The sequence below is a fragment of the Oncorhynchus tshawytscha genome, unplaced genomic scaffold, assembly GCF_018296145.1.
Source record: "Oncorhynchus tshawytscha isolate Ot180627B unplaced genomic scaffold, Otsh_v2.0 Un_contig_9672_pilon_pilon, whole genome shotgun sequence".
NCBI lineage: Eukaryota > Metazoa > Chordata > Actinopteri > Salmoniformes > Salmonidae > Oncorhynchus > Oncorhynchus tshawytscha.
This window is the reverse complement of record NW_024609543.1, coordinates 129,954-202,042: the sequence shown is the minus strand read 5'-3', so window position 1 is coordinate 202,042 and position 72,089 is coordinate 129,954. Positions and strand designations below refer to the sequence as shown.

Here is a 72,089-nt window from a genome sequence, read left to right as displayed (position 1 = left end):
CTAGCTGGTCTGTCATAATATAATAGAGATAGTAGATCTAGCTGGTCTGTCATAATATAATAGAGACAGTAGATCTAGCTGGTCTGTCATAATATAACAGAGACAGTAGATCTAGCTGGTCTGTCAAAATATAATAGAGACAGTAGATCTAGCTGGTCTGTCATAATATAATAGAGACAGTAGATCTAGCTGGTCTGTCATAATATAATAGTGACATAGAGACAGTAGACCTAGCTGGTCTGTCATAATATAATAGAGACAGTAGATCTAGCTGGTTTGTCATAATATAATAGAGACAGTAGATCTAGCTGGTCTGTCATAATATATAGTGACATAGAGACAGTAGATCTAGCTGGTCTGTCATAATATAATAGAGACAGTAGATCTAGCTGGTCTGTCATATATAATAGAGACAGTAGATCTAGCTGGTCTGTCATAATATAATAGAGACAGTAGATCTAGCTGGTCTGTCATATTATAATAGAGAGCAGTAGATCTAGCTGGTCTGTCATAATATAATAGAGACAGTAGATCTAGCTGGTCTGTCATAATATAAAATAGAGACAGTAGATCTAGCTGGTCTGTCATAATATAATAGAGACAGTAGATCTAGCTGGTCTGTCATAATATAATAGAGACAGTAGATCTAGCTGGTCTGTCATATAATAGAGACAGTAGATCTAGCTGGTCTGTCATAATATAATAGAGACAGTAGATCTAGCTGGTCTGTCATAAAATAATAGAGACAGTAGATCTAGCTGGTCTGCATAATATAATAGAGACAGTAGATCTAGCTGGTCTGTCATAATATAATAGAGACAGTAGATCTAGCTGGTCTGATCTAGCTAATGTCATAATATAATAGAGACAGTAGATCTAGCTGGTCTGTCATAATATAATAGAGACAGTAGATCTAGCTGGTCTGTCATAATATAATAGAGACAGTAGATCTAGCTGGTCTGTCATAATATAATAGAGACAGTAGATCTAGCTGGTCTGTCATAAAATAATAGAGACAGTAGATCTAGCTGGTCTGTCATAATATAATAGAGACAGTAGATCTAGCTGGTCTCATAATATAATAGAGACAGTCTGGTCTGTCATAATATAATAGAGACAGTAGATCTAGCTGGTCTGTCATAATATAATAGAGACAGTAGATCTAGCTGGTCTGTCATAATATAATAGAGACAGTAGATCTAGCTGGTCTGTCATAATATAATAGAGACAGTAGATCTAGCTGGTCTGTCATAATATAATAGAGACAGTAGATCTAGCTGGTCTGTCATAATATAATAGAGACAGTAGATCTAGCTGTCTGTCATAGATCTAGCTATAGAGACAGTAGATCTAGCTGGTCTGTCATATATATATAGAGACAGTAGATCTAGCTGGTCTGTCATAATATAATAGAGACAGTAGATCTAGCTGGTCTGTCATAATATAATAGAGACAGTAGATCTAGCTGGTCTGTCATAATATAATAGAGACAGTAGATCTAGCTGGTCTGTCATAATATAATAGAGACAGTAGATCTAGCTGGTCTGTCATAATATAATAGAGACAGTAGATCTAGCTGGTCTGTCATAATATAATAGAGACAGTAGATCTAGCTGGTCTGTCATAATATAAGAGACAGTAGATCTAGCTGGTCTGTCATAATATAATAGAGACAGTAGATCTAGCTGGTCTGTCATATTATAATAGAGACAGTAGATCTAGCTGGTCTGTCATAATATAATAGAGACAGTAGATCTAGCTGGTCTGTCATAATATAAGAGAGACAGTAGATCTAGCTGGTCTGTCATAATATAATAGAGACAGTAGATCTAGCTGGTCTGTCATAATATAATAGAGATAGTAAATCTAGCTGGTCTGTAATATTATAATAGAGACAGTAGATCTAGCTGGTCTGTCATAAAATAATAGAGATAGTAGATCAAGCTGGTCTGTCATAATATAATAGAGACAGTAGATCTAGCTGGTCTGTCATAATATAATAGAGACAGTAGATCTAGCTGGTCTGTCATAATATAATAGAGACAGTAGATCTAGCTGGTCTGTCATAATATAATAGAGACAGTAGATCTAGCTGGTCTGTCATAATATAATAGAGACAGTAGATCTAGCTGGTCTGTCATAATATAATAGAGACAGTAGATCTAGCTGGTCTGTCATAATATAATAGAGACAGTAGATCTAGCTGGTCTGTCATAATATAATAGAGACAGTAGATCTAGCTGGTCTGTCATAATATAATAGAGACAGTAGATCTAGCTGGTCTGTCAAAATATAATAGAGACAGTAGATCTAGCTGGTCTGTCATAATATAATAGAGACAGTAGATCTAGCTGGTCTGTCATAATATAATAGAGACAGTAGATCTAGCTGGTCTGTCATAATATAATAGAGACAGTAGATCTAGCTGGTCTGTCATAATATAATAGAGACAGTAGATCTAGCTGGTCTGTCATAATATAATAGAGACAGTAGATCTAGCTGGTCTGTCATATTACAGAGACAGTAGATCTAGCTGGTCTGTCATATTATAAGAGAGAGTAGATCTAGCTGGTCTGTCATAATATAATAGAGACAGTAGATCTAGCTGGTCTGTCATAATATAATAGAGACAGTAGATCTAGCTGGTCTGTCATAATATAGAGACAGTAGATCTAGCTGGTCTGTCATAATATAATAGAGACAGTAGATCTAGCTGGTCTGTCATAATATAATAGAGACAGTAGATCTAGCTGGTCTGTCATAATATAATAGAGACAGTAGATCTAGCTGGTCTGTCAGTCAGATACAGAGACAGTAGATCAAGCTGGTCTGTCATATTATAATAGAGACAGTAGATCTAGCTGGTCTGTCATATTATAGTAGAGAGAGTAGATCTAGCTGGTCAGTCATAATAAATAGAGACAGTAGATCTAGCTGGTCTGTCATATTATAAGAGAGTGTAGATCTAGCTGGTCTGTCATAATATAATAGAGACAGTAGATCTAGCTGGTCTGTCATAATAAAATAGAGACAGTAGATCTAGCTCGTCTGTCATAATATAATAGAGACAGTAGATCTAGCTGGTCTGTCATATTATAATAGAGACAGTAGATCTAGCTGGTCTGTCATATTATAATAGAGAGAGTAGATCTAGCTGGTCTGTCATAATACAGAGACTGTAGATCTAGCTGGTCTGTCATAATATAATAGAGACAGTAGATCTAGCTGGTTTGTCATAATATAATAGACAGTAGATCTAGCTGGTCTGTCAGAGACAGTAGATCTAGCTGGTCTGTCAAAATATAATAGAGACAGTAGATCTAGCTGGTCTGTCATAATATAATAGAGACAGTAGATCTAGCTGGTCTGTCATCAAATATAATAGAGACAGTAGATCTAGCTGGTCTGTCATAATATAATAGAGACAGTAGATCTAGCTGGTCTGTCATAATATAATAGAGACAGTAGATCTAGCTGGTCTGTCATAATATAATAGAGACAGTAGATGGTCTGTCATAATATAATAGAGACTGGCTGGTCTGTCATAATATAATAGAGACAGTAGATCTAGCTGGTCTGTCATAATATAATAGAGACAGTAGATCTAGCTGGTCTGTCATAATATAATAGAGACAGTAGATCTAGCTGGTCTGTCATAATATAATAGAGACAGTAGATCTAGCTGGTCTGTCATAATATAATAGAGACAGTAGATCTAGCTGGTCTGTCATAATATAATAGAGACAGTAGATCTAGCTGGTCTGTCATAATATAATAGAGACAGTAGATCTAGCTGGTCTGTCATAATATAATAGAGACAGTAGATCTAGCTGGTCTGTCATAATATAATAGAGACAGTAGATCTAGCTGGTCTGTCATAATATAATAGAGACAGCTAGATCTAGCTGGTCTGTCATAATATAATAGAGACAGTAGATCTAGCTGGTCTGTCATAATATAATAGAGACAGTAGATCTAGCTGGTCTGTCATAATATAATAGAGACAGTAGATCTAGCTGGTCTGTCATAATATAATAGAGACAGTAGATCTAGCTGGTCTGTCATAATATAATAGAGACAGTAGATCTAGCTGGTCTGTCATAATATAATAGAGACAGTAGATCTAGCTGGTCTGTCATAATATAATAGAGACAGTAGATCTAGCTGGTCTGTCATAATATAATAGAGACAGTAGATCTAGCTGGTCTGTCATATTATAGATCTAGCTGGTCTGTCATATTATAATAGAGACAGTAGATCTAGCTGGTCTGTCATATTATAGTAGAGACAGTAGATCTAGCTGGTCAGTCATAATGAAATAGAGACAGTAGATCTAGCTGGTATGTCATATGTCATATTATAATAGAGACAGTAGATCTAGCTGAGTCTGTCATAATATAATAGAGACAGTAGATCTAGCTGGTCTGTCATAATATAATAGAGACAGTAGATCTAGCTGGTCTGTCATAAGCTATAATATAATAGAGACAGTAGATCTAGCTGGTCTGTCATATTATAATAGAGAGAGTAGATCTAGCTGGTCTGTCATAATATAATAGAGACAGTAGATCTAGCTGGTCTGTCATAATATAATAGAGACAGTAGATCTAGCTGGTCTGTCATAATATAATAGAGACAGTAGCTCTAGCTGGTCTGTCATATTATAATAGAGACAGTAGATCTAGCTGGTCTGTCATAATATAATAGAGACAGTAGATCTAGCTGGTCTGTCATGAAATAATAGAGACAGTAGATCTAGCTGGTCTGTCATAATATAATAGAGACAGTAGATCTAGCAGGTCTGTCATAATATAATAGAGACAGTAGATCTAGCTGTTCTGTCATAATATAATAGAGACATTAGATCTAGATGGTCTGTCATAATATAATAGAGACAGTAGATATAGCTGGTCTGTCATAACATAATAGAGACAGTAGATCTAGCTGGTCTGTCATAATATAATAGAGACAGTAGATCTAGCTGGTCTGTCATAATATAATAGAGACAGTAGATCTAGCTGGTCTGTCATAATATAATAGAGACAGTAGATCTAGCTGGTCTGTCATAATATAATAGAGACAGTAGATCTAGCTGGTCTGTCATAATATAATAGAGACAGTAGATCTACCTGGTCTGTCATAATATAATAGAGACAGTAGATCTAGCTGGTCTGTCATAATATAATAGAGACAGTAGATCTAGCTGGTCTGTCATAATATAATAGAGACAGTAGATCTAGCTGGTCTGTCATAATATAATAGAGACAGTAGATCTAGCTGGTCTGTCATAATATAATAGAGACAGTAGATCTAGCTGGTCTGTCATAATATAATACAGAGACAGTAGATCTAGCTGGTCTGTCATATTATAAGAGAGTGTAGATCTAGCTGGTCTGTCATAATATAATAGAGACAGTAGATCTAGCTGGTCTGTCATAATATAATAGAGACAGGAGATCTAGCTGGTCTGTCATAATATAATAGAGAGAGTAGATCTAGCTGGTCAGTCATAATGAAATAGAGACAGTAGATCTAGCTGGTCTGTCATAATATAATAGAGACAGTATATCTAGCTGGTCTGTCATAATATAATAGAGACAGTAGATCTAGCTGGTCTGTCAGATTACAGAGACAGTAGATCAAGCTGGTCTGTCATATTATAATAGAGACAGTAGATCTAGCTGGTCTGTCATATTATAGTAGAGAGAGTAGATCTAGCTGGTCAGTCATAATGAAATAGAGACAGTAGATCTAGCTGGTCTGTCATATTATAAGAGAGTGTAGATCTAGCTGGTCTGTCATAATATAATAGAGACAGTAGATCTAGCTGGTCTGTCATAATATAACAGAGACAGTAGATCTAGCTGGTCTGTCATAATATAATAGAGACAGTAGATCTAGCTGGTCTGTCATATTATAATAGAGAGAGTAGATCTAGCTGGTCTGTCATATTATAATAGAGAGAGTAGATCTAGCTGGTCAGTCATAATATAACAGAGACAGTAGATCTAGCTGGTCTGTCATAATATAACAGAGACAGTAGATCTAGCTGGTCTGTCATAATATAATAGAGACAGTAGATCTAGCTGGTCTGTCATAATATAATAGAGACAGTAGATCTAGCTGGTCTGTCATAATATAATAGAGACAGTAGATCTAGCTGGTCTGTCATAATATAATAGAGACAGTAGATCTAGCTGGTCTGTCATAATATAATAGAGACAGTAGATCTAGCTGGTCTGTCATAATATAATAGAGACAGTAGATCTAGCTGGTCTGTCATAATATAATAGAGACAGTAGATCTAGCTGGTCTGTCATAATATAATAGAGACAGTAGATCTAGCTGGTCTGTCATAATAATATAATAGAGACAGTAGATCTAGCTGGTCTGTCATAATATAATAGAGACAGTAGATCTAGCTGGTCTGTCATAATATAATAGAGACAGTAGATCTAGCTGGTCTGTCATAATATAATAGAGACAGTAGATCTAGCTGGTCTGTCATAATATAATAGAGACAGTAGATCTAGCTGGTCTGTCATAATATAATAGAGACAGTAGATCTAGCTGGTCTGTCATAATATAATAGAGACAGTAGATCTAGCTGGTCTGTCATAATATAATAGAGACAGTAGATCTAGCTGGTCTGTCATAATATAACAGAGACAGTAGATCTAGCTGGTCTGTCATAATATAATAGAGACAGTAGATCTAGCTGGTCTGTCATAATATAATAGAGACAGTAGATCTAGCTGGTCTGTCATATTATAATAGAGACAGTAGATCTAGCTGGTCTGTCATAATATAACAGAGACAGTAGATCTAGCTGGTCTGTCATAATATAATAGAGACAGTAGATCTAGCTGGTCTGTCATAATATAATAGAGACAGTAGATCTAGCTGGTCTGTCATATTATAATAGAGAGAGTAGATCTAGCTGGTCAGTCATAATCTGATAATAGAGACAGTAGATCTAGCTGGTCTGTCATAATATAATAGAGACAGTAGATCTAGCTGGTCTGTCATAATATAATAGAATAGTCTGTCAGTAGAGACAGTAGATCTAGCTGGTCTGTCATAATATAATAGAGACAGTAGATCTAGCTGGTCTGTCATAATATAATAGAGACAGTAGATCTAGCTGGTCTGTCATAATATAATAGAGACAGTAGATCTAGCTGGTCTGTCATAATATAATAGAGACAGTAGATCTAGCTGGTCTGTCATAATATAATAGAGACATAATAGATCTAGCTGGTCTGTCATAATATAATAGAGACAGTAGATCTAGATGGTCTGTCATAATATAATAGAGACAGTAGATATAGCTGGTCTGTCATAACATAATAGAGACAGTAGATCTAGCTGGTCTGTCATAATATAATAGAGACAGTAGATCTAGCTGGTCTGTCATAAAATAATAGAGACAGTAGATCTAGCTGGTCTGTCATAATATAATAGAGACAGTAGATCTAGCTGGTCTGTCATAATATAATAGAGACAGTAGATCTAGCTGGTCTGTCATAATATAATAGAGACAGTAGATCTAGCTGGTCTGTCATAATATAATAGAGACAGTAGATCTAGCTGGTCTGTCATAATATAATAGAGACAGTAGATCTAGCTGGTCTGTCATAATATAATAGAGACAGTAGATCTAGCTGGTCTGTCATAATATAATAGAGACAGTAGATCTAGCTGGTCTGTCATAATATAATAGAGACAGTAGATCTAGCTGGTCTGTCATAATATAATAGAGACAGTAGATCTAGCTGGTCTGTCATAATATAATAGAGACAGTAGATCTAGCTGGTCTGTCATAATATAATAGAGACAGTAGATCTAGCTGGTCTGTCATAATCATATAATAATAGAGACAGTAGATCTAGCTGGTCTGTCATAAAATAATAGAGACAGTAGATCTAGCTGGTCTGTCATAATATAATAGAGACAGTAGATCTAGCTGGTCTGTCATAATATAATAGAGACAGTAGATCTAGCTGGTCTGTCATAATATAATAGAGACAGTAGATCTAGCTGGTCTGTCATAATATAATAGAGACAGTAGATCTAGCTGGTCTGTCATAAATATAATAGAGACAGTAGATCTAGCTGGTCTGTCATAATATAATAGAGACAGTAGATCTAGCTGGTCTGTCATAATATAATAGAGACAGTAGATCTAGCTGGTCTGTCATAATATAATAGAGACAGTAGATCTAGCTGGTCTGTCATAATATAATAGAGACAGTAGATCTAGCTGGTCTGTCATAATATAATAGAGACAGTAGATCTAGCTGGTCTGTCATAATATAATAGAGACAGTAGATCTAGCTGGTCTGTCATAATATAATAGAGACAGTAGATCTAGCTGGTCTGTCATAATATAATAGAGACAGTAGATCTAGCTGGTCTGTCATAATATAATAGAGACAGTAGATCTAGCTGGTCTGTCATAATATAATAGAGACAGTAGATCTAGCTGGTCTGTCATAATATAATAGAGACAGTAGATCTAGCTGGTCTGTCATAATATAATAGAGACAGTAGATCTAGCTGGTCTGTCATAATATAATAGAGACAGTAGATCTAGCTGGTCTGTCATAATATAATAGAGACAGTAGATCTAGCTGGTCTGTCATAATATAATAGAGACAGTAGATCTAGCTGGTCTGTCATAATATAATAGAGACAGTAGATCTAGCTGGTCTGTCATAATATAATAGAGACAGTAGATCTAGCTGGTCTGTCATAATATAATAGAGACAGTAGATCTAGCTGGTCTGTCATAATATAATAGAGACAGTAGATCTAGCTGGTCTGTCATATCTATAATAGAGACAGTAGATCTAGCTGGTCTGTCATAATATAATAGAGACAGTAGATCTAGCTGGTCTGTCATAATATAATAGAGACAGTAGATCTAGCTGGTCTGTCATATTATAATAGAGACAGTAGATCTCGCTGGTCTGTCATAATATAATAGAGACAGTAGATCTAGCTGGTCTGTCATAATATAATAGAGACAGTATATCTAGCTGGTCTGTTATAATATAATAGAGACAGTAGATCTAGCTGGTCTGTCATAATATAATAGAGACTTTAGATCTAGCTGGTCTGTCATAATATAATAGAGACAGTAGATCTAGCTGGTTTTTCATAATATAATAGAAACAGTAGATCTAGTTGGTCTGTTATATATAATAGAGGCAGTATATCTAGCTGGTTTGTTATAATATAATTGAGGCAGTAGATCTAGCTGATCTGTCATAATATAATAGAGACAGTAGATCTAGCTGGTCTGTCATAAAATAATAGAGACAGTAGATCTAGCTGCTCTGTCATAATATAATAGAGACAGTAGATCTAGCTGGTCTGTCATAATGTAATAGAGGCAGTAGATCTAGCTCGTCTGTCATAATATAATAGAGACAGTAGATCTAGATGGTCTGTCATAATATAATAGAGACAGTAGATCTAGCTGGTCTGTCATAACATAATAGAGACAGTAGATCTAGCTGGTCTGTCATAATATAATAGAGACAGTAGATCTAGCTGGTCTGTCATAATATAACAGAGACAGTAGATCTAGCTGATCTGTCAAAATATAATAGAGACAGTAGATCTAGCTGGTCTGTCATAATATAATAGAGACAGTAGATCTAGCTGGTCTGTCATAATATAACAGAGACAGTAGATCTAGCTGGTCTGTCATAATATAACAGAGACAGTAGATCTAGCTGGTCTGTCATAATATAATAGAGACAGTAGATCTAGCTGGTCTGTCATATTATAATAGAGAGAGTAGATCTAGCTGGTCTGTCATAATATAACAGAGACAGTAGATCTAGCTGGTCTGTCATAATATAATAGAGACAGTAGATCTAGCTGGTCTGTCATATTATAATAGAGACAGTAGATCTAGCTGGTCTGTCATATTATAATAGAGAGAGTAGATCTAGCTGGTCTGTCATAATGAAATAGAGACAGTAGATCTAGCTGGTCTGTCATAATATAATAGAGACAGTAGATCTAGCTGGTCTGTCATAATATAATAGAGACAGTAGATCTAGCTGGTCTGTCATAATATAATAGAGACAGTAGATCTAGCTGGTCTGTCATAATATAATAGAGACAGTAGATCTAGCTGGTCTGTCATAATATAATAGAGACAGTAGATCTAGCTGGTCTGTCATAATATAATAGAGACAGTAGATCTAGCTGGTCTGTCATAATATAATAGAGACAGTAGATCTAGCTGTTCTGTCATAATATAATAGAGACATTAGATCTAGATGGTCTGTCATAATATAATAGAGACAGTAGATATAGCTGGTCTGTCATAACATAATAGAGACAGGAGATCTAGCTGGTCTGTCATAAAAGTAATAGAGACCGTAGATCTAGCTGGTCTGTCATAAAATAATAGAGACAGTAGATCTAGCTGGTCTGTCATAATATAATAGAGACAGTAGATCTAGCTGGTCTGTCATAATATAACAGAGACAGTAGATCTAGCTGGTCTGTCATATTATAATACAGACAGATCTAGCTGGTCTGTCATAATATAATAGAGACAGTAGATCTAGCTGGTCTATCAAAATATTATAATAGAGACAGTAGATCTAGCTGATCTGTCAAAATATAATAGAGACAGTAGATCTAGCTGGTCTGTCATAATATAATAGAGACAGTAGATCTAGCTGGTCTGTCATATTATAATAGAGACAGTAGATCTAGCTGGTCTGTCATAATATAATAGAGACAGTAGATCTAGCTGGTCTGTCATAATATAATATAATAGAGAGAGTAGATCTAGCTGGTCTGTCATAATATAATAGAGACAGTAGATCTAGCTGGTCTGTCATATTATAATAGAGAGAGTAGATCTAGCTGGTCAGTCATAATGAAATAGAGACAGTAGATCTAGCTGGTCTGTCATAATATAATAGAGACAGTAGATCTAGCTGGTCTGTCATAATATAATAGAGACAGTAGATCTAGCTGGTCTGTCATAATATAATAGAGACAGTAGATCTAGCTGGTCTGTCATAATATAATAGAGACAGTAGATCTAGCTGGTCTGTCATATTATAATAGAGACAGTAGATCTAGCTGGTCTGTCATAATATAATAGAGACAGTAGATCTAGCTGGTCTGTCATAATATAATAGAGACAGTAGATCTAGCTGGTCTGTCATATATAATAGAGACAGTAGATCTAGCTGGTCTGTCATAATATAATAGAGACAGTAGATCTAGCTGGTCTGTCATAGAGACAGTAGATCTAGCTGGTCTGTCATAATATAATAGAGACAGTAGATCTAGCTGGTCTGTCATAATATAATAGAGACAGTAGATCTAGCTGGTCTGTCATAATATAATAGAGACAGTAGAGATCTAGCTGGTCTGTCATATTATAATAGAGACAGTAGATCTAGCTGGTCTGTCATAATATAGTAGAGACAGTAGATCTAGCTGGTCTGTCATATTATAATAGAGAGAGTAGATCTAGCTGGTCTGTCATAATAAATAGAGACAGTAGATCTAGCTGGTCTGTCATAATATAATAGAGACAGTAGATCTAGCTGGTCTGTCATAATATAATAGAGACAGTAGATCTAGCTGGTCTGTCATAATATAATAGAGACAGTAGATCTAGCTGGTCTGTCATAATATAATAGAGACAGTAGATCTAGCTGGTCTGTCATAATATAATAGAGACAGTAGATCTAGCTGGTCTGTCATAATATAATACAGACAGTAGATCTAGCTGGTCTGTCATATTATAATAGAGACAGTAGATCTAGCTGGTCTGTCAAAATATAATAAAGACAGTAGATCTAGCTCGTCTGTCATAAAAGTAATAGAGACAGTAGATCTAGCTGGTCTGTCATATTATAAGAGAGTGTAGATCTAGCTGGTCTGTCATAATATAATAGAGACAGTAGATCTAGCTGGTCTGTCATAATATAATAGAGACAGTAGATCTAGCTGGTCTGTCATAATATAATAGAGACAGTAGATCTAGCTGGTCTGTCATAATATAATAGAGACAGTAGATCTAGCTGGTCTGTCATATTACAGAGACAGTAGATCTAGCTGGTCTGTCATATTATAATAGAGACAGTAGATCTAGCTGGTCTGTCATATTATAGTAGAGAGAGTAGATCTAGCTGGTCAGTCATAATATAATAGAGACAGTAGATCTAGCTGGTCTGTCATATTATAATAGAGACAGTAGATCTAGTTGGTTTGTCATATTACAGAGACAGTAGATCTAGCTGGTCTGTCATATTATAATAGAGACAGTAGATCTAGCTGGTCTGTCATATTATAATAGAGAGAGTAGATCTAGCTGGTCTGTCATATTATAATAGAGAGAGTAGATCTAGCTGGTCAGTCATAATGAAAGAGAGACAGTAGATCTAGCTGGTCTGTCATAATATAATAGAGACAGTAGATCTAGCTGGTCTGTCATATTATAATAGAGACAGTAGATCTAGCTGGTCTGTCAAAATATAATAGAGACAGTAGATCTAGCTGGTCTGTCATAATATAATAGAGACAGTAGATCTAGCTGGTCTGTCATAAAATAATAGAGACAGTAGATCTAGCTGGTCTGTCATAATATAATAGAGACAGTAGATCTAGCAGGTCTGTCATAATATAATAGAGACAGTAGATCTAGCTGTTCTGTCATAATATAATAGAGACATTAGATCTAGATGGTCTGTCATAATATAATAGAGACAGTAGATATAGCTGGTCTGTCATAACATAATAGAGACAGGAGATCTAGCTGGTCTGTCATAATATAATAGAGACAGTAGATCTAGCTGGTCTGTCATAATATAATAGAGACAGTAGATCTAGCTGGTCTGTCATAATATAATAGAGAGACAGTAGATCTAGCTGGTCTGTCATAATATAATAGAGACAGTAGATCTAGCTGGTCTGTCATAAAAGTAATAGAGACCGTAGATCTAGCTGGTCTGTCATAAAATAATAGAGACAGTAGATCTAGCTGGTCTGTCATAATATAACAGAGACAGTAGATCTAGCTGGTCTGTCATATTATAATACAGACAGATCTAGCTGGTCTGTCATAATATAATAGAGACAGTAGATCTAGCTGGTCTATCAAAATATTATAATAGAGACAGTAGATCTAGCTGATCTGTCAAAATATAATAGAGACAGTAGATCTAGCTGGTCTGTCATAATATAATAGAGACAGTAGATCTAGCTGGTCTGTCATATTATAATAGAGACAGTAGATCTAGCTGGTCTGTCATATTATAATAGAGACAGTAGATCTAGCTGGTCTGTCATAATATAATAGAGACAGTAGATCTAGCTGTTCTGTCATAATATAATAGAGACAGTAGATCTAGCTGGTCTGTCATAATATAATAGAGACAGTAGATATAGCTGGTCTGTCATAACATAATAGAGACAGTAGATCTAGCTGGTCTGTCATAATATAATAGAGACAGTAGATCTAGCTGGTCTGTCATAATATAATAGAGACAGTAGATCTAGCTGGTCTGTCATAATATAATAGAGACAGTAGATCTAGCTGGTCTGTCATAATATAATAGAGACAGTAGATCTAGCTGGTCTGTCATAATATAATAGAGACAGTAGATCTAGCTGGTCTGTCATAAAATAATAGAGACAGTAGATCTAGCTGGTCTGTCATAATATAATAGAGACAGTAGATCTAGCTGGTCTGTCATAATATAAGACAGAGACAGTAGATCTAGCTGGTCTGTCATATTATAATACAGACAGTAGATCTAGCTGGTCTGTCATAATATAATAGAGACAGTAGATCTAGCTGGTCTGTCATAATAAAGACAGTAGATCTATAATAGAGACAGTAGATCTAGCTGATCTGTTAAAATATAATAGAGACAGTAGATCTAGCTGGTCTGTCATAATATAATAGAGACAGTAGATCTAGCTGGTCTGTCATAATATAATAGAGACAGTAGATCTAGCTGGTCTGTCATATTATAATAGAGAGAGTAGATCTAGCTGGTCAGTCATAATGAAATAGAGACAGTAGATCTAGCTGGTCTGTCATAATATAATAGAGACAGTAGATCTAGCTGGTCTGTCATATTATAATAGAGACAGTAGATCTAGCTGGTCTGTCATAATATAATAGAGACAGTAGATCTAGCTGGTCTGTCATAATATAATAGAGACAGTAGATCTAGCTGGTCTGTCATATTACAGAGACAGTAGATCTAGCTGGTCTGTCATATTATAATAGAGACAGTAGATCTAGCTGGTCTGTCATAATATAATAGAGACAGTAGATCTAGCTGGTCTGTCATATTATAATAGAGACAGTAGATCTAGCTGGTCTGTCATATTATAATAGAGACAGTAGATCTAGCTGGTCTGTCATAATATAATAGAGACAGTAGATCTAGCTGGTCTGTCATAATATAATAGAGACAGTAAATCTAGCTGGTCTGTCATAATATAATAGAGACAGTAGATCTAGCTGGTCTGTCATAATATAATAGAGACAGTAGATCTAGCTGGTCTGTCATAATATAATAGAGACAGTAGATCTAGCTGGTCTGTCATAATATAATAGAGACATTAGATCTAGCTGGTCTGTCATAATATAATAGAGACAGTAGATATAGCTGGTCTGTCATAATATAATAGAGACAGTAGATCTAGCTGGTCTGTCATAAATAATAGAGACAGTAATAGAGACAGTAGATCTAGCTGGTCTGTCATAAAATAATAGAGACAGTAGATCTAGCTGGTCTGTCATAATATAATAGAGACAGTAGATCTAGCTGGTCTGTCATAATATAATAGAGACAGTAGATCTAGCTGGTCTGTCATAATATAATAGAGACAGTAGATCTAGCTGGTCTGTCATAATATAATAGGACAGTAGATCTAGCTGGTCTGTCATAATATTATAATAGAGACAGTAGATCTAGCTGGTCTGTCATAATATAATAGAGACAGTAGATCTAGCTGGTCTGTCATAATATAATAGAGACAGTAGATCTAGCTGGTCTGTCATAATATAATAGAGACAGTAGATCTAGCTGGTCTGTCATAATATAATAGAGACAGTAGATCTAGCTGGTCTGTCATAATATAATAGAGAGAGTAGATCTAGCTGGTCTGTCATAATATAATAGAGACAGTAGATCTAGCTGGTCTGTCATATTATAATAGAGACAGTAGATCTAGCTGGTCTGTCATAATATAATAGAGACAGTAGATCTAGCTGGTCTGTCATATAATAGAGACCGTAGATCTAGCTCGTCTGTCATAAAATAATAGAGACAGTAGATCTAGCTGGTCTGTCATAATATAATAGAGACAGTAGATCTAGCTGGTCTGTCATAATATAATAGAGACAGTAGATCTAGCTGGTCTGTCATAATATAATAGAGAGTAGATCTAGCTGGTCTGTCATAATATAATAGAGACAGTAGATCTAGCTGGTCTGTCATATTAATAGAGACAGTAGATCTAGCTGGTCTGGTCTGTCATATTATAATAGAGACAGTAGATCTAGCTGGTCTGTCATATTATAGTAGAGAGAGTAGATCTAGCTGGTCTGTCATAATATAATAGAGACAGTAGATCTAGCTGGTCTGTCATAATATAATAGAGACAGTAGATCTAGCTGGTCTGTCATAATATAATAGAGACAGTAGATCTAGCTGGTCTGTCATAATATAATAGAGACAGTAGATCTAGCTGGTCTGTCATAATATAATAGAGACAGTAGATCTAGCTGGTCTGTCATATTATAATAGAGAGAGTAGATCTAGCTGGTCTGTCATATTATAATAGAGAGAGTAGATCTAGCTGGTCAGTCATAATGAAAGAGAGACAGTAGATCTAGCTGGTCTGTCATAATATAATAGAGACAGTAGATCTAGCTGGTCTGTCATATTATAATAGAGACAGTAGATCTAGCTGGTCTGTCAAAATATAATAGAGACAGTAGATCTAGCTGGTCTGTCATAATATAATAGAGACAGTAGATCTAGCTGGTCTGTCAGAGACAGTAGATCTAGCTGGTCTGTCATAAAATAATAGAGACAGTAGATCTAGCTGGTCTGTCATAATATAATAGAGACAGTAGATCTAGCTGGTCTGTCATAATATAATAGAGACAGTAGATCTAGCTGGTCTGTCATAATATAATAGAGACAGTAGATCTAGCTGGTCTGTCATAATATAAATAGAGACAGTAGATCTAGCTGGTCTGTCATAATATAATAGAGAGAGTAGATCTAGCTGGTCTGTCATAATATAATAGAGACAGTAGATCTAGCTGGTCTGTCATAAAATAATAGAGACAGTAGATCTAGCTGGTCTGTCATAAAATAATAGAGACAGTAGATCTAGCTGGTCTGTCATAATATAATAGAGACAGTAGATCTTGCTGGTCTGTCATATTATAGAGACAGTAGATCTAGCTGGTCTGTCATATTATAATAGAGACAGTAGATCTAGCTGGTCTGTCATATTACAGAGACAGTAGATCTAGCTGGTCAGTCATAATGAAATAGAGACAGTAGATCTAGCTGGTCTGTCATATTATAATGGAGACAGTAGATCTAGCTGGTCTGTCGTAATATAATTGTGACAGTAGGTCTAGCTGGTCTGTCATAATATAAAAGAGACAGTATATCTAGCTTGTCTTCATATTATAACAGAGACTGTAGATCTTGCTGGTCTGTCATATTATAATAGAGACTGTAGATCTTGCTGGTCTGTCATATTATAATAGAGACAGTAGATCTAGCTGGTCTGTCATAATATAATAGAGAAAGTAAATCTAGCTGGTCTGTCATAATATAATTGTGACAGTAGGTCTAGCTGGTTTGTCATAATATAATAGAGACAGTAGATCTAGCTGGTCTGTCATAATATAATAGAGACAGTAGATCTAGCTGGTCTGTCATATTATAATAGAGAGAGTAGATCTAGCTGGTCAGTCATAATAAATAGAGACAGTAGATCTAGCTGGTCTGTCATAAAAATAGAGAATAGTAGATCTAGCTGGTCTGTCATAAGAGACAGTAGATCTAGCTGGTCTGTCATAAAATAATAGAGACAGTAGATCTAGCTGGTCTGTCATAATATAATAGAGACAGTAGATCTAGCTGGTCTGTCATAATATAATAGAGACAGTAGATCTAGCTGGTCTGTCATAATATAATAGAGACAGTAGATCTAGCTGGTCTGTCATAATATAATAGAGACAGTAGATCTAGCTGGTCTGTCATAATATAATAGAGACAGTAGATCTAGCTGGTCTGTCATAATATAATAGAGACAGTAGATCTAGCTGGTCTGTCATAATATAACAGAGACAGTAGATCTAGCTGGTCTGTCATAATATAATAGAGACAGTAGATCTAGCTGGTCTGTCATATTATAATAGAGACAGTAGATCTAGCTGGTCTGTCATATTATAATAGAGAGAGTAGATCTAGCTGGTCAGTCATAATGAAAGAGAGACAGTAGATCTAGCTGGTCAGTCATAATATAACAGAGACAGTAGATCTAGCTGGTCTGTCAGATCTAATATAATAGAGACAGTAGATCTAGCTGGTCTGTCATAATATAATAGAGACAGTAGATCTAGCTGGTCTGTCATAATATAATAGAGACAGTAGATCTAGCTGGTCTGTCATATTATAATAGAGAGAGTAGATCTAGCTGGTCTGTCATATTATAATAGAGAGATTAGATCTAGCTGGTCAGTCATAATGAAAGAGAGACAGTAGATCTAGCTGGTCTGTCATAATATAATAGAGACAGTATATCTAGCTGGTCTGTCATATTATAATAGAGACAGTAGATGTAGCTGGTCTGTCATAATATAATAGAGACAGTAGATCGAGCTGGTCTGTCATAATATAATAGAGACAGTAGATCTAGCTGGTCTGTCATAATGAAATAGAGACAGTAGATCTAGCTGGTCTGTCATATTATAATACAGACAGATCTAGCTGGTCTGTCATAATATAATAGAGACAGTAGATCTAGCTGGTCTATCAAAATATTATAATAGAGACAGTAGATCTAGTTGGTTTGTCATATTACAGAGACAGTAGATCTAGCTGGTCTGTCATATTATAATAGAGACAGTAGATCTAGCTGGTCTGTCATAATATAATAGAGACAGTAGATCTAGCTGGTCTGTCATAATATAATAGAGACAGTAGATCTAGCTGGTCTGTCATATTATAATAGAGACAGTAGATCTAGCTGGTCTGTCATAATATAATAGAGACAGTAGATCTAGCTGGTCTGTCATAATATAATAGAGACAGTAGATCTAGCTGGTCTGTCATAATATAATAGAGACAGTAGATCTAGCTGGTCTGTCATATTATAATAGAGAGAGTAGATCTAGCTGGTCAGTCATAATGAAATAGAGACAGTAGATCTAGCTGGTCTGTCATATATAATAGAGACAGTAGATCTAGCTGGTCTGTCATATTACAGAGACAGTAGATCTAGCTGGTCTGTCATATTATAATAGAGACAGTAGATCTTGCTGGTCTGTCATAATATAATAGAGACAGTAGATCTAGCTGGTCTGTCATATTATAATAGAGACAGTAGATCTAGCATGGTCTGTGGTCTGTCATAATATAATAGAGACAGTAGATCTAGCTGGTCTGTCATAATATAATAGAGACAGTAGATCTAGCTGGTCTGTCATATTATAATAGAGACAGTAGATCTAGCTGGTCTGTCATATTATAATAGAGAGAGTAGATCTAGCTGGTCTGTCATAATATAATAGAGACAGTAGATCTAGCTGGTCTGTCATAATATAATAGAGACAGTAGATCTAGCTGGTCTGTCATAATATAACAGAGACAGTAGATCTAGCTGGTCTGTCATATTATAATAGAGAGAGTAGATCTAGCTGGTCAGTCATAATGAAATAGAGACAGTAGATCTAGCTGGTCTGTCATAATATAATAGAGACAGTAGATCGAGCTGGTCTGTCATAATATAATATAGACAGTAGATCTAGCTGGTCTGTCATATTACAGAGACAGTAGATCTAGCTGGTCTGTCATATTATAATAGAGAGAGTAGATCTAGCTGGTCTGTCATAATATAATAGAGACAGTAGATCTAGCTGGTCTGTCATATTATAATACAGACAGTAGATCTGGCTGGTCTGTCAAAATAAAATAAAGACAGTAGATCTAGCTCGTCTGTCATAAAAGTAATAGAGACTGTAGATCTAGCTGGTATGTCATAATATAATAGAGACAGTAGATCTAGCTGGTCTGTCATATTATAATAGAGAGAGTAGATCTAGCTGGTCTGTCATAATGAAATAGAAACTGTAGATCTAGCTGGTCTGTCATATTATAATAGAGACAGTAGATCTAGCTGGTCTGTCATAATATAATAGAGACCGTAGATCTAGCTGGTCTGTCATAATATAATAGAGACAGTAGATCTAGCTGGTCTGTCATAATATAATAGAAACAGTAGATCTAGCTGGTCTGTCATAATATAATAGAGACAGTAGATCTAGCTGGTCTGTCATAAAATAATAGAGACAGTAGATCTAGCTGTTCTGTCATAATATAATAGAGACATTAGATCTAGATGGTCTGTCATAATATAATAGAGACAGTAGATCTAGCTGGTCTGTCATATTATAATAGAGAGTAGATCTAGCAGGTCAGTCATAATGAAATAGAGACAGTAGATCTAGCTGGTCTGTCATATTATAATAGAGACAGTAGATCTAGCTGGTCTGTCAAAATATAATAGAGACAGTAGATCTGGCTGGTCTGTCATAAAAGTAATAGAGACTGTAGATCTAGCTGGTCTGTCATAATATAATAGAGACAGTAGATCTAGCTGGTCTGTCATATTATAATAGAAACAGTAGATCTAGCTGATATGTCAAAATATAATAGAGACAGTAGATCAGTAGATCTAGCTGTCTGTCATAATATAATAGAGACAGTAGATCTAGCTGGTCTGTCATAATATAATAGAGACAGTAGATCTAGCTGGTCTGTCATAATATAATAGAGACAGTAGATCTAGCTGGTCTGTCATATTATAATAGAGACAGTAGATCTAGCTGGTCAGTCATAATAAATAGAGACAGTAGATCTAGCTGGTCTGTCATAATATAATAGAGACAGTAGATCTAGCTGGTCTGTCATAATATAATAGAGACAGTAGATCTAGCTGGTCTGTCATAATATAATAGAGACAGTAGATCTAGCTGGTCTGTCATAATATAATAGAGACAGTAGATCTAGCTGGTCTGTCATAATATAATAGAGACAGTAGATCTAGCTGGTCTGTCATATTAATAGAGACAGTAGATCTAGCTGGTCTGTCAGATCTAGCTGGTCTGTCATAATATAATAGAGACAGTAGATCTAGCTGGTCTGTCATAATATAATAGAGACAGTAGATCTAGCTGGTCTGTCATATTATAATACAGACAGTAGATCTAGCTGGTCTGTCATATTATAATAGAGACAGTAGATCTAGCTGGTCTGTCAAAATATAATAAAGACAGTAGATCTAGCTTGTCTGTCATAAAAGTAATAGAGACTGTAGATCTAGCTGGTATGTCATAATATAATAGAGACAGTAGATCTAGCTGGTCTGTCATATTATAATAGAGAGAGTAGATCTAGCTGGTCTGTCATAATATAATAAATACAGTAGATCTAGCTGGTCTGTCATATTATAATAGAGACAGTAGATCCAGCTGGTCTGTCATATTATAATAGAGACAGTAGATCTAGCTGGTGTGTCAAAACATAATAGAGACAATAGATCTAGCTGGTTTGTCATAATATAATAGAGACATAGAAACTGTAGATCTAGCTGGTCTGTCATACTATAATAGATACAGTAGATCTAGCTGGTCTGTCATAATATAATAGAGACAGTAGATCTAGCTGGTCTGTCATAATATAATAGAGACAGTAGATCTAGCTGGTCTGTCAAAATATAATAGAGACAGTAGATCTAGCTGGTCTGTCATAATATAATAGAGACAGTAGATCTAGCTGGTCTGTCATAATATAATAGAGACAGGAGATCTAGCTAGTCTGTCATATTACAGAGACAGTAGATCTAGCTGGTCTGTCATATTATAAGAGAGTGTAGATCTAGCTGGTCAGTCATAATATAATAGAGACAGTAGATCTAGCTGGTCTGTCATAATATAATAGAGACAGTAGATCTAGCTGGTCTGTCATAATATAGAGACAGTAGATCTAGCTGGTCTGTCATAATATAATAGAGACAGTAGATCTAGCTGGTCTGTCATATTACAGAGACAGTAGATCTAGCTGGTCTGTCATATTATAATAGAGAGAGTAGATCTAGCTGGTCTGTCATATTATAGTAGAGAGAGTAGATCTAGCTGATCTGTCATAATATAAGAGACAGTAGATCTAGCAGGTCTGTCATAATATAATAGAGACAGTAGATCTAGCTGTTCTGTCATAATATAATAGAGAGAGTAGATCTAGCTGGTCAGTCATAATGAAATAGAGACAGTAGATCTAGCTGGTCTGTCATATTATAATACAGACAGTAGATCTAGCTGATATGTCAAAATATAATAGAGACAGTAGATCTAGCTGGTCTGTCATAATATAATAGAGACAGTAGATCTAGCTGGTCTGTCATAATATAATAGAGACAGTAGATCTAGCTGGTCTGTCATAATATAATAGAGACAGTAGATCTAGCTGGTCTGTCGTATTATAATAGAGACAGTAGATCTAGCTGGTCTGTCATAATATAATAGAGACAGTAGATCTAGCTGGTCTGTCATAATATAATAGAGACAGTAGATCTAGCTGGTCTGTCATAATATAATAGAGACAGTAGATCTAGCTGGTCTGTCATATTATAATAGAGACAGTAGATCTAGCTGGTCTGTCATAATGATAATAGAGACAGTAGATCTAGCTGGTCTGTCATAATATAATAGAGACAGTAGATCTAGCTGGTCTGTCATATGGTCTGTCATATATAATAGAGACAGTAGATCTAGCTGGTCTGTCATAATATAATAGAGACAGTAGATCTAGCTGGTCTGTCATAATATAATAGAGACAGTAGATCTAGCTGGTCTGTCATATTATAATAGAGACAGTAGATCTAGCTGGTCTGTCAGAGACAGTAGATCTAGCTGGTCTGTCATATTATAATAGAGACAGTAGATCTAGCTGGTCTGTCATATAATATAATAGAGACAGTAGATCTAGCTGGTCTGTCATATATAATAGAGACAGTAGATCTAGCTGGTCTGTCATAATATAATAGAGACAGTAGATCTAGCTGGTCTGTCATAATATAATAGAGACAGTAGATCTAGCTGGTCTGTCATAATATAATAGAGACAGTAGATCTAGCTGGTCTGTCATAATATAATAGAGACAGTAGATCTAGCTGGTCTGTCATAATATAATAGAGAGAGTAGATCTAGCTGGTCTGTCATAATGAAATAGAGACAGTAGATCTAGCTGGTCTGTCAAATATAATAGAGACAGTAGATCTAGCTGGTCTGTCATAATATAATAGAGACAGTAGATCTAGCTGGTCTGTCAAATTATAAAAGAGACAGTAGATCTAGCTGGTCTGTCATAGTATAAGAGAGACAGTAGATCTAGCTGGTCTGCCATCTATTAATAGAGACAGTAGATCTAGCTGGTCTGTCAAATTATAATTGAGACAGTAGATCTAGCTGGTCTGTCAAATTATAATAGAGACAGTAGATCTAGCTGGTCTGTCATAGTATAATAGAGACAGTTGATCTCGCTGGTCTGTCTTCATATAATAGAGACAGTAGATCTAGCTGGTCAGTAATACTACAATAGAGACAGTAGATCTAGCTGGTCTGTCATAATATAATAGAGACAGTAGATCTAGCTGGTCTGTCATAATATAATAGAGACAGTAGATCTAGCTGGTCTGTCATATTATAATAGAGACAGTAGATCTAGCTGGTCTGTCATAATATAATAGAGACAGTAGATCTAGCTGGTCTGTCATAATATAATAGAGACAGTAGATCTAGCTGGTCTGTCATATTAATAGAGACAGTAGATCTAGCTGGTCTGTCATATTATAATAGAGAGAGTAGATCTAGCTGGTCTGTCATAATATAATAGAGACAGTAGATCTAGCTGGTCTGTCATATTATAATAGAGACAGTAGATCTAGCTGGTCTGTCATAATATAATAGAGACAGTAGATCTAGCTGGTCTGTCATAAAATAATAGAGACAGTAGATCTAGCTGGTCTGTCATAATATAATAGAGACAGTAGATCTAGCTGGTCTGTCATATTATAATAGAGACAGTAGATCTAGCTGGTCTGTCATAATATAATAGAGACAGTAGATCTAGCTGGTCTGTCATAATATAATAGAGACAGTAGATCTAGCTGGTCTGTCATAATATAATAGAGACAGTAGATCTAGCTGGTCTGTCATAATATAATAGAGACAGTAGATCTAGCTGGTCTGTCATAATATAATAGAGACAGTAGATCTAGCTGGTCTGTCATAATATAATAGAGACAGTAGATCTAGCTGATCTGTCAAAATATAATAGAGACAGTAGATCTAGCTGGTCTGTCATAATATAATAGAGACAGTAGATCTAGCTGGTCTGTCATAATATAATAGAGACAGTAGATCTAGCTGGTCTGTCATATTACAGAGACAGTAGATCTAGCTGGTCTGTCATATTATAATAGAGAGAGTAGTTCTAGCTGGTCTGTCATAATATAATAGAGACAGTAGATCTAGCTAGCTGGTCTGTCATATTATAATAGAGACAGTAGATCTAGCTGGTCTGTCATAATATAATAGAGACAGTAGATCTAGCTGGTCTGTCATAAAAGTAATAGAGACTGTAGATCTAGCTGGTCTGTCATAATATAATAGAGACAGTAGATCTAGCTGGTCTGTCATATTATAATAGAGACAGTAGATCTAGCTGGTCTGTCATAATATAATAGAGACAGTAGATCTAGCTGGTCTGTCATATTATAATAGAGACAGTAGATCTAGCTGGTCTGTCATATTATAATAGAGACAGTAGATCTAGCTGGTCTGTCATAATATAAATAGAGACAGTAGACAGTAGATCTAGCTGGTCTGTCATAATATAATAGAGACAGTAGATCTAGCTGGTCTGTCATAATATAATAGAGACAGTAGATCTAGCTGGTCTGTCATAATATAACAGAGACAGTAGATCTAGCTGGTCTGTCAAAATATAATAGAGACAGTAGATCTAGCTGGTCTGTCATAATATAATAGAGACAGTAGATCTAGCTGGTCTGTCATATTATAGAGACAGTAGATCTAGCTGGTCTGTCATATTATAAGAGAGTGTAGATCTAGCTGGTCTGTCATAATATAATACTGACAGTAGATCTAGCTGGTCTGTCATAATATAATAGAGACAGTAGATCTTGCTGGTTTGTCACAATACAGAGACAAAAGATCTAGCTGGTCTGTCATAATATAATAGAGACAGTAGATCTAGCTGGTCTGTCATATTATAATAGAGACAGTAGATCTAGCTGGTCTGTCATATTATAATAGAGACAGTAGATCTAGCTGGTCTGTCAATTATAATAGAGACAGTAGATCTAGCTGGTCTGTCATAATATAATAGAGACAGTAGATCTAGCTGGTCTGTCATAATATAATAGAGACAGTAGATCTAGCTGGTCTGTCATAATATAATAGAGACAGTAGATCTAGCTGGTCTGTCATAATATAATAGAGACAGTAGATCTAGCTGGTCTGTCATATTATAATAGAGAGAGTAGATCTAGCTGGTCAGTCATAATAAATAGAGACAGTAGATCTAGCTGGTCTGTCATAATATAATAGAGACAGTAGATCTAGCTGGTCTGTCATAATTATAATAGAGACAGTAGATCTAGCTGGTCTGTCATAATATAATAGAGACAGTAGATCTAGCTGGTCTGTCATAATATAATAGAGACAGTAGATCTAGCTGGTCTGTCATATTACAGAGACAGTAGATCTAGCTGGTCTGTCATATTATAATAGAGAGAGTAGATCTAGCTGGTCTGTCATAATATAATAGAGACATTAGATCTAGCTGGTCTGTCATATTATAATACAGACAGTAGATCTAGCTGGTCTGTCATATTATAATAGAGACAGTAGATCTAGCTGGTCTGTCAAAATATAATAAAGACAGTAGATCTAGCTCGTCTGTCATAAAAGTAATAGAGACTGTAGATCTAGCTGGTATTTCATAATATAATAGAGACAGTAGATCTAGCTGGTCTGTCATATTATAATAGAGAGAGTAGATCTAGCTGGTCTGTCATAATGAAATAGAAACAGTAGATCTAGCTGGTCTGTCATATTATAATAGAGACAGTAGATCTAGCTGGTCTGTCATATTATAATAGAGACAGTAGATCTAGCTGGTCTGTCATCAATATAATAGAGACCGTAGATCTAGCTGGTCTGTCATAATATAATAGAGACAGTAGATCTAGCTGGTCTGTCATAATATAATAGAGACAGTAGATCTAGCTGGTCTGTCATAATATAATAGAGACAGTAGATCTAGCTGGTCTGTCATATTATAATAGAGACAGTAGATCTAGCTGGTCTGTCATAATATAATAGAGACAGTAGATCTAGCTGGTCTGTCATATTATAATAGAGACAGTAGATCTAGCTGGTCTGTCATATTACAGAGACAGTAGATCTAGCTGGTCTGTCATATTATAATAGAGAGAGTAGATCTAGCTGGTCTGTCATAATATAATAGAGACAGTAGATCTAGCTGGTCTGTCATATTATAATAGAGACAGTAGATCTAGCTGGTCTGTCATATTATAATAGAGACAGTAGATCTAGCTGGTCTGTCATATTATAATAAAGACAGTAGATCTAGCTCGTCTGTCAAAATATAATAGAGACAGTAGATCTAGCTGGTCTGTCATAATATAATAGAGACAGTAGATCTAGCTGGTCTGTCATAATATAACAGAGACAGTAGATCTAGCTGGTCTGTCATAATATAATAGAGACAGTAGATCTAGCTGGTCTGTCATATTATAATAGAGAGAGTAGATCTAGCTGGTCAGTCATAATGAAATAGAGACAGTAGATCTAGCTGGTCTGTCAAAATATAATAGAGACAGTAGATCTAGCTGGTCTGTCATATTATAATAGAGACAGTAGATCTAGCTGGTCTGTCATAATATAATAGAGACAGTAGATCTAGCTGGTCTGTCATAATATAATAGAGACAGTAGATCTAGCTGGTCTGTCATAATATAATAGATAAATTAGATCTAGCTGGTCTGTCATAATATAATAGAGACAGTAGATCTAGCTGGTCTGTCATATTGTAATAGAGACAGTAGATCTAGCTGGTCTGTCATAATATAATAGAGACAGTAGATCTAGCTGGTCTGTCATATTGTAATAGAGACAGTAGATCTAGCTGGTCTGTAATATTGTAATAGAGACAGTAAATCTAGCTGGTCTGTCATAATATACAGACACTCAATGTCGCTGGTCTGTCATAATATAATAGAGACTGTAGATCTAGCTGGTCTGTCATATTATAATAGAGACAGTAGATCTAGCTGGTCTGTCATAATATAATAGAAACAGTAGATCTAGCTAGTCTGTCATAATATAATAGAGACAGTAGATCTAGCTGGTCTGTCATATTACAGAGACAGTAGATCTAGCTGGTCTGTCATATTATAATAGAGAGAGTAGATCTAGCTGGTCTGTCATAATATAATAGAGACAGTAGATCTAGCTGGTCTGTCATATTATAATAGAGACAGTAGATCTAGCTGGTCTGTCAAAATATAATAAAGACAGTAGATCTAGCTTGTCTGTCATAAAAGTAATAGAGACTGTAGATCTAGCTGGTATGTCATAATATAATAGAGACAGTAGATCTAGCTGGTCTGTCATATTATAATAGAGACAGTAGATCTAGCTGGTCTGTCATATTATAATAGAGACAGTAGATCTAGCTGGTCTGTCTTAATATAATAGAGACAGTAGATCTAGCTGGTCTGTCATAATATAATAGAGACAGTAGATCTAGCTGGTCTGTCATAATATAATAGAGACAGTAGATCTAGCTGGTCTGTCATAATATAACAGAGACAGTAGATCTAGCTGATCTGTCAAAATATAATAGAGACAGTAGATCTAGCTGGTCTGTCATAATATAATAGAGACAGTAGATCTAGCTGGTCTGTCATAATATAATAGAGACAGTAGATCTAGCTGGTCTGTCATAATATAATAGAGACAGTAGATCTAGCTGGTCTGTCATAATATAATAGAGACAGTAGATCTAGCTGGTCTGTCATAATATAATAGAGACAGTAGATCTAGCTGGTCTGTCATAGATCTATAATAGAGACAGTAGATCTAGCTGGTCTGTCAAAATATAATAAAGACAGTAGATCTAGCTCGTCTGTCATAAAAGTAATAGAGACTGTAGATCTAGCTGGTATGTCATAATATAATAGAGACAGTAGATCTAGCTGGTCTGTCATATTATAATAGAGAGAGTAGATCTAGCTGGTCTGTCATAATGAAATAGAAACAGTAGATCTAGCTGGTCTGTCATATTATAATAGAGACAGTAGATCTAGCTGGTCTGTCATATTATAATAGAGACAGTAGATCTAGCTGGTCTGTCTTAATATAATAGAGACCGTAGATCTAGCTGGTCTGTCATAATATAATAGAGACAGTAGATCTAGCTGGTCTGTCATAATATAATAGAGACAGTAGATCTAGCTGGTCTGTCATAATATAACAGAGACAGTAGATCTAGCTGGTCTGTCAAAATATAATAGAGACAGTAGATCTAGCTTGTCTGTCATAATATAATAGAGACAGTAGATCTAGCTGGTCTGTCATATTACAGAGACAGTAGATCTAGCTGGTCTGTCATATTATAAGAGAGTGTAGATCTAGCTGGTCTGTCATAATATAGAGACAGCAGATCTAGCTGGTCTGTCATAATATAATAGAGACAGTAGATCTAGCTGGTCTGTCATAATATAATAGAGACAGTAGATCTAGCTGGTCTGTCATAATATAATAGAGACAGTAGATCTAGCTGGTCTGTCATATATAATAGAGACAGTAGATCTAGCTGGTCTGTCATATTATAATAGAGACAGTAGATCTAGCTGGTCTGTCATATTATAATAGAGACAGTAGATCTAGCTGGTCTGTCATAATATAATAGAGACAGTAGATCTAGCTGGTCTGTCATAATATAATAGAGACAGTAGATCTAGCTGGTCTGTCATAATATAATAGAGACAGTAGATCTAGCTGGTCTGTCATAATATAATAGAGACAGTAGATCTAGCTGGTCTGTCATAATAGACAGTAGATCTAGCTGGTCTGTCAATATAATAGAGACAGTAGATCTAGCTGGTCTGTCATAATATAATAGAGACAGTAGATCTAGCTGGTCTGTCATAATATAATAGAGACAGTAGATCTAGCTGGTCTGTCATAATATAATAGAGACAGTAGATCTAGCTGGTCTGTCATAATATAATAGAGACAGTAGATCTAGCTGGTCTGTCATATTATAATAGAGACAGTAGATCTAGCTGGTCTGTCATAATAAATAGAGACAGTAGATCTAGCTGGTCTGTCATAATATAATAGAGACAGTAGATCTAGCTGGTCTGTCATAATATAATAGAGACAGTAGATCTAGCTGGTCTGTCATAATATAATAGAGACAGTAGATCTAGCTGGTCTGTCATAATATAATAGAGACAGTAGATCTAGCTGGTCTGTCATATATAATAATAGAGACAGTAGATCTAGCTGGTCTGTCATATTATAATAGAGACAGTAGATCTAGCTGGTCTGTCATAATATAATAGAGACAGTAGATCTAGCTGGTCTGTCATAATATAATAGAGACAGTAGATCTAGCTGGTCTGTCATATTATAATAGAGACAGTAGATCTAGCTGGTCTGTCAAAATATAATAAAGACAGTAGATCTAGCTCGTCTGTCATAAAAGTAATAGAGACTGTAGATCTAGCTGGTATTTCATAATATAATAGAGACAGTAGATCTAGCTGGTCTGTCATATTATAATAGAGAGAGTAGATCTAGCTGGTCTGTCATAATGAAATAGAAACAGTAGATCTAGCTGGTCTGTCATATTATAATAGAGACAGTAGATCTAGCTGGTCTGTCATATTATAATAGAGACAGTAGATCTAGCTGGTCTGTCTCAATATAATAGAGACCGTAGATCTAGCTGGTCTGTCGTAATATAATAGAGACAGTAGATCTAGCTGGTCTGTCATAATATAATAGAGACAGTAGATCTAGCTGGTCTGTCATAATATAATAGAGACAGTAGATCTAGCTGGTCTGTCATAATATAACAGAGACAGTAGATCTAGCTGATCTGTCAAAATATAATAGAGACAGTAGATCTAGCTGGTCTGTCATAATATAATAGAGACAGGAGATCTAGCTAGTCTGTCATATTACAGAGACAGTAGATCTAGCTGGTCTGTCATATTATAAGAGAGTGTAGATCTAGCTGGTCAGTCATAATAGAGACAGGAGATCTAGCTGGTCTGTCATAATATAATAGAGACAGTATATCTAGCTGGTCTGTCATAATATAATAGAGACAGTAGATCGAGCTGGTCTGTCATAATATAATAGAGACAGTAGATCTAGCTGGTCTGTCAAAATATAATAGAGACAGTAGATCTAGCTGGTCTGTCAAAATATAATAGAGACAGTAGATCTAGCTGGTCTGTCATAATACAGAGACAGTAGATCTAGCTGGTCTGTCATAATATAATTGTGACAGTAGGTCTAGCTGGTCTGTCATATTATAATAGAAACAGTAGATCTAGCTGGTCTGTCATAATGTAATAGAGACAGTCGATGTAGCTGGTCTGTCATAATAGAATAGAGACAGTAGATCTAGCTGGTCTGTCATAATATAATAGAGACAGTAGATCTAGCCGGTCTGTCATAATATAATAGAGACAGTAGATCTAGCTGGTCAGTCATAATAAAATAGAGACAGTAGATCTAGCTGGTCTGTCATATTATAATAGAGAGAGTAGATCTAGCCGGTCTGTCATAATATAATAGAGACAGTAGATCTTGCTAGTCTGTCATATTATAATAGAGACAGTAGATCTAGCTGGTCTGTCATAATATAATAGAGACAATAGATCTAGCTCGTCTGTCATATTACAGAGAGAGTAGATCTAGCTGTTCTGTAATAATATAGACACAGTAGATCTAGAGACAGTAGATCTCACTAGTCTGTCATATAATAAAGACAGTAGATCTAGCTGGTCTGTCATAATATAATAGAGACAGTAGGTCTAGCTGGTCTGTCATAATAGAATAGACAGTAGATCTAGCTGGTCTGTCATAATATAATAGATACAGTAGATCTAGCTGGTCTGTCATAATATAATAGAGACAGTAGATCTAGCTGGTCTGTCATATTATAATAGAGAGAGTAGATCTAGCTGTTCTTTCATATTGTAATAGACACAGTAGATCTAGCTGGTCTGTCATAAAATAATAGAGACAGTACATCTAGCTGGTCTGTCATAATATAATAGAGACAGTAGATCTAGCTGGTCTGTCCTAATATAATACAGACAGTAGATCTAGCTGGTCTGTCATAATATAATAGAGACAGTAGATCTAGCTGGTCTGTCATAATATAATAGAGACAGTAGATCTAGCTGGTTTGTCATAATATAATAGAGACAGTAGATCTAGCTGGTTTGTCATAATATAATAGAGACAGTAGATCTAGCTGGTCTGTCATAATATAATAGAGACAGTTGATCTAGTTGGTCTGTCATATTAAAATAGAGACAGTAGATCTAGCTGGTCTGTCATAATATAATAGAGACAGTAGATCTAGCTGGTCTGTCATAGTATAATAGAGACAGTAGATTTAGCTCTTCTGTCATAATATAATAGAGCCAGCAGATATAGCTGCTCTGCCATAATATAATAGAGACAGTAGATCTAGCTGGTCTGTCATAAATAATAGAGAGCGTAGATCTAGCTGGTCTGTCAAAATATAATAGAGACAGTAGATCTAGCTGGTCTGTCATAATATAATAGAGACAGTAGATCTAGCTGGTCTGTCATAAAAGTAATAGAGACAGTAGATCTAGCTGGTCTGTCATAATATAATAGAGACATTCGATTTAGCTGGTCTGTCATATTAGAGACAGTAGATCTAGCTGGTTTGTCATATTATAAGAGAGTGTAGATCGAGCTGGTCTGTCATAATATAATAGAGACAGTAGATCTAGCTGGTCTGTCATAATATAATATAGAAAGTAGATCTAGCTGGTCTGTCAAAATATAATAGAGACAGTAGATCTAGCTGGTCTGTCAAAATATAATAGAGACAGTAGATCTAGCTGGTCTGTCATAATACAGAGACAGTAGATCTAGCTGGTCTGTCATAATATAATAGAGAGTAGATCTAGCTGGTCTGTCATATTATAATAGACAGTAGATCTAGCTGGTCTGTCATAATGACAGTAGATCTAGCTGGTTTGTCATATTATAATAGAGATAGTAGATCTAGCTGGTCTGTCATATTATAATAGAGACAGTAGATCTAGCTGGTCTGTCATATTATAATAGAGACAGTAGATCTAGCTGGTCTCTCATAATATAATAGTGACAGTAGATCTAGCTGGTCTGTCATATTACAGAGACAGTAGATCTAGCTGGTCTGTCATATATATAGATCTAGCTGGTCTGTCATAATATAATAGAGACAGTAGATCTAGCTGGTCTGTCATAATATAATAGAGACAGTAGATCTAGCTGGTCTGTCATATTATAATAGAGAGAGTAGATCTAGCTGGTCTTTCATATTGTAATAGACACAGTAGATCTAGCTGGTCTGTCATAAAATAATAGAGACAGTACATCTAGCTGGTCTGTCATACTATAATTGTGACAGTAGGTCTAGCTGGTCTGTCATATTATAATAGAGAGTGTAGATCTAGCTGGTCTGTCATAATATAATTTTGACAGTAGGTCTAGCTGGTCTGTCATATTATAATAGAAACAGTAGATCTAGCTGGTCTGTCATAATGTAATAGAGACAGTAGATCTAGCTGGTCTGTCATAAATAATAGAGACAGTACATCTAGCTGGTCTGTCATAATATAATAGATCTAGCTGGTCTGTCATAATATAATAGAGACAGTAGATCTAGCTGGTCTGTCATAATATAATAGAGACAGTAGATCTAGCTGGTCTGTCATAATATAATAGAGACAGTAGATCTAGCTGGTCTGTCATAATATAATAGAGACAGTAGATCTAGCTGGTCTGTCATAATCAGAGACAGTAGATCTAGCTGGTCTGTCATATATAATAGACAGTAGATCTAGCTGGTCTGTCATAATATAATAGAGACAGTAGATCTAGCTGGTCTGTCATAATATAATAGAGACAGTAGATCTAGCTGGTCTGTCATAATATAATAGAGACAGTAGATCTAGCTGGTCTGTCATAATATAATAGAGACAGTAGATCTAGCTGCTGTCTGTCATAATATAATAGAGACAGTAGATCTAGCTGGTCTGTCATAATATAATAGAGACAGTAGATCTAGCTGGTCTGTCATATTATAATAGAGACAGTAGATCTAGCTGGTCTGTCATAATATAATAGAGACAGTAGATCTAGCTGGTCTGTCATAATATAATAGAGACAGTAGATCTAGCTAGATCTAGACTAGGTCTAGCTGGTCTGTCATAATATAATAGAGACAGTAGATCTAGCTGGTCTGTCATAATATAATAGAGACAGTAGATCTAGCTGGTCTGTCATATTATAATAGAGACAGTAGATCTAGCTGGTCTGTCATATTATAATAGAGACAGTAGATCTAGCTGGTCTGTCATAATATAATAGAGACTGGTAGATAATAGCTGATCTGTCATATATATAATAGAGACAGTAGATCTAGCTGGTCTGTCATAATATAATAGAGACAGTAGATCTAGCTGGTCTGTCATAATATAATAGAGACAGTAGATCTAGCTGGTCTGTCATAATATAATAGAGACAGTAGATCTAGCTGGTCTGTCATAATATAATAGAGACAGTAGATCTAGCTGGTCTGTCATAATATAATAGAGACAGTAGATCTAGCTGGTCTGTCATATTATAATAGAGACAGTAGATCTAGCTGGTCTGTCATATTATAATAGAGAGACAGTAGATCTAGCTGGTCTGTCATATTATAATAGAGACAGTAGATCTAGCTGGTCTGTCAACGTATAACAGTGACAGTAGATCTAGCTGGTCTGTCATATTACAGAGACAGTAGATCTAGATGGTCTGTCATATTATAAGAGAGTGTAGATCTTGCTGGTCTGTCATAATATAATAGAGACAGTAGATCTAGCTGGTCTGTCAAAAAATAATAGAGACAGTAGATCTAGCTGGTCTGTCATATTACAGAGACAGTAGATCTAGCTGGTCTGTCATAATATAATAGAGAGAGTAGATCTAGCTGGTCTGTCATAATATAATAGAGACAGTAGATCTAGCTGGTCTGTCATAATATAATAGAGACAGTAGATCTAGCTGGTCTGTCATAATATAATTCTTGATATTATAGTAGTAGATCTAGCTGGTCTGTCATATTATAATAGAGACAGTAGATCTAGCTGGTCTGTCATATAATAGAAAGTGTAGATCGAGCTGGTCTGTCATAATATAATAGAGACAGTAGATCTAGCTGGTCTGTCATATTATAATAGAGACAGTCGATGTAGCTGGTCTGTCATAATAGAATAGAGACAGTAGATCTAGCTGGTCTGTCATAATATAATAGAGACAGTAGATCTAGCTGGTCTGTCATAATATAATAGAGACAGTAGATCTAGCTGGTCTGTCATAATATAATAGAGACAGTAGATCTAGCTGGTCTGTCATATTATAATAGAGACAGTAGATCTAGCTGGTCTGTCATATTATAATAGAGACAGTAGATCTAGCTGGTCTGTCATAAATAATAGAGACATAGATCTAGCTGGTCTGTCATATTAATAGAGACATTAGATCTAGCTGGTCTGTCATATTACAGAGACAGTAGATCTAGCTGGTTTGTCACATTACAGAGACACTACATCTAGCTGGTCTGTCATAATATAATAGAGACAGTAGATCTAGCTGGTCTGTCATATTATAATAGAGAGCGTAGATCTAGCTGGTCTGTCATACTATAATTGTGACAGTAGGTCTAGCTGGTCTGTCATATTATAATAGAGAGAGTAGATCTAGATGGTCTGTCATAATATAATAGAGACAGTAGATCTAGCTGGTCTGTCATAATATAATAGAGACATTCGATTTAGCTGGTCTGTCATATTAGAGACAGTAGATCTAGCTGGTCTCTCATAATATAATAGAGACAGTAGATCTTTCTGGTCTGTCATATTATAATAGAGAGAGTAGATCTAGCTGGTCTGTCAAAATATAATAGAGACAGTAGATCTAGCTGGTCTGTCATAATACAGAGACAGTAGATCTAGCTGGTCTGTCATATTGTAATAGAGACAGTAGATCTAGCTGGTCTGTCATAATATAATAGAGAGAGTAGATCTAGCTGGTCTGTCATACTATAATTGTGACAGTAGGTCTAGCTGGTCTGTCATATTATAATAGAGAGTGTAGATCTAGCTGGTCTGTCATAATATAATTGTGACAGTAGGTCTAGCTGGTCTGTCATATTATAATAGAAACAGTAGATCTAGCTGGTCTGTCATAACGTAATAGAGACAGTAGATCTAGCTGGTCTGTCATATTATAATAGAGACAGTCGATGTAGCTGGTCTGTCATAATAGTATAGAGACAGTAGATCTAGCTGGTCTGTCATAATATAATAGAGACAGTAGATCTAGCCGGTCTGTCATAATATAATAGAGACAGTAGATCTAGCTGGTCTGTCATAATAAAATAGAGACAGTAGATCTAGCTGGTCTGTCATATTATAATAGAGACAGTAGATCTAGCTGGTCTGTCATATTATAATAGAGACTGTAGATCTTGCTGGTCTGTCATATTATAATAGAGACAGTAGATCTAGCTGGTCTGTCATAATATAATAGAGACAGTAAATCTAGCTGGTCTGTCATATTACAGAGACAGTAGATCTAGCTGGTCAGTCATAATGAAATAGAGACAGTAGATCTAGCTGGTCTGTCATAATATAATAGAGACAGTAGATCTAGCTGGTCTGTCATATATAATAGAGATAGTAGCTGGTCTAGCTGGTCTGTCATATTATAAGAGAGTGTAGATCTAGCTGGTCTGTCATAATATAATAGATACTGTAGATCTAGCTGGTCTGTCATAATATAATACAGACAGTAGATCTAGCTGGTCTGTCATAATATAATAGAGACAGTAGATCTAGCTGGTCTGTCATAATATAATAGAGACAGTAGATCTAGCTGGTCTGTCATAATATAATAGAGACAGTAGATCTAGCTGGTCTGTCATAATATAATAGAGACAGTAGATCTAGCTGGTTTGTCATAATATAATAGAGACAGTAGATCTAGCTGGTCTGTCATATTATAATAGAGACAGTAGATCTAGCTGGTCTGTCATAATATAATAGAGACAGTAGATCTAGCTGGTCTGTCATAATATAATAGAGACAGTAGATCTAGCTGGTCTGTCATATTATAATAGAGACAGTAGATCTAGCTGGTCTGTCATAATATAATAGAGACAGTAGATCTAGCTGGTCTGTCATAATATAATCTAGAAACAATAGATAGATAGACAGTAGATCTAGCTGGTCTGTCATATTATAATAGAGACAGTAGATCTAGCTGGTCTGTCATATTATAATAGAGACAGTAGATCTAGCTGGTCTGTCATAATATAATAGAGACAGTAGATCTAGCTGGTCTGTCAATATATATAATAATATAGAGTAGATCTAGCTGGTCTGTCATAATATAATAGAGACAGTAGATCTAGCTGGTCTGTCATAATATAATAGAGACAGTAGATCTAGCTGGTCTGTCATATAATAGAGACAGTAGATCTAGCTGGTCTGTCATATTATAATAGAGAGTGTAGATCTAGCTGGTCTGTCATAATATAATAGAGACAGTAGATCTAGCTGGTCTGTCATAATATAATAGAGACAGTAGATCTAGCTGGTCTGTCATAATATAATAGCTGGTCTGACAGTAGATCTAGCTGGTCTGTCATAATATAATAGAGACAGTAGATCTAGCTGGTCTGTCATAATATAATAGAGACAGTAGATCTAGCTGGTCTGTCATAATATAATAGAGACAGTAGATCTAGCTGGTCTGTCATATTATAATAGAGACAGTAGATCTAGCTGGTCTGTCATAATATAATAGAGACAGTAGATCTAGCTGGTCTGTCATATATAGAGACAGTAGATCTAGCTGGTCTGTCATATTATAATAGAGACAGTAGATCTAGCTGGTCTGTCATATATAATAGAGACAGTAGATCTAGCTGGTCTGTCATAATATAATAGAGACAGTAGATCTAGCTGGTCTGTCATATATAATAGAGAGTAGATCTAGCTGGTCTGTCATATTATAATAGAGACAGTAGATCTAGCTGGTCTGTCATAATATAATAGAGACAGTAGATCTAGCTGGTCTGTCATAATATAATAGAGACAGTAGATCTAGCTGGTCTGTCATAATATAATAGAGACAGTAGATCTAGCTGGTCTGTCATAATATAATAGAGACAGTAGATCTAGCTGGTCTGTCATAATATAATAATCTAGCTGGTCTGTCATAATATAATAGAGACAGTAGATCTAGCTGGTCTGTCATATATAATAGAGACAGTAGATCTAGCTGGTCTGTCATAATATAATAGAGACAGTAGATCTAGCTGGTCTGTCATAATATAATAGAGACAGTAGATCTAGCTGGTCTGTCATAATATAATAGAGACAGTAGATCTAGCTGGTCTGTCATATATAATAGAGACAGTAGATCTAGCTGGTCTGTCATATTATAATAGAGACAGTAGATCTAGCTGGTCTGTCATAATATAATAGAGACAGTAGATCTAGCTGGTCTGTCATATATAATAGAGACAGTAGATCTAGCTGGTCTGTCATATTATAATAGAGACAGTAGATCTAGCTGGTCTGTCATAATATAATAGAGACAGTAGATCTAGCTGGTCTGTGGTCTGTCATAATATAATAGAGACAGTAGATCTAGCTGGTCTGTCATAATATAATAGAGACAGTAGATCTAGCTGGTCTGTCATAATATAATAGAGACAGATCTAGCTGGTCTGTCATAGCTGGTCTGTCATATAATAGAGACAGTAGATCTAGCTGGTCTGTCATAATATAATAGCTGACAGTAGATCTAGCTGGTCTGTCATATTATAATAGAGACAGTAGATCTAGCTGGTCTGTCATAATATAATAGAGACAGTAGATCTAGCTGGTCTGTCATATTATAATAGAGACAGTAGATCTAGCTGGTCTGTCATAATATAATAGAGACAGTAGATCTAGCTGGTCTGTCATAATATAATAGAGACAGTAGATCTAGCTGGTCTGTCATAATATAATAGAGACAGTAGATCTAGCTGGTCTGTCATAATATAATAGAGACAGTAGATCTAGCTGGTCTGTCATATATATAATAGAGATCTAGAGTAGATCTAGCTGGTCTGTCATAATATAATAGAGACAGTAGATCTAGCTGGTCTGTCATAATATAATAGAGACAGTAGATCTAGCTGGTCTGTCATAGCTGGTATGTCATAGAGACAGTAGATCTAGCTGGTCTGTCATATTATAATAGAGACTAGCTGGTCTGTCATAATATAATAGAGACAGTAGATCTAGCTGGTCTGTCATAATATAATAGAGACAGTAGATCTAGCTGGTCTGTCATAGCTGGTCTGTCATAATATAATAGAGACAGTAGATCTAGATCTAGCTGGTCTGTCATATTATATAATAGAGACAGTAGATCTAGCTGGTCTGTCATAATATAATAGAGAGATCAGTAGAGACAGTAGATCTAGCTGGTCTGTCATAATATAATAGAGACAGTAGATCTAGCTGGTCTGTCATAGATTATAATAGAGAGTAGATCTAGCTGGTCTGTCATAATATAATAGAGAGCAGTAGATCTAGCTGGTCTGTCATATTATAATAGAGACAGTAGATCTAGCTGGTCTGTCATAATATAATAGAGACAGTAGATCTAGCTGGTCTGTCATAATATAATAGAGACAGTAGATCTAGCTGGTCTGTCATATATAATAGAGACAGTAGATCTAGCTGGTCTGTCATAATATAATAGAGACAGTAGATCTAGCTGGTCTGTCATAATATAATAGAGACAGTAGGTCTAGCTGGTCTGTCATATTATAATAGAGAGTGTAGATCTAGCTGGTCTGTCATATAATAATAGATCTAGCTGGTCTGTCATAATATAATTGTGACAGTAGATCTAGCTGGTCTGTCATATTATAATAGAGACAGTAGATCTAGCTTGTCTGTCATAATATAATCGAGACAGTAGATCTAGCTGGTCTGTCATATTATAATAGAGACAGTCGATCTAGCTGGTCTGTCATAATATAATAGAGACAGTATATCTAGCTGGTCTGAAATTATATAATTGAGACAGTAGATCTAGTTGGTCTGTCATAATATAATAGAGACAGTAGATCTAGCTGGTCTGTCATAATATAATAGAGACAGTAGATCTAGCTGGTCTGTCATAATATAATAGAGAGAGTAGATCTAGCTGGTCTGTCATAATATAATAGAGACAGTAGATCTAGCTGGTCTGTCATAATAATAGAGACAGTAGATCTAGCTGGTCTGTCATAATATAATAGAGACAGTAGATCTAGCTGGTCTGTCATATTATAATAGAGACAGTAGATCTAGCTGGTCTGTCATAATATAATAGAGACAGTAGATCTAGCTGGTCTGTCATAATATAATAGACAGTAGATCTAGCTGGTCTGTCATAATATAATAGAGACAGTAGATCTAGCTGGTCTGTCATAATATAATAGAGACAGTAGATCTAGCTGGTCTGTCATAATATAATAGAGACAGTAGATCTAGCTGGTCTGTCATAATATAATAGAGACATATAATATAATAGGTCTAGCTGGTCTGTCATATTATAATAGATCTAGCTGGTCTGTCATATTATAATAGAGACAGTAGATCTAGCTGGTCTGTCATAATATAATAGAGACAGTAGATCTAGCTGGTCTGTCATAATATAATAGAGACAGTAGATCTAGCTGGTCTGTCATAATATAATAGACAGTAGATCTAGCTGGTCTGTCATAATATAATAGAGACAGTAGATCTAGCTGGTCTGTCATAATAATAGAGACAGTAGATCTAGCTGGTCTGTCATAATATAATAGAGACAGTAGATCTAGCTGGTCTGTCATAATATAATAGAGACAGTAGATCTAGCTGGTCTGTCATATTATAATAGAGACAGTAGATCTAGCTGGTCTGTCATAATATAATAGAGACAGTAGATCTAGCTGGTCTGTCATACTATATAATAGAGAGTAGATCTAGCTGGTCTGTCATATTATAATAGAGACAGTAGATCTAGCTGGTCTGTCATAATATAATAGTGACAGTAGGACAGTCTCTAGCTGGTCTGTCATATATTATAATAGAGACAGTAGATCTAGCTGGTCTGTCATATTGTAATAGAGACAGTAGATCTAGCTGGTCTGTCATATTATAATAGAGACAGTAGATAGCTGGTCTGTCATAATAGAATAGAGACAGTAGATCTAGCTGGTCTGTCATAATATAATAGAGACAGTAGATCTAGCTGGTCTGTCATAATATAATAATATAATAGAGACAGTAGATCTAGCTGGTCTGTCATAATATAATAGAGACAGTAGATCTAGCTGGTCTGTCATATATAGAGATAGTAGGTCTAGCTGGTCTGTCATATTATAAGAGACAGTAGATCTAGCTGGTCTGTCATAATATAATAGAGACTGTAGATCTAGCTGGTCTGTCATAATATAATAGAGACAGTAGATCTAGCTGGTCTGTCATAATATAATAGAGACAGTAGATCTAGCTGGTCTGTCATAATATAATAGAGACAGTAGATCTAGCTGGTCTGTCATAATATAATAGAGACAGTAGATCTAATAGAGAGTAGATCTAGCTGGGTTGTCATAATATAATAGAGACAGTAGATCTAGCTGGTCTGTCATATTGTAATAGAGACAGTAGATCTAGCTGGTCTGTCATAATATAATAGAGACAGTAGATCTAGCTGGTCTGTCATACTATAATAGTGACAGTAGATCTAGCTGGTCTGTCATATTATAATAGAGACAGTAGATCTAGCTGGTCTGTCATAATATAATAGAGACAGTAGATCTAGCTGGTCTGTCATATTATAATAGAAACAGTAGATCTAGCTGGTCTGTCATATTAATAGAGACAGTAGATCTAGCTGGTCTGTCATATTATAATAGAGACAGTAGATCTAGCTGGTCTGTCATAATATAATAGAGACAGTAGATCTAGCTGGTCTGTCATAATATAATAGAGACAGTAGATCTAGCTGGTCTGTCATAATATAATAGAGACAGTAGATCTAGCTGGTCTGGTCTGTCATAATAAATAGAGACAGTAGATCTAGCTGGTCTGTCATATTAATAGAGACAGTAGATCTAGCTGGTCTGTCAAAATATAATAGAGACAGTAGATCTAGCTGGTCTGTCATAAAATAATAGAGACTGTAGATCTAGCTGGTCTGTCATAATATAATAGAGACAGTAGATCTAGCTGGTCTGTCATAATATAATAGAGACATTAGATCTAGCTGGTCTGTCATATATAGATCAGTCAGAGAGTAGATCTAGCTGGTCTGTCATAATATAATAGAGACAGTAGATCTAGCTGGTCTGTCATAATATAATAGAGACAGTAGATCTAGCTGGTCTGTCATATTATAATCTAGAGAGACAGTAGATCTAGCTGGTCTGTCATACTATAATTGTGACAGTAGGTCTAGCTGGTCTGTCATATTATAATAGAGACAGTAGATCTAGCTGGTCTGTCATAATATAATAGAGACAGTAGATCTAGCTGGTCTGTCATAATATAATAGAGACAGTAGATCTAGCTGGTCTGTCATATTATAATAGAGACAGTAGATCTAGCTGGTCTGTCATAATATAATAGAGACAGTAGATCTAGCTGGTCTGTCATAATATAATAGAGACAGTAGATCTAGCTGGTCTGTCATAATATAATTGTGACAGTAGGTCTAGCTGGTCTGTCATATTATAATAGAGAGTAGAGATCTAGCTGGTCTGTCATATTATAATAGAGACAGTAGATCTAGCTGGTCTGTCATATTATAATAGAGACAGTAGATCTAGCTGGTCTGTCATAATATAATAGAGACAGTAGATCTAGCTGGTCTGTCATAATATAATAGAGACAGTAGATCTAGCTGGTCTGTCATATTATAATAGAGACAGTAGATCTAGCTGGTCTGTCATAATATAATAGAGACAGTAGATCTTGCTAGTCTGTCATATTATAATAGAGACAGTAGATCTAGCTGGTCTGTCATAATATAATAGAGACAATAGATCTAGCTCGTCTGTCATATTACAGAGACAGTAGATCTAGCTGGTCTGTCATATTATAATAGAGACAGTTGATCTAGCTGGTCTGTCATAATATAATAGAGACATTAGATCTAGCTGGTCTGTCATATTACAGAGATAGTAGGTCTAGCTGGTCTGTCATATTATAAGAGAGTGTAGATCGAGCTGGTCTGTCATAATATAATAGATACAGTAGATCTAGCTGGTCTGTCATAATATAATACAGACAGTAGATCTAGCTGGTCTGTCATAATATAATACAGACAGTAGATCTAGCTGGTCTGTCATAATATAATAGAGACAGTAGATCTAGCTGGTCTGTCATAATATAATAGAGACAGTAGATCTAGCTGGTCTGTCATAATATAATAGAGACAGTAGATCTAGCTGGTTTGTCATAATATAATAGAGACAGTAGATCTAGCTGGTCTGTCATATTAAATAGAGACAGTAGATCTAGCTGGTCTGTCATATTATAATAGAGACAGTAGATCTAGCTGGTCTGTCATAATATAATAGAGACAGTAGATCTAGCTGGTCTGTCATACTATAATTGTGACAGTAGGTCTAGCTGGTCTGTCATATTATAATAAGAGTGTAGATCTAGCTGGTCTGTCATAATATAATTGTGACAGTAGGTCTAGCTGGTCTGTCATATTATAATAGAAACAGTAGATCTAGCTGGTCTGTCATATTGTAATAGAGACAGTAGATCTAGCTGGTCTGTCATATTATAGTAGAGAGAGTAGATCTAGCTGATCTGTCATAATATAAGAGACAGTAGATCTAGCTGGTCTGTCATAATATAATAGAGACAGTAGATCTAGCTGGTCTGTCATAATAATATAATAGAGACAGTAGATCTAGCTGGTCTGTCATAATATAATAGAGACAGTAGATCTAGCTGGTCTGTCATATTAATAGAGATAGTAGGTCTAGCTGGTCTGTCATATTATAAGAGAGTGTAGCTGGTCTGTCAGCTGGTCTGTCATAATATAATAGAGACAGTAGATCTAGCTGGTCTGTCATAATATAATACAGACAGTAGATCTAGCTGGTCTGTCATAATATAATAGAGACAGTAGATCTAGCTGGTCTGTCATAATATAATAGAGACAGTAGATCTAGCTGGTCTGTCATAATATAATAGAGACAGTAGATCTAGCTGGTTTGTCATAATATAATAGAGACAGTAGATCTAGCTGGTTTGTCATAATATAATAGAGACAGTAGATCTAGCTGGTCTGTCATATTAATAGAGACAGTAGATCTAGCTGGTCTGTCATAATATAATAGAGACAGTAGATCTAGCTGGTCTGTCATACTATAATAGTGACAGTAGATCTAGCTGGTCTGTCATATTATAATAGAGACAGTAGATCTAGCTGGTCTGTCATAATATAATAGAGACAGTAGATCTAGCTGGTCTGTCATATTATAATAGAGACACAGTAGATCTAGCTGGTCTGTCATATTATAATAGAGACAGTAGATCTAGCTGGTCTGTCATATTATAATAGAGACAGTAGATCTAGCTGGTCTGTCATAATATAATAGAGACAGATAGGTCTGTCTGGTCTAGATCTAGCTAATATAATAGAGACATAGATCTAGCTGGTCTGTCATAATATAATAGAGACAGTAGATCTAGCTGGTCTGTCATAATATAATAGAGACAGTAGATCTAGCTGGTCTGTCATATTACAGAGAGACAGTAGATCTAGCTGGTCTGTCATATTATAAGAGACAGTAGATCTAGCTGGTCTGTCATAATATAATAGAGACTGTAGTAGATCTAGCTGGTCTGTCATAATATAATAGAGACAGTAGATCTAGCTGGTCTGTCATAATATAATAGAGACAGTAGATCTAGCTGGTCTGTCATAATATAATAGAGACAGTAGATCTAGCTGGTCTGTCATAATATAATAGAGACAGTAGATCTAGCTGGTCTGTCATAATATAATAGAGACAGTAGATCTAGCTGGTCTGTCATAATATAATAGAGACAGTAGATCTAGCTGGTCTGTCATATTGTAATAGAGACAGTAGATCTAGCTGGTCTGTCATAATATAATAGAGACAGTAGATCTAGCTGGTCTGTCATAATATAATTGTGACAGTAGGTCTAGCTGGTCTGTCATATTATAAGAGAGTGTAGATCTAGCTGGTCTGTCATAATATAATAGTGACAGTAGATCTAGCTGGTCTGTCATAATATAATAGAGACAGTAGATCTAGCTGGTCTGTCATATTATAATAGAGACAGTAGATCTAGCTGGTCTGTCATATTATAATAGAGACAGTCGATCTAGCTGGTCTGTCATAATATAATAGAGACAGTAGATCTAGCTGGTCTGTCATATTGTAATAGAGACAGTAGATCTAGCTGGTCTGTCATAATATAATAGAGACAGTAGATCTAGCTGGTCTGTCATAATATAATAGAGACAGTAGATCTAGCTGGTCTGTGGTCTGTCATAATATAATAGAGACAGTAGATCTAGCTGGTCTGTCATAATATAATAGAGACAGTAGATCTAGCTGGTCTGTCATATTATAATAGAAACAGTAGATCTAGCTGGTCTGTCATATTGTAATAGAGACAGTAGATCTAGCTGGTCTGTCATATTATAATAGAGACAGTAGATCTAGCTGGTCTGTCATAATAGAATAGAGACAGTAGATCTAGCTGGTCTGTCATAATATAATACAGACAGTAGATCTAGCTGGTCTGTCATAATATAATAGAGACAGTAGATCTAGCTGGTCTGTCATAATATAATAGAGACAGTAGATCTAGCTGGTCTGTCATATTACAGAGATAGTAGGTCTAGCTGGTCTGTCATATTATAAGAGAGTGTAGATCGAGCTGGTCTGTCATAATATAATAGATACTGTAGATCTAGCTTGTCTGTCATAATATAATACAGACAGTAGATCTAGCTGGTCTGTCCTAATATAATACAGACAGTAGATCTAGCTGGTCTGTCATAATATAATAGAGACAGTAGATCTAGCTGGTCTGTCATAATATAATAGAGACAGTAGATCTAGCTGGTTTGTCATAATATAATAGAGACAGTAGATCTAGCTGGTTTGTCATAATATAATAGAGACAGTAGATCTAGCTGGTCTGTCATATTGTAATAGAGACAGTAGATCTAGCTGGTCTGTCATAATATAATAGAGACAGTAGATCTAGCTGGTCTGTCATACTATAATTGTGACAGTAGGTCTAGCTGGTCTGTCATGTTATAATAGAGAGTGTAGATCTAGCTGGTCTGTCATAATATAATTGTGACAGTAGGTCTAGCTGGTCTGTCATGTTATAATAGAGAGTGTAGATCTAGCTGGTCTGTCATAATATAATTGTGACAGTAGGTCTAGCTGGTCTGTCATATTATAATAGAAACAGTAGATCTAGCTGGTCTGTCATATTGTAATAGAGACAGTAGATCTAGCTGGTCTGTCATATTATAATAGAGACAGTCGATGTAGCTGGTCTGTCATAATAGAATAGAGACAGTAGATCTAGCTGGTCTGTCCTAATATAATACAGACAGTAGATCTAGCTGGTCTGTCATAATATAATAGAGACAGTAGATCTAGCTGGTCTGTCATAATATAATAGAGACAGTAGATCTAGCTGGTCTGTCATATTACAGAGATAGTAGGTCTAGCTGGTCTGTCATATTATAAGAGAGTGTAGATCGAGCTGGTCTGTCATAATATAATAGATACTGTAGATCTAGCTTGTCTGTCATAATATAATACAGACAGTAGATCTAGCTGGTCTGTCCTAATATAATACAGACAGTAGATCTGGACCTGCTTAATCTGTGGGAAGTCAGTGAGGGAGAGGTAGGATTGTCACAGCTACAATAAACAGGTTGATGTTATTTTTTTGTGTTGTGGGAAAATTATAAATAAATAAAAATACTAAAATAAACAGCAGTGCTTAGAATACTGCACATGTAAGTGTGATTACATTGAATTTCTATGTTGTTTTACACAACAACTGCTAATGTTATAACTTTTAACAAAACTTTTAACCAATTTCTTTTTAACAATTATTTTTGGTGGTGGTTGTAATGAATACCCAGGGAGAAAAAGGTGTAGATTCACGCGCAGAGCGCGGCAAATGTTTATTGAGACATCGCAGAAGGCAGGAACCGTGGTCACAGGCAGGCAAAGGTCAAACACAGGCAGGCAAAGGTCAAACACAGGCAGGCAATGGTCAAACACAGGCAGGCAGTCAAAAACAAACAATACCTCACAACTACACAAACATAAAGAACTGAACTAAATTGGGAGCTGATGAGACCAGGTGAGACACGAACACAGGTGAAATTAATGAACATAAATGAAAGACAGGGCTACGTTCCAGAACACAAAGAAACAGGGCTACGTTCCAGAACACAAAGAAACAGGGCTATGTTCCAGAACACAAAGAAACAGGGCTACGTTCCAGAACACAAAGAAACAGGGCTACGTACCAGAACACAAAGAAACAGGGCTACGTTCCAGAACACAAAGAAACAGGGCTACGTTCCAGAACACAAAGAAACAGGGCTACGTTCCAGAACACAAAGAAACAGGGCTACGTTCCAGAACACAAAGAAACAGGGCTACTTTCCAGAACACAAAGAAACAGGGCTATGTTCCAGAACACAAAGAAACAGGGCTACGTTCCAGAACACAAAGAAACAGGGCTACTTTCCAGAACACAAAGAAACAGGGCTAGAACACAAAGAAACAGGGCCAGAACACAAAGAAACAGGGCTACGTTCCAGAACACAAAGAAACAGGGCTACTTCCAGAACACAAAGAAACAGGGCTATGTTCCAGAACACAAAGAAACAGGGCTACGTTCCAGAACACAAAGAAACAGGGCTACGTTCCAGAACACAAAGAAACAGGGCTACGTTCCAGAACACAAAGAAACAGGGCTATGTTCCAGAACACAAAGAAACAGGGCTACGTTCCAGAACACAAAGAAACAGGGCTACGTTCCAGAACACAAAGAAACAGGGCTACGTTCCAGAACACAAAGAAACAGGGCTACTTTCCAGAACACAAAGAAACAGGGCTACGTTCCAGAACACAAAGAAACAGGGCTACTCTTCCAGAACACAAAGAAACAGGGCTACGTTCCAGAACACAAAGAAACAGGGCTATGTTCCAGAACACAAAGAAACAGGGCTACGTTCCAGAACACAAAGAAACAGGGCTACGTTCCAGAACACAAAGAAACAGGGCTATGTTCCAGAACACAAAGAAACAGGGCTACGTTCCAGAACACAAAGAAACAGGGCTATGTTCCAGAACACAAAGAAACAGGGCTACGTTCCAGAACACAAAGAAACAGGGCTATGTTCCAGAACACAAAGAAACAGGGCTATGTTCCAGAACACAAAGAAACAGGGCTACGTTCCAGAACACAAAGAAACAGGGCTATGTTTCAGAACACAAAGAAACAGGGCTACGTTCCAGAACACAAAGAAACAGGGCTACGTTCCAGAACACAAAGAAACAGGGCTATGTTCCAGAACACAAAGAAACAGGGCTACGTTCCACAACACAAAGAAACAGGACTACATTTCAGAACACAAAGAAAAAGAACACAAGGTTGACTAAGAAAAGAAAAGCAGAACCTTACAATCTCTCACTGCTCACATGGTAACAGTCTCAACTTGGTTGATGAAACATTGGTTGATGAAACGTAAAATCTACAATGTGGTCATGCTGGAACGTGACCAATATGTTCTAGATTTAAAGTGTCAGTCTGGATTTAAACACAGCAGGGCGCCAAAGGGACTGGTCTACTATCAATCTAACTCCATTGATTGTAATGTGATTCTTTTTTTATGTCCGTAGGACAACATTGAGAGAACATTTGCGGATTCACAGCGGAGAGAAACCTCACCTCTGCAGTATCTGTGGACAGAGTTTCCGCCACGGCAGCTCTTATAGGTCAATATGCTTGGGCAGTTCATGACGTACCTAGTTCTTATTGGCTATCACCCTATGGGTGGATTCCCATGTTCATGAGGTTTCTATTGGGTAGTTTTTGTCTTCTCCAGAGAAAATAATTGTATCATCATTTTGTCATCATTTAATACAAAATAAATCAAATGTTGGCCTGTTTTAATTGCATATTAACATTTGTTAAAAACTTGAACCCCCGACTTTATTCTGATAGGCTTCATCTTCGAGTCCACCACGACGACAAGCGCTACGAGTGTGACGAATGCGGAAAGACGTTCATACGCCACGACCATCTGACCAAACACCAGAAAATACACTCGGGTACAGTACACACACCTTCCTTTTCGTGTTATGTTCCGTAGCCGTGCAAAAGAGAGTCAAATGTTCCCCTGGGTTATTTCTTCATACATGGTCCTGGACCTGTTTCTATGTTTTTACGCTGCACACGAATTGTCTTACGGGATAATAATTGAATTGACTCTCCCTTTGGTTGTTATCAGGGGAGAAAGCCCACCAGTGTGAGGAGTGTGGGAAGTGTTTCAGACGTCATGATCACCTGACCGTCCATTACAAAAGTGTCCACCTGGGAGAGAAGGTGTGGCAAAAGTAAGTGGTCCTGATGGTGGATGGAGATAGAGGGAATGGGCGCGTTCCAGGCTGACTACATTGCAGGTGCATGGCAGATCTCACAACGCGGTTGACTACATTGCAGATGCATGACAGATCTCACAACGACTGAGTAGGTGTTAACATATCAGCTAACTACATCATATAATATAGCAATCTGATGACGTGGCATGTAACCATTGGTTGATGAAACGTAACATCTGCAATGTGGTCATGCTGGAACGTGACCAATATGTTCTAGATTTAAAGTGTCAGTCTGGATTTAAACACAGCAGGGCGCCAAAGGGATTTTTTAATATTATTTTTTATTAAATGATCAAGACAATAGGCAGAATAAACAGCATTGGACAAACAACAATTGCATAGTGAAACACATTTTCACATGATATTCAATAAAACAAAGTAAATTCACAGTACATGACTTCCATATCTGGACAGTCAAACACATACAGTCACATAGTTTTTTGGTATTAATGTGACTACCCTATGAGCACAAGATGTTGAAAAGACGTTGAAAATGTCTTTTTTGGTTTCAATTTCTTGTACTCGCTGTCGCTGGTATAATTACAATTATATAATTATAATTATTTTATTGATACTACATTTTATCAACCCAACAACCCAGATGGAACAAACCCTGTGTTTGTCAAATGAAAAACATATATATTATTTTTTACTGTTGAAGAGGATCTTCTATGGTGTCTAGTTGACTATTTGTGAAAGGACTAAGCATTGGGAACATGTGTGTGGATTCTATAGGTATAAAACAGCTGTGCATCAGTGTGAGGTCTGTAAGAAGGAGTTCAAAGGGAAGTCCAGTCTGGAGATGCACTTCAGAACACACTCAGGTAAGATGACAGTATAAGCTGTGAATGTCTGTTTGCCTGGTCAGCATAACTTTCTTTTCACATCGAGCGTTTATTGACATATTAATCCAGAACAAATGTATTTGGTGGACGTAGATGTGCAATGAATAGATGATAGGTGTGGCAGGCAACATACCGACCTGCTTTCATTTCCTAGACCAGCAGCCAACACACTATACACACGCTTCAATGAATGTCTGCTTTTCATCTGTTTTTTAAAAGTTTTTTTACTATTTTACAGACAAAGGGCCACAACAAAACCTTTACCCTGCTCTGTCTCCTCTGCCTCCACCCTCCCCTCTATCTCCTCAACCTCCACCCTCCCCTCTACCTCCCCTCTATCTCCTCTGCCTCCACCCTCCCCTGTACCTCCCCTCCTCTGCCTCCACCCTCCCCTCTACCTCCCCTCTATCTCCTCAACCTCCACCCTCCCTCCACCCTCCCCTCTACCTCCCCTCTATCTCCTCAACCTCTCCCCTCTACCTCCCCTCTATCTCCTCAACCGCCACCCTCCCCTCTACCTCCCCTCTATCTCCTCTACCTCCACCCTCCCCTCTGTCTCCCCTCTATCTCCTCTACCTCCACCCTCCCCTCTACCTCCCCTCTATCTCCTCTGCCTCCACCCTCCCCTCTGTCTCCCCTCTATCTCCTCTACCTCCACCCTCCCCTCTACCTCCCCTCTATCTCCTCTGCCTCCACCCTCCCCTCTGCCTCCCCTCTATCTCCTCTACCTTCACCCACCCCTCTGCCTCCCCTCTATATCCACCCTCCCCTCTATCTCCTCAACCTCCACCCTCCCCTCTACCTCCCCTCTATCTCCTCTACCTCCACCCTCCCCTCTACCTCCCCTCTATCTCCTCAAACTCCACCCTCCCCTCTACCTCCCCTCTATCTCCTCTGCCTCCACCCTCCCCTCTACCTCCCCTCTGTCTCCTCTGCCTCCACCCTCCCCTCTACCTCCCCTCTATCTCCTCAACCTCCACCTTCCCCTCTACCTCCCCTCTATCTCCTCTGCCTCCACCCTCCCCTCTACCTCCCCTCTATCTCCCCTACCTCCACCCTCCCTCCCTCTATCTCCTCTACCTCCACCCTCCCCTCTACCTCCCCTCTATCTCCTCAAACTCCACCCTCCCCTCTACCTCCCCTCTATCTCCTCTGCCTCCACCCTCCCCTCTACCTCCCCTCTGTCTCCTCTGCCTCCACCCTCCCCTCTACCTCCCCTCTATCTCCTCTACCTCCACCCTCCCCTCTACCTCCTCTCTATCTCCTCTACCTCCACCCTCCCTCTACCTCCACCCTCCCCTCTACCTCCCCTCTATCTCCTCTACCTCCACCCTCCCCTCTACCCCCTACCCCCTCTACCTCCCCATCCCTCTACCTCCCCATCCCTCTACCTCCCCACCCCACCCCTCTACCCCCCGCCCTTTTTCCCCTCTAATTATAATACTATGTTTGCCCAACTAACTTCCGTCATGTCTTCTGCTAGGTGAAAAACCTTACCGATGCCCCGTGTGCCAACAGACGTTCCGCATTAAGAAGACCCTCACCAAGCACATGGTGATCCACTCGGATGCCCGCCCCTTTAACTGCCCGCACTGCAGTGCCACCTTTAAGAGGAAAGACAAGCTGAAGTATCATATGGACCATGTACACGGTGCTAAGTCCACTGAGCAGCAGCAGCACCACCAGCAGCAGCACCGCCAGCAGCCTCCGGTGGTGCTGACAGAGGATAAGATGGTGACTCTGCCTTATAATACCCACGGCCCCTCCAAAGTGTACCGGGCTGAACCCAAGACCGTTCTCCAGAACGTCCCCTCCGATGTGTGTGTGCCTGTCACGCTGGTGCCCGTCCAGATGCCCAGGGTGGTCTCGGGGGTACAGGGTGACCTGAGGGGACACGTAACCTGCCCGCCCCAAGGTCAGGGGCAGCAGCAGACAGCTGGGGGGTACCAGACTGCCACAGAGCTGGCGTTCCTGGAGAAGTACACGCTTACCCCCCAGCCGGCCAACATTGTTCACCCGGTGCAGCCTGACCAGATGTTGGACCCCAGGGATCAGTCGTACCTGGGCACCCTGCTGGGCCTGGACTCTGCCACCCCCGTCCAGAACATCTCCAACTCGGACCACGTCGCCCATTGATAATGCCTCTCTATACTTCCCTTTTGGCAACATTTTATTTAAAGGGTACCGACATAAGGACATTATCACACATTTATAACCCATACAGTACACATTTATAACCCATACAGTACACATTTATAACCCATACAGTACACATTTATAACCCGTACGAAACTGTATGAGCCCATAGAGGTAACGTTTATTTGAAGGGTACGGTTGTTAACATAAGCATTCACAAAATGCTCTTGCCCTGCTTATGCATGGCTTATGTATAGTTTATGAATGGGTTATGTATAGTTTATGAATGGGTTATGAATGGGTTATGTATGGCTTATGTATGGCTTATGTATAGTTTATGAATGGGTTATGTATAGTTTATGAATGGGTTATGTATGGGTTATGTATGGCTTATGTATAGTTTATGAATGGGTTATGAATGGGTTATGCATGGCTTATGTATAGTTTATGAATGGGTTATGTATGGCTTATGTATAGTTTATGAATGGGTTATGAATGGGTTATGCATGGCTTATGTATAGTTTATGAATGGGTTATGTATGGCTTATGTATAGTTTATGAATGGGTTATGAATGGGTTATGCATGGCTTATGTATAGTTTATGAATGGGTTATGTATGGGTTATGAATCTGTTATGAATGGGTTATGCATGGCTTATGTATAGTTTATGAATGGGTTATGAATGGGTTATGAATCTGTTATGAATGGGTTATGTATGGGTTATGAATCTGTTATGAATGGGTTATGTATGGGTTATGAATCTGTTATGAATGGGTTATCTATGGGTTATGAAGTTTTTATATAGCTATACTTAAAATAAAATGCGATCGTCCTGCTCTTTTAACCTCTGCAGCTTATTCAGGGGCGAACGCTCTGATAGAAACAGATGGTGTCGAACAGGTCTAGTTGTCAGCCGTGTGGAACAGGGAATCTCATCAGCTCCATTTGTGATATTTATATCTGCGATCGTCCAAACGTTGCACCACCTTGATTGAGCCCCAAGTCTTTCATCATATTTTAGTTCAAAGAGCACTTTTTAAAAAGTTTCTCTTGTCACACAAAAGCCTAAGATCTCTGTCATTCCATAAATGAGTGTGAGTGAGTGATGTATATTGTGACAGGAGCCTGATTGATTACAAAAGGTCATTCCAGAACAGGATGTCTCATTTCCAAATAGCTGGCTGTATGTCTGAATCTTACAGGTGTAATCTGGCTATTTATTCACAATTTAAATTGAATTATTATACAAGTATTATACAACACATTTACCCCATGCAAATCAAGTTCCATAATATTCCACGTTTCTTACCAGTTACCACAGAATTTTAGAGTAACAATCAATCATGGTGTTGTCAGCCTGTTGCTCCGGGACGAAGTTTCCCCTGTACAGATCTAGGATCAGATTCCCCTCTCCCAATAGTAACCATAACCAATTACACCATCAGTGGGGGAAATGCAATGCGTCTAGGGGTGACGTCCCGACACCCAGCAGGCTCCTCAAAACTAGAAAGGGCTGTTTAATCAGTGTATCATGAGGTCAACCACGTCTGAATCAATCTTAAAGTATTCTGTATATTATGTATATCATGTTTCTTTCACAATGGACAGGAGGGAACAGCCTGGGTAGTATGTATAAAACACCCTGATCTAGGATCAGGCCATCCTTCCGTCCATGTAATCTTATTCATTATGATCTAAAAGGCAAAACTGATTCTAAATCAGCACTTCTACTCTGAGACGCTTGATACTTATGATAGGTTTCTGTCCTTATGGGGATGTACTGTCCTTATGTACTGTCCTTATGGGGATGTATATGTTGCCTTATAGGGGATCACCATGTTCATTAATGTGCATTATAAACCGGGTGGTTCGAGCCCTGAATGCTGATTGGCTGAAAGCCATGGTATATCATGGGTATGACAAAACATTTATTTTTACTGGTCTAATTATGTTGGTTACCAGTTTATAAAAGCAATAAGGCACCTCAGGGAAATGTGGTATATGGCCAATATACCGTGGCTAAGGGCTGTATCCAGGAACTCTGCGTTGCATTGTGCATAAGAACAGCCATTAGCCGTGGTATATTGGCCATATACCACACCCCCTCAAGCCTTATTGCTTAAATAAACTTGACTTCTCTCTGTCTATCCAATATAACCTCTATATAAACTTGACTTCTCTCTGTCTATCTAATACAACCTCTAAATAAACTTGATTTCTCTCTGTCTATCCAATACAACCTCTAAATAAACTTGACTTTCCTCTGTCTATCCAATACAACCTCTAAATAAACTTGACTTTCCTCTGTCTATCCAATACAACCTCTAAATAAACTTGACTTCTGTCTGTCTATCCAATACAACCTCTAAATAAACTTGACTTCTCTCTGTCTATCCAATACAACCTCTAAATAAACTTGATTTCTCTCTGTCTATCCAATACAACCTCTAAATAAACTTGATTTCTCTCTGTCTATCCAATACAACCTCTAAATAAACTTGACTTCTCTCTGTCTGTCTAATACAACCTCTAAATAAACTTGACTTCTCTCTGTCTATCTAATACAACCTCTAAATAAACTTGATTTCTCTCTGTCTATCCAATACAACCTCTAAATAAACTTGACTTTCCTCTGTCTATCCAATACAACCTCTAAATAAACTTGACTTCTGTCTGTCTATCCAATACAACCTCTAAATAAACTTGACTTCTCTCTGTCTATCCAATACAACCTCTAAATAAACTTGATTTCTCTCTGTCTATCCAATACAACCTCTAAATAAACTTGACTTCTCTCTGTCTGTCCAATACAACCTCTAAATAAACTTGATTTCTCTCTGTCTATCCAATACAACCTCTAAATAAACTTGACTTCTCTCTGTCTGTCCAATACAACCTCTAAATAAACTTGATTTCTCTCTGTCTATCCAATACAACCTCTAAATAAACTTGACTTCTCTCTGTCTGTCCAATACAACCTCTAAATAAACTTGATTTCTCTCTGTCTATCCAATACAACCTCTAAATAAACTTGACTTCTCTCTGTCTGTCTAATACAACCTCTAAATCAAATCAATGTTAATTTGTCACGTGCACCGAATACAACAGGTGTAGACCTTACAGTGAAATGCTTACTTACAGGCTCTAACCAATAGTGCAAAAAAGGTATTAGGTGAATAATAGGTAAGTAAGGAAATAAAAACAACAGTAAAAAGACAGTGAAAACTAACAGTAGCGAGGCTATAAAAGTAGCGAGGCTATGTACAGACACCGGTTAGTCAGGCTGATTGAGGGAGTATGTACATGTAGATATTGTTAAGTGACTATACACAATGCAAATACTCCGGGTAGCCATTTGATTACCTGTTCAGGAGTCTTATGGCTTGGGGGTAAAAACTGTTGAGAAGCCTTTTTGTCCGAGACTTGGCACTCCGGTACCGCTTGCCATGCGGTAATAGAGAGAACAGTCTATGACTGGGGTGGCTGGGGTCTTTAGGGCCTTCCTCTGACACCGCCTGGTGTAGAGGTCCTGGATGGCAGGCAGCTGAGCCCCAGTGATGTACTGGGCTGTACGCACTACCCTCTGTAGTGCCTTGTGGTCAGAGGCCGAGCAATTTCCGTACCAGGCAGTGATGCCACCAGTCAGGATGCTCTCGATGTTGCAGCTGTAGAACCTTTTGAGGATCTCAGGACCCATGCCAAATCTTTTTAGTTTCCTGGGGGGGAATAGGCTTAGTTGTCCCCTCTTCACGACTGTCTTGGTGTGTTTGGACCATTCTAGTTTGTTGTTGATGTGGACACCAAGGAACTTAAAGCTCTCAGCCTGCTCCACTACAGCCCCGTCGATGAGAATGGGGGCGTGCCCGGTCCTCCTCTTCTTGTAGTCCACAATCATCTCCTTAGTCTTGGTTACATTGAGGGATAGGTTGTTATTCTGGCACCACCCGGCCAGGTCTCTGACCTCCTCCCTATAGCCTGTCTCGTCGTTGTCGGTGATAAGGCCTACCACTGTTGTGTCATCTGCAAACTTAATTATGGTGTTGGAGTCATGCCTGGCCATGCAGTCGTGGGTGAACAGGGAGTACAGGAGGGGACTGAACAGGGAGTACAGGAGGGAACTTATATCCTTCCTGTTTGGCCCTGTCCGGGGGTGTCCTCGGATGGGGCCACAGTGTCTCCTGACCCCTCCTGTCTCAGCCTCCAGTATTTATGCTGCAGTAGTTTATGTGTCGGGGGGCTAGGGTCAGTCTGTAATATCTGGAGTACTTCTCCTGTCCTATTCGGTGTCCTGTGTGAATCTAAGTGTGCGTTCTAATTCTCTCCTCTCTTTCTTTCTCTCTCTCGGAGGACCTGAGCCCTAGGACCATGCCCCAGGACTACCTGACATGATGACTCCTTGCTGTCCCCAGTCCACCTGGCCGTGCTGCTGCTCCAGTTTCAACTTTTCTGCCTTATTATTATTCGACCATGCTGGTCATTTATGAACATTTGAACATCTTGGCCATATTCTGTTATAATCTCCACCCGGCACAGCCAGAAGAGGACTGGCCACCCCACATAGCCTGGTTCCTCTCTAGGTTTCTTCCTAGGTTTTGGCCTTTCTAGGGAGTTTTTCCTAGCCACCGTGCTTCTACACCTGCATTGCTTGCTGTTTGGGGTTTTAGGCTGGTTTTCTGTACAGCACTTTGAGATATCAGCTGATGTACGAAGGGCTATATAAATACATTTGATTTGATTTGATTTGACTGAACACGCACCCCTGGGGAGCTCCAGCGTTGAGGATCAGTGTGGCAGATGTGTTGCTACCTACCCTCACCATCTGGGGGCGGCCCGTCAGGAAATCCAGGATCCAGTTGCAGAGGGAGGTGTTTAGTCCCAGGATCCTTAGCTTAGTGATGAGCTTTGAGGGCACTATGGTGTTGAACGCTGAGCTGTAGTCAATGAACAGCATTCTAACATAAGTGTTCCTTTTGTCCAGGTGGGAAAGGGCAGTGTGGAGTGCAATAGAGATTGCATCATCTGTGGATCTGTTTAGGCGGTATTCAAATTGGAGTGGGTCTAGGGTTTCTGGGATAATAGTGTTGACTTCTCTCTGTCTGTCTAATACAACCTCTAAATCAACTCGACTTCTCTCTCTGTCCAATACAACCTCTAAATAAACTTGACTTCTTTCTGTCTGTCCAATACAACCTCTAAATAAACTTGACTTCTCTCTCTGTCTAATACAACCTCTAAATCAACTCGACTTCTCTCTCTCTCTGTCCAATACAACCTCTAAATAAACTTGACTTCTCTCTCTGTCTAATACAACCTCTAAATCAACTCGACTTCTCTCTCTGTCCAATACAACCTTTAAATAAACTCGACTTCTCTCTTTGTCCAATACAACCTCTAAATAAACTTTACTTCTTTCTGTCTGTCCAATTCAACCTCTAAATAAACTCAACTTCTGTCCAATACAACCTCTAAATAAACTTGACTTCTATCCAATACAACCTCTAAATAAACTCGACTTCTCTGTCCAATTCAACCTCTAAATAAACTCGACTTCTCTGTCCAATTCAACCTCTAAATAAACTCGACTTCTCTGTCCAATTCAACCTCTAAATAAACTCGACTTCTCTGTCCAATTCAACCTCTAAATAAACTCGACTTCTCTGTCCAATTCAACCTCTAAATAAACTCGACTTCTCTGTCCAATTCAACCTCTAAATAAACTCGACTTCTCTGTCCAATACAACCTCTAAATAAACTCGACTTCTCTGTCCAATTCAACCTCTAAATAAACTCGACTTCTCTGTCCAATACAACCTCTAAATAAACTCGACTTCTCTGTCCAATTCAACCTCTAAATAAACTCGACTTCTCTGTCCAATACAACCTCTAAATAAAGAAAACCATATGTAAGATACAGGAGGATTAGTGTCCCACATACATATTCATTTATTGATAGTTTCAGATTGTTGTTTCCAAATGTAATCCAGTCATGAGCAGTGATCATAGTGAGCATGCATTGCACTCATCCCACCACAGGAGTCATTCGAGCACAACGGGACAAGAACATCCCTGCCGGCTGGGCGGCAGCGACAGAGCCTGGACTCGAACCAGGATATCTACTGGCACAGCTTTAGACCACTGCGCCACCCAGGAGGCTCTATCCAGTCCTAAGATGATGGAGATCGGTCATGATGGAACCCTACTCTGCTCCCCTCCATTTTAACCCCTTGTGCTAAAAGCCCTGACGAAGGCCGTGAGGCCGATACGTAAGCTCATTAAAGATCAGTGATACTATCAAGAGCAGTGTGCGGTTTCCTTTTTCCTTCATCTTGTTCAACTGTTGCCATGCACCTGCAAAAAAATACTGCTTAGATGTGCGAGTGTCTTTTGAATTTTGAACCTCTTGTGCTGTAAATCATTTTCTATATCATGACCCAAATGTAAAAGCTACATTTAGCAGTTTTATCCTAAACAATCAATTTTTATTTTCCTCTCTTCGGGTGATTTGCTGTTCCTAGCCCTGTTAAGAAAATACACATATGTTGTAATATGTGAACAACTGGACAAGGTATTATCCATCCTCGGGTCTTTCGGTAAGTCACATCTTCATCATGAACAACCTGAAATAAAAATCATAATATTTTTAAAACTGTAAACTCTTACATGTTTTGTAATCCACCGTGTTTCCGATGCACGGAAAACGTACCCGTTATGGATCTACATTTTCATAACCTGAATGGGATGACATGGTAGTTCATATTCTGAGAGACAAAAATAGGCCTACTGTAACATTTATTTACATTTTAACTATTGTAACTAAGAGACAAAATACACCTACCGAGAATGACTGAGATAAAACAGGTTCATAGAGGAAAGAAAGCCCCCGAGACCTTCCCTTCCCCTCTAGCTAAATTAGCATATTAAGGTATCTAGGCAATTGGAAGATTTCAGAAAAGTTTGTTGTTTTTTCACTTACCACAGTTTTCCTCGTCGCTGTTGTCTGAGCAGTCGTCATCTTTGTCGCACCTCCAGATGGTCGGTATACACCTTCTGTTATTGCACTGAAACTCGTTGTCCCTACACTTACGTAAGGCCTCATGACCTGTTGGAGAGCATTATGGTAGGTGTGAAAATGAATCTGGTAAAAGATTGAAATCAGCAAGCAGAAATAAATGTTTTCCACAGATTGCATGTGTTGTTATTGACTTTACCTGCATTAGGTTAGATTTCAGCAAGGAAGGCTGCGAAATGACCCTTTCAAAATGTACCAATACATTCCTATTATGTCTTTAATGAATGACCACGCTAAGCTTTACAGTATAGCAGCGTATCAAAAAAATATTGTTCTGATATTTCTTCATTTCTTTATTTTTCCGGATTACGTGTGTATTGTTATTTATTTTAATTGGTTTTAATGCCATGTATTACTGCCCTGTTGGAGCTAGAAACACAAGCATTTCGCTGCACATGTGATAACATCTAAAAAATATGTGTATTTGACCAATAACATGTTATAACATCTAAAAAATATGTGTACTTGACCAATAATGTGATTAGATTTCAGATTAAGAGATACATGTGATTATTACACTTCCATACATGTTATTTGCTCACTTTTGACTTTTCAACGAAACGGAAGCAAGGCTTATGGTCAGTTTTAAACCCGTGATTATGTTATATTATTAGAAACCCTTTTGGAGGACTCTGGACTGAAGCTCAAAGTCAATACTGTACTGCTCTCTTCAGTGACACAAAAAATGCAGTACAGATGTCAGAAAACAGAAATCAGTTGGATCTTAAAGGAATACTGTGAGATTTTAAGCCCTGCTTCGATTTACCCAAATCAAGATGAAGTCATGGTTAAAAATTGTATATCTCTGCGTCCAGAATGAAGGAAGACAAGGGTAGTTGTGCGAGTCAATTACTGGAAGTCTACTGGAACAGCTAGCATGCTCAAGTTCATCTCACTCAGGGTAAGCAGGAAAAGGGCTTATTTGTCCAAATCTGGCACATCCCTTTAAGTCAGTACTCACTGCATGTGGGGGTGGAGGTCCATTCTCCTAAAAGGCAGACTACATCTGCATTCCCTTCCATTATGTAGGATCTTTTACATTTATAAACCACTTTTGATCCATCAATAAAGTTGTTTTGATATTGTTGAACAACAGTTGCATGGTTCACTTGAGGAGGTGCATCACAAGAACGACTGGCTGTGAAGATACAGTACACACAATGATTAGTAAAGAAATAAAGGACAACGAAGTACAAGAGATGATAGTACTGAACGTTGTTCACAACACAAGTGTATCATATGTCCTGTCACACCAACATCCCCTCTTTCCTGTACCGAAAGGGATAGTTTTCTGAGTTTTTACACCACTCTTACATAAGCCCCTTTGCTATAGATCAAGGTTAGAGCAGACAGTACTTACCCGTACACAGAGGAGTATCAGACCATCTACCATTCTCACATGTAATCATCCCCCACCAGCCTTCCATTGGTGTTTTCAGACCTTTATCACAGGCATAAGTCAAAGTCATGCCATCCTGGTACATGTTCTGCTCCGGGTCAACAAAGCCATTGTCCAGTTGGGGTCTTTGACAGCCTTTTCCAGATTCTTGAGCTGGAAAATGACAGAAAATACATTTATTGTTATGTATCATCTGTCTGCACAATGACCTTTGTTCAACAAATACAGTGTATCTTGGATAAGGAATGTATAGATGAATGTTTCTGCCCTGTACTAGGCCTTTTTATTAGTTACACGTTACACCACATATAGGCACTGCCTATAAAACATCAGTGCTCACAATTCCTTGAATGTGTAAAGAATACTAAACGCAATCTTCATTGAATGAATAGTTAGTGTTTATCAAAATGTCTTACCTTTAACACCGTAGGACCAGATGTGTAGTACAATAATCACAGACAGTGGTATTTCCTTCATTCTCTGTCCTCTGGTGTTACATGTACACTGAGAAATGAATTAACTGGAGTCTGAGTTGGGGCTTTTTAAATTCAACCAAGGTAATTATTGTCAGGGGTGGATCTTAAACGTGTGCCTTTGGACAGCACTGTGGAAAAATACAAGATGTCACAATTAAGGCTTTTTTTTTTTTTTTACAGTGGAAAAAAGTGAATGAATTAACATTTAATTATTGTCATTGTTCATATAATGAACTAAGGATTGTTTAAATCTGAAATGATGTGTTTAATTATTTTTTTGAAAGTTTCATGTTAAATCCCATGAAACTGTCAAATGGGCCAACCACTAGTTCCAAATATTTCTTATGTTCTGTAAGTGTCTCACCAAAGTTATTAGTATTTGATCATTTTGAGACTGTTTCAGAAGCATCCATGTTGAGAAATGTAAATGACTGATATCATTCAAGGAGACATATTGATATTTTATTAACAATTTATTTGAGGAAATGTCCATGATTAAGGTCCCATGAAAAACTATGCATCCACACACAAATAATGTGGTGTTAAGATATGAACTAATTAATGGTTGACACGTGTAGTTTTGATGGAGAAATTTGATTTAAAGAGATATATTGAAATTGAAAGCAATATTGGATTTTGCAATGACTACGGGCCATGTAGCAAAATTAGAAGTACGTTTCGATGTCTGGATGAACTGTTTTAAGGGCATAGACCTTTGTTCCCTTCAATGTGCCAAATCAGTTGTGAAAAACTGAAAATTCCAGACGGCTTTGAGATCTATTGAAGTCAAGAAGCAGATGTTAAGGGATACATAGACCAAATCATATTTATTTAGACACATGTCAAAGGTCAAACAAGTATTTGCAGTTTCTTTATGAACTGCACCAATTTCTTAACACTTTGTTGTCCAATTCAACCACGGAAAGTCTGAGACTTGACTAGCGTGATTGTTGGCTTTTTGACCAAAAGTGTAAACCAAAAATATGCTGATGCATTGAATTTATATGGTGCAAATTGCCAAATATGACATGTCTGTGTCAAATCAAATCAAAGTTTATTTGTCACGTGCGCTGAATAGAACAGGTGTAGTTCTTACTGTGAAATGCTTACTTACAGGCCCTAATGAACAGCGCAATTTTAAAGTAAAAAATAGGTATTAGGTGAACAATGGATATCTAAAGAAATAAAAACAACAGTAAAAAGACACTGAAAAATAACTGTAGCGAGGCTATATAAAGTAGAGAGGCTTTATACAGTAGAGAGGCTATATACAGTAGAGAGGCTATATACAGTAGAGAGGCTATATACAGTAGAGAGGCTATATACAGTAGAGAGGTTATATACAGTAGAGAGGCTATATACAGTAGAGAGGCTTTATACAGTAGAGAGGCTATATACAGCAGAGAGGCTATATACAGTAGAGAGGCTTTATACAGTAGAGAGGCTATATACAGTAGAGAGGCTAAATACAGTAGAGAGGCTATATACAGTAGAGAGGCTATATACAGTAGAGAGGCTATATACAGTAGAGAGGCTATATACAGTAGAGAGGTTATATACAGTAGAGAGGCTATATACAGTAGAGAGGCTTATACAGTAGAGAGGCTATATACAGCAGAGAGGCTATATACAGTAGAGAGGCTTTATACAGTAGAGAGGCTATATACAGTAGAGAGGCTTTATACAGTAGAGAGGCTAAATACAGTAGAGAGGCTATATACAGTAGAGAGGCTAAATACAGTAGAGAGGCTACATACAGTAGAGAGGCTAAATACAGTAGAGAGGCTTTATACAGTAGAGAGGCTATATACAGTAGAGAGGCTAAATACAGTAGAGAGGCTATATACAGTAGAGAGGCTATATACAGTAGAGAGGCTAAATACAGTAGAGAGGCTATATACAGTAGAGAGGCTATATACAGTAGAGAGGCTAAATACAGTAGAGAGGCTATATACAGTAGAGAGGCTTTATACAGTAGAGAGGCTATATACAGTAGAGAGGCTAAATACAGTAGAGAGGCTATATACAGTAGCTAGGCTATATACTGTAGAGAGGCTATATACAGTAGAGAGGCTACATACAGTAGAGAGCCTATATACAGTAGAGAGGCTTTATACAGCAGAGGCTATATACAGTAGAGAGGCTATATACAGTAGAGAGGTTATATACAGTAGAGAGGTTATATACAGTAGAGAGGCTATATACAGTAGAGAGGCTTTATACAGTAGAGAGGCTACATACAGTAGAGAGGCTATATACAGTAGAGAGGCTACATACAGTAGAGAGCCTATATACAGTAGAGAGGCTTTATACAGTAGAGAGGCTACATACAGTAGAGAGCCTATATACAGTAGAGAGGCTTTATACAGCAGAGGCTATATACAGTAGAGAGGCTATATACAGTAGAGAGGTTATATACAGTAGAGAGGCTTTATACAGTAGAGAGGCTTTATACAGTAGAGAGGCTACATACAGTAGAGAGGCTATATACAGTAGAGAGGTTATATACAGTAGAGAGGCTACATACAGTAGAGAGGCTATATACAGTTGAGAGGCTACATACAGTAAATCAAATCAAATCAAATTTTATTTGTCACATACACATGGTTAGCAGATGTTAATGCGAGTGTAGCGAAATGCTTGTGCTTCTAGTTCCGACAATGCAGTAATAACGAACAAGTAATCTAACTAACAATTCCAAAAAAACTACTGTCTTATACACAGTGTAAGGGGATAAAGAATATGTACATAAGGATATATGAATGAGTGATGATACAGAGCAGCATAGGCAAGATACAGTAGATGATATCGAGTACAGTATATACATATGAGATGAGTATGTAAACCAAGTGGCATAGTTAAAGTGGCTAGTGATACATGTATTACATAAGGATGCAGTCGATGATATAGAGTACAGTATCAACGTATGCATATGAGATGAATAATGTAGGGTAAGTAACATTATATAAGGTAGCATTGTTTAAAGTGGCTAGTGATATATTTACATCATTTCCCATCAATTCCCATGATTAAAGTGGCTGGAGTAGAGTCAGTGTCATTGACAGTGTGTTGGCAGTAGCCACTCAATGTTAGTGGTGGCTGTTTAACAGTCTGATGGCCTTGAGATAGAAGCTGTTTTTCAGTCTCTCGGTCCCAGCTTTGATGCACCTGTACTGACCTCGCCTTCTGGATGACAGCGGGGTGAACAGGCAGTGGCTCGGGTGGTTGATGTCCTTGATGATCTTTATGGCCTTCCTGTAGCATCGGGTGGTGTAGGTGTCCTGGAGGGCAGGTAGTTTGCCCCCGGTGATGCGTTGTGCAGACCTCACTACCCTCTGGAGAGCCTTACGGTTGAGGGCGGTGCAGTTGCCATACCAGGCGGTGATACAGCCCGCCAGGATGCTCTCGATTGTGCATCTGTAGAAGTTTGTGAGTGCTTTTGGTGACAAGCCGAATTTCTTCAGCCTCCTGAGGTTGAAGAGGCGCTGCTGCGCCTTCCTCACGATGCTGTCTGTGTGAGTGGACCAATTCAGTTTGTCTGTGATGTGTATGCCGAGGAACTTAAAACTTGCTACCCTCTCCACTACTGTTCCATCGATGTGGATGGGGGTGTTCCCTCTGCTGTTTCCTGAAGTCCACAATCATCTCCTTAGTTTTGTTGACGTTGAGTGTGAGGTTATTTTCCTGACACCACACTCCGAGGGCCCTCACCTCCTCCCTGTAGGCCGTCTCGTTGTTGTTGGTAATCAAGCCTACCACTGTTGTGTCGTCCGCAAACTTGATGATTGAGTTGGAGGCGTGCATGGCCACGCAGTCGTGGGTGAACAGGGAGTACAGGAGAGGGCTCAGAACGCACCCTTGTGGGGCCCCAGTGTTGAGGATCAGCGGGGAGGAGATGTTGTTGCCTACCCTCACCACCTGGGGGCGGCCCGTCAGGAAGTCCAGTACCCAGTTGCACAGGGCGGGGTCGAGACCCAGGGTCTCGAGCTTGATGACGAGCTTGGAGGGTACTATGGTGTTGAATGCCGAGCTGTAGTCGATGAACAGCATTCTCACATAGGTATTCCTCTTGTCCAGATGGGTTAGGGCAGTGTGCAGTGTGGTTGAGATTGCATCGTCTGTGGACCTATTTGGGCGGTAAGCAAATTGGAGTGGGTCAAGGGTGTCAGGTAGGGTGGAGGTGATATGGTCCTTGACTAGTCTCTCAAAGCACTTCATGATGACGGATGTGAGTGCTACGGGGCGGTAGTCGTTTAGCTCAGTTACCTTAGCTTTCTTGGGAACAGGAACAATGGTGGCCCTCTTGAAGCATGTGGGAACAGCAGACTGGTATAGGGATTGATTGAATATGTCCGTAAACACACCGGCCAGCTGGTCTGCGCAGGCCCAGACGGGCCTGCAGAGAGAGGCTATATACATATATATATAGAGAGGCTATATACAGTAGAGAGGCTATATACAGTAGAGAGGCTACATACAGTAGAGAGGCTATATAGAGGCAACGGTTATTGGGGCTAATTGAGGTATTATGTACATGTAGGTGTGGTTAACGTCACTGTGTATAGATGATAAACAGAGAGTAGCAGCAACGTAAACCTTCTTATATGGATTCCATATTGTCAGACTGTCTTCATTATACTATTCAAACTACTAAAATATATTTAATAGTCATTTCTGTCTTTTGTTCTACTGAATATGCTTCTGGATAGTTAGTTGTTGGTTAGTGTCAACTGTTGATGTGTGTTGTGTTTGACACATTTGTTAGTGAATTGATTTGGTGTAAAACCAATAAAGGCATATAAAAGCACACACACACACACGTCTGATTATATCTCTTTTATAGATCCAAGCCATGACATTTTCTACATGCATCCATGTCCATTGTATACTGTACATTCTATTGATTTGACTCCCATTGACTACCAGTAGTTTGCTGCTTTAAATGAATAGAGGTTCAATATCAAATGTTTTGCTGATCAACTGTTTCATCAACCTTCCCATTATTATGTTCCACATGTATTTTTCATTTCTTTTGAATCATTCAGAATGACTGTCTGAATCTTGTCAGACAGCCTCCTATCCTAAGATGGTGGGCCTCCTTTCCTCTCTGCTCCCCTACTAACCCCCTGTGTTATGAGACAGATTCCGTATTATGAACCAAATGTAAAAGCAACTTCTCTATCCTACTGTTGCATTAGACTTACAACCGCCTACGGTTAAATATCCACTCTGACATTTAACATCTGCAACAAGATGACGACCAGTGTAATCCTTTTGATTACAGTTCCATGTCTGACGTCCTTCCTTTACAAACATATCCTGTGTAAGATCCAGCCAATGATGATTCCATGTGTCCAGTATGCAGCCCACTTTGTAAAAAGAGAATGAATATAAAAGTGGTTAATTGAGGTTTATACATTGAGATTGTGATAATATATTTTATAGGGACTCATTTACAGTCGACTTTAAACATAATAAACTAAACTAAATTATAAACAATTGATAAACAAAGAAAACATTGTGTTAATTAAGAACTGTATAATCTGTTTCTTTGTGTTGTGTGTAGTTCATCATACATACATGCACATCTGCCAATTGTCACTTGTCCATTCTGACATCGAACATCAGCAGCAGAAGGTGATTTCCAATTATCATTTTTTTTACAGAGAAATGTCTGACTCTCTCCTTCCTTCACAAACATATCTTTTGTAAGATCCAGCATGTCAAAAGTCCTTTTGTTTTTGTCCAAGGTACAGGGAGCTGGTATATAAAGAGTTGATATAAGAGTGTTAACGAAGGTTGATATATTATGAGACAAGACAATTAGATGTGTGATGTTATCTTGCTAATTTTAGCAAGTGATTAATTGACTTACCTTTACAAATGGGGAGCTCTGACCACGTTTGATCATTATGACACATCACTTGCTCTGAGCCCACAAGTTTATAATAGTTAATGCATGTGAAGGTCAGTGCCATTCGATTTCTGTCAGAGTCACTGATAAAATCCCCATTATCAACTGTTGGCTTCTCTCCACACCTATCAACTGAACAACACATACAGCTCTTCAGGATTACAAAAATAATGCTCATATTGTTCTGAGACATTTCAGGTCATAATCCAGGCCACTGTCAGTTGAAAGGAATTGTGGTAAAAAAATGTACTTTAAGCATCCATGTATAATGCATTATGATTCAGCTATAATGCATTATAAAATGTGTCATTAGCATATTCGATCCCTGGATGTCCCCTGGATTTTGTGTTTTACTTGTAACCCTGGTTGTTCTAAAAAGAAAATGGTAAAACACTTCATTGTGAGGTGAAATATAAGGGCTGGACATGCAGATAAATGAAAGTCAGATAAATAAAAAGCCCATTTTTGCTGGGGTCTCAGCACTGATGGGGTTAAAGTCTCGTTATAACACAATATAAAGGCTTGTTAAAAATTATAAAGCATCACACTTGGAAGATTTAAGTAAGCGTTCCTGGACTAGCTTCTGTTTGGTTCACTAAATAAGATTATAATATTACGTCTAATGCTGAAAAGTGGAAAACAGAAAGCTTGAATTACCAGGTAAAAATGGACCACCAGGTTGTGGTCTGGCAGAGGGTCTGACATTGGGTGAGGCCTCATCACCTGTTGGAGACAGTTACAGCAGATATCTGTAAAAATGAAGCTGCAATGAGACATTAGACATTGGAAACCACAAGACATAATAAATATATTGATTCTATAGCTGTTTTTTCCGTCATTTACTTTTCCTGCATTAGTTTTTGGATTGAGGCCATGAAACTTAGGAGTCTGATCAATCTGTATCGTGGAAATGCAGCATTACAGCCTGATGAAATTGAAAGGCAATGTTCCTGCTTTAGCGAAGACTACATTCACGGTAAACTCTGCATATGTCGACTCAATCGGAAATTACCTTTAAATTTGTAACGTGCAGCTGGCCCCGAACAGATCGGCATGTTTTGCTCTTCATTGTAATCAGAGGGCTGATATCAATACTATACATGCCAGTCTCTATTGGCTGAGAGTTGAGGAAAGACTGACTGCATCACTTCTTCTTTTATTAAGAAACATTAAGGTGTTGAAAATCCCAAATTGTTTCCATAGTCAACGTACACACAGCTCTTACACACACACTTATGCCACCAGGGGTCTTTTCACAGTCCCAAATCCAGAACAAATTCAAGAAAATGTACAGTATTATATAGAGCCCTTATTGGATGGAACTTCCTTCCTTCTCATATTGCTCAAATAAACAGAAAACCTGGTTTCAAAAAACAGACAAAGCAACACCTTGCGTCACAACGCCTATTTGACCTAGATAGTTTGTGTGTATGTATTGATATGTAGGCTACGTGTGCCTTTTTAAAACATTCATGTAGTTCTGTCCTTGAGCCGTTTTTGTCTAATGATGTTCTGTATTCTGTCGTTCTGTATTATGTTTTCTGTGGACCCCAGGAAGAGGAGCTGCTGCTTTTGCAACAACTAATGGGGATCTTCATAAAATACCAACAAAGAAAATTACCAAAAACCTGTAACGTTTCAGCGATCCAGACTGAATAGAGACATAAGGGTCTCTTACAAATAACATTGTAAATTCACACTATGTATTTAATTAATTAACCTGCTAAGACTTAGGTATAGCAGAATATTGTGGCATTACGGCAAAAGGTCTAATCAATGCCAGGTTTGTTACAATATTTATGACTGGCTGAACTAAACTGAGGAAGGAATTAGGATATTTTTTTATGGAATTTCTCATTCGGATAAGATTACCGCTAGATGTCTTGTGGCCCCCTCTGCTAGATGTGCTGTGGCCCCCTGCGCTAGATGTGCTGTGGCCCCCTCCGCTAGATGTGCTGTGGCCCTAGATGTGCTGTGGCCCCCTCCTCTAGATGTGCTGTGGCCCCCCATCCTCTAGATGTGCTGTGGCCCCCTCCTCTAGATGTGCTGTGGCCCCCTCCGCTAGATGTGCTGTGGCCCCCTCCAGTTTATCCGCTAGATGTGCTGTGGCCCCCTCCGCTAGATGTGCTGTGGCTCCCTCCGCTAGATGTGCCACCATTTCCTCTGTCACAATTTGTGCAATGTAAAACATCTTATAGAAATGTCACTCACAAAACAAGAAACCTGCAGGTTTCTTTAGCTCGTTTGGCCAGTTACATTGTTCAATATTGCTATTGCCAAGAGTTCTCAACCAAGAAGTACTGCTGCCTCCTTCACCTGTTCCACACATGACATGATTAATAACAATAATATTACATGATTAATAACATTAGCTTGAAGGCTGTTCCAACAAACTATACAGTTTTGGCCTCAACTGATGTCAATGACCCAATGTTCATATTTTCATCAGTCTGGGATGTTTTAGAAATATTAGGGGGCACAATTTGTGCAATGTAAAACATCTTATAGAAATGTCACTCACAAAACAAGAAACCTGCAGGTTTCTATTATCTGTGCCATAAAGATGTATAGACCTTTTCCACTGTCAGGTTTTACCCCGGTGCTTGACCCAAAGTCTCAGGATTTAGTGTTTACAAAGCTGAAGCCTAAGGGCGGCCCAGAAGGCCATATACACTAAATCAGGGCTGCCAAAGGACAACTGGGGACTTGGGGCAGGGTTTGGATACGTATTGTGATAGCATGTGATGTAGTTGGGAGAGTCCCTTTCAGGAGAGTTCTTGATAGTACTAGTGACCTAGTGCAATTAGGCTGTTGTACAAGAAGTTCCCTACACATTATGAAAAGGAAGCTTAAACAAAGTCATTAACAGTGTTTCCATCTTCACCTGAACAGAAAACGTGTTAATAATAAGCAATACAAGATTGTTGGTGACTTCCCAGTACAACATGCAGGTATTAACAGTGAGCAGTACACACTGTACTCTATGAGGGCAGCAGGAACTCTAAAAGTCTACCTAAATCTCTAACACCAATGTTCTCATAATTCATTAATGATACATTTTTTTTAAAGAATGCTCAAATCACTTACCTATGCACTGAGGTGTGTGGGACCATTTTCTGTTCTCACACTTAACCATCGCCCACCACCCCTCAACCGCAGGTTTCCAACCTTTTTCGCAGGCATAGTAAAGTTCCGTGCCATGTTGGTACGTTTCTTCATCCGAGCCAAAATATCCTTGTTTCAGTTCGGGTTTTGGGCAGCTTTGTTGGGAATCTTGCGCTGAAATGGAGTAAACTTGGCCTAATTATCACAGGACCAGTAAAGCAGATAACAACCATTTCAGATGACTTTATTGCAGTTTGAATTGTGGTGTTGTGATGCATAAATACATCACAATCCAAAAGTGTATGACTTTTCAAAAACCTAATGCAGACGAGTTCATCAGAAAGGGACACTTATGTATTGTGAATTGTATTTCAGTGTTTGTAAGGTGTTTTAGACATAATTTCAGAACTGTGAACTGTGAACTGTGCCCTATGGTGATAGTGACCAAACACAACATGACAATCAAATACCCAAGTAAGAAAAACACATATCCAAAATCTGTCTTGGGGATTCGACCACAACCAAGGTGCGAGAAAAGCTTATGTTCAGTTGCATTTTGAATGAAACATCCCTTTAACAATTCCAATGCTTGTGAATGACCCTGAAAATTCATCATCACCAATGAAAGGCCTTTACCCTGTAATGATCACATGTAATGGAATGGCAGTAAAGATGCCATCCACTTAGAAGTGTATGAAATGTGAGGCTCACATCTGTAATAGCCCATAGACAACATGGGAGCATAGGGTCCACTTGGTTATTTTAATCAAAATTGCCAACAAAATGAAATAATCTTTTTGTAAAATGAGAAGTGAACGATGCCACGTAACAGAAGCTCTTACCGTGCACTGAGCCGAGACACCAAATCAATAGAACAAAAAACAAACATTTTGGTTCACCCATTTCCCTACAAAATAGATAACCCCATGCGACTCTGACAAATGCTTACTGCCGAATAAAGTCAACTGGATTTCACAAATAGTTTAGGTCAGCTGTGTGCAAGTTAATCATTGCCTAGGGCAGTTCCAAACTCTAGAGTTTCCAAATAGGCTATGCACTTTTTGGTGCATCTGACTGTGTTTCAAACAAAACATAATTGTTTTGAACAGTAAGGGGTGTAACTGACTTCAATTGAACTGTCTTATACATAATGCTTCATTATGTGTGAATAAAGATGACTGTTTAGAACTCAGAGATGTCAATAAAGATGACTGTTTAGAACTCAGAGATGTCAATAAAGATGACTGTTTAGAACTCAGAGATGTCAATAAAGATGACTGTTTAGAACTCAGAGATGTCAATAAAGAATACTGTTTAGAACTCAGAGATGTCAATAAAGATGACTGTTTAGAACTCAGAGATGTCAATAAAGAATACTGTTTAGAACTCAGAGATGTCAATAAAGATGACTGTTTAGAACTCAGAGAAGTCAATAAAGATGACTGTTTAGAACTCAGAGATGTCAATAAAGATGACTGTTTGGAACTCAGAGATGTCAATAAAGCTGACTGTTTTGAACTCAGAGATGTGAAGAAAGCTGACTGTTTTGAACACAGAGATGTGTGTCAAACAGATGTATTCGAGCCTGTCTTATGTAAAGTGTTGGAGAAAGTCCTAGCAGAACAGATAATGTCATATCTGGATAAGCATCAGTACTAGCACCAGGAACAATTTGGATTCAGACAAAAATACTCCACTGAAACAGCAAGCTGTGTCCTACTGCAGAACATCAAGAAATCACTGGATGAGGGAAATGTGGTCAGGGCAGTCTTCCTTGACCTGAAAAAGGACTTTGACATAATGAATCACAGGGTACTGCTCTCCAAACTCCATACGTTCAATTTATCAGACAAAGCCATTAGCTGGTTTGGTTTACATCTTGGAAAACCGTGTGGTCATCAATAACACTACATCCACATTTCATGGGACACCAGAGGAAACTGCAGGGTCCCTCTATGAAAAACCTCTATAGGAGCTCCTTCTCATACAGAGGAGCACAAGCATGGAACACTATCAGAAGAACATTAACTGCTGAAACAGGTTAATACATTCAGAATAAACACCAAAAACCGGTTGCTATAGCAATCACAATCATGAACTGCTGTGTGTAACTCTATGTTGTAAATATTAGGGATACATACAGTATGTATGAGATGTGATTTTGTGCATATAATTGTGATAATGTACTGATCTGTGATTTTATGTGATTTGTCATTGATTATGTATTTATTTATTTCCTTTTGTGTCAATTAGTACCCAAGGGGACGGGTGTTGAAAATGACCATGTGCAAGAAACGACTGTTTGTTCCATGTGTTAGTGTGTTTGTTTGTATTCATCCAAGTGGAGGCTGCAGGGGGGGGGAGGACGGCTCTTAATAATGGCTGGAACGGAGTGAATGGAATGGCATCAAACACATGTTTTCGATACCATTCTATTCAGTCCATTCCTGGACATTATTAGGAACTGTCCCTCCCCTCAGCAGCCTCCACTGATCCAAATCAACCAAATAATAATGTAGGTAGATACAGTGCCTTCAGAAAGTATTCACACCCCTTGACTTTTTCCACATTTTGATTCAAACGGATTTAATTGTCTTTTTTTGTGTGTGTCAACGATCTATGCAAAATACTTTGTAATGTCAAAGTGGAAGTAAAATTTGAAC

General features: G+C 37.7%; 3 protein-coding genes across 8 annotated transcripts; 1 reads left to right on the top strand and 2 right to left on the bottom strand.

Annotated features, from left to right (window-relative positions):
- Positions 1–45,663: 45,663 nt before the first annotated feature.
- Positions 45,664–51,823, top strand: LOC121845068 (zinc finger and BTB domain-containing protein 41-like; the record flags this gene model as incomplete). The annotated part of the gene is made up of 6 exons (XM_042315829.1): positions 45,664–45,704; positions 47,721–47,816; positions 48,046–48,152; positions 48,332–48,437; positions 49,218–49,306; positions 50,811–51,823. Coding segments are annotated over 6 exons (1,092 nt in total), but the record flags the coding sequence as incomplete, so codon positions are not given.
- A 5,559-nt stretch (positions 51,824–57,382) lies between these two features.
- On the bottom strand, positions 57,383–60,493 carry LOC112227183 (coagulation factor XIII B chain-like). Of its 3 annotated transcripts, none has more exons than XM_042315830.1 (6): positions 60,348–60,493; positions 59,893–60,084; positions 59,494–59,670; positions 58,437–58,562; positions 58,167–58,221; positions 57,383–58,080 (listed from the first exon to the last, which is right to left on the bottom strand). In XM_042315830.1, the coding sequence occupies exons 1-5, from the start codon at positions 60,406–60,408 to the stop codon at positions 58,178–58,180; spliced, it is 600 nt and encodes a 199-aa protein (XP_042171764.1). In that variant the 5' UTR covers positions 60,409–60,493; the 3' UTR covers positions 57,383–58,080; positions 58,167–58,177. The 3 variants fall into 3 exon arrangements, with proteins under 3 accessions (XP_042171764.1, XP_042171765.1, XP_042171766.1); XM_042315831.1 differs by having other exon boundaries at positions 58,167–58,192; XM_042315832.1 differs by lacking the exon at positions 58,167–58,221.
- Positions 60,494–65,228: 4,735 nt separating this feature from the next.
- LOC112227182 (complement factor H-related protein 2-like) lies at positions 65,229–71,283 on the bottom strand. Of its 4 annotated transcripts, XM_042315835.1 has the most exons (8): positions 68,616–68,851; positions 68,422–68,493; positions 68,365–68,388; positions 68,194–68,273; positions 66,979–67,044; positions 66,283–66,453; positions 65,988–66,167; positions 65,229–65,776 (listed from the first exon to the last, which is right to left on the bottom strand). In XM_042315835.1, the coding sequence occupies exons 1-8, from the start codon at positions 68,648–68,650 to the stop codon at positions 65,586–65,588; spliced, it is 819 nt and encodes a 272-aa protein (XP_042171769.1). In that variant the 5' UTR covers positions 68,651–68,851; the 3' UTR covers positions 65,229–65,585. The 4 variants fall into 4 exon arrangements, with proteins under 4 accessions (XP_042171769.1, XP_042171770.1, XP_042171767.1 ...); XM_042315836.1 differs by lacking the exon at positions 68,365–68,388 and having other exon boundaries at positions 68,616–68,850; XM_042315833.1 differs by lacking the exons at positions 68,194–68,273; positions 68,365–68,388; positions 68,422–68,493; positions 68,616–68,851 and adding exons at positions 69,409–69,621; positions 70,269–71,283.
- Between the last annotated feature and the right edge of the window lie 806 nt (positions 71,284–72,089).

Coding starts and splice junctions, on each gene's coding strand:
- LOC112227182 (XM_042315833.1), bottom strand. CDS start 70,329: ATGGGTGAACCAAAATGTTTGTTTTTTGTTCTATTGATTTGGTGTCTC. Junction 69,622..70,268: donor GTGTCTCGGCTCAGTGCACG/GTAAGAGCTTCT, acceptor TGTGATAATTAG/GCCAAGTTTACTCCATTTCA. Junction 66,168..66,282: donor AGAGCTCCCCATTTGTAAAG/GTAAGTCAATTA, acceptor TTTATATACCAG/CTCCCTGTACCTTGGACAAA.
- LOC112227183 (XM_042315830.1), bottom strand. CDS start 60,408: ATGAAGGAAATACCACTGTCTGTGATTATTGTACTACACATCTGGTCC. Junction 59,671..59,892: donor TGATACTCCTCTGTGTACGG/GTAAGTACTGTC, acceptor GTATCTTCACAG/CCAGTCGTTCTTGTGATGCA. Junction 58,222..58,436: donor CAGCGACGAGGAAAACTGTG/GTAAGTGAAAAA, acceptor TTTGTCTCTCAG/AATATGAACTACCATGTCAT.